A 69,584-nucleotide genomic window follows, 5' to 3' on the forward strand; every position below is an offset into this window, starting at 1 on the left:
TGTTTGTAGTCATTTAACTTCCATCCATTCATTGAACTTAAGAGGAAGAAATGTCAGGCTGGTTCAGTGCATTTGGTCCCATGCTGTCTTTAACTAAACGACTTAGTTCACTTTGTGGCTGAGCTGTATGTGAGGTTATGTCATGGCAGCTTTGGCTGGAATACCTGTCTCCTCCTAGGCTTAGCAAGTTTCTCCCAGAGTTTCTCCGTGAGTAGAGCTTCTAGCTCTTCTAGCTTCTAGCACATCTGTGGCCGTGCAGGCGGCCTCATTGGAACCTTTAAATAAAATCCCATAAACCTGATATCTAGTGTCAAATTATATCAAAGCTGCTTACTGTCAGAATTGTTTAAAACTGTGACTGCAAATAAATTCAAACAAGTGAGCTTTTCTCAGAGAGAACTGAAAAAGAGAACAAAGCAATCCAGAAGGCAAAGAAGGAAAGGGAAATAGCAAAGAAGACAACTGAAAAAGCAATACTGAAAATGACTGAAGTCCAGAGAGCACTGAAGCAGAAGATAAAAGAAATACAAAAAGTAAAGAAGGAAAGTGAAACAGTGAAGAAGGCAACGGACAAGGAAACGATGGAAATGAAGGAAGTTCATAGAGCCCTAGAAAAAAACAAAAAGGAAATAAAGAAGGCAATGAAAGCAACTGAAGTAGCATAGCTGCAAGAACAGGTGGCAGAACTGAAGCCCAAGAGTCAAAGATTGAAATGCAAGAAGTACAAATAGAACTGAAAGAGGGGAGAAAGGAAATGGAAAGATAAACATGGACCATCAAACTAATGAAACTAATGGAACTAATGAAACTCCAGAGAGAGCAGAAAGAAGTAAAAAATGAATTAGAAGAGGCAAACATGGAAAATCAAAAAGTAAACAATAACACAGACATTGTAAAACAGAAAACTGAAACAGCAAAGAAGAAGTTCCTGGAAATCCAAGAGCCCTTGAAGAAATTTAAAAAGAAATAGAAGAGGAAAAGAGAGAAAATGAAATAACAAAAAAGAAAATGCAACGATTGAAAGAGAAATTGCAAAGATGGCAGCCACAAATGCAAAGAGGGAATAGGCCCAAGTATCCTCTCCATTATCAACAATTCTTTGTCTACTAGTGTTATGTCTTCAAGCAGGCAGGTGGTTGTTCAGCCTCTGCTAAAAATGATCAACATATCTCTAAACTTCAATTCCTTTCATACGTTTTGGAAAAAGTCATTCTTCATTAACTTTGTCCTCACTTACAACAAAACCTTTTTAAAAAGTTCCAGTCAGGTTTCATGGTCAATCACAGTACAGATTGTCTACTGTAGTAGACAGTACTACTAAAGTTTCTAATCATCTGACCTTGAGTGCTGTTATTTATTTTTGCATGTACTTAAAGTCTTGATGGTACAAAATAATCTTCTGTTGTATGGTAATGTCCTAAATAAAGTTGTTTTGCTCTTGTTTTTTTCAAGTTTCCGGCTAATGTAACACATCCTTGGGTCTGTTTTTGGAAAATCACTCTGCTTGGCACGAGGAGTTTCTTATAACGTCTTAACTAGAAAATTGAGCTGAGTCATCGTGCCTCGTGGACGACTTTTGCCCTCTTCTATTAGTGCACAGCCGGCATGCCTCGTGTGAAGCAAACTGGAAGAAAGATGTTGTTCGGCATAGCTGTTGTCAGTGTTTATTTGGCATCTGTCATCAGTCCAACGGACTCCACTGCAGACTCATCGTATGTTGCCGCTGTGTACGAGCACAAAGTAATCCTGAACCCAGACCCCCGCACACCCGTGTCCCGCCACGAAGCTCTGCAGCACATGCAGAAAAACCTGGATATCTATGAGGAGCAGGCAGCCCGGGCAGCCCAGCAAGTATGCACATATTTAAATGTTGTGTTTCATGTTTTTAGTCATATGATAGCATTACTCAATGAATTGTAGCAACTTCTGTTGAGATGTTCTTCAAATGAATGAACTTGTAATGGACAAGAATTAATATAGTTAAGGCTGCTGCAGAAGAAAATCAAGACAAACATGATTCAAAAGCCTTACAGTAAGGCTTCCTTTATCTCTGACTTTTTACTGAACTGGTAATTGATGTTCATATGCTCTAATATGACAACTGTCCACCCTTTAGTATCACTTTATAGCTGTTGGTCGACAGTTATTAATGCTTCACCCTGTATGAAGTTTACTGTCACTACCAGAGGTGTAGTCCTGCCATAACGCATAGGAGCAGACTATATTGTAAACTATACAGGGAGTGCAGAATTATTAGGCAAATGAGTATTTTGTCCACATCATCCTCTTCATGCATGTTGTCTTACTCCAAGCTGTATAGGCTCGAAAGCCTACTACCAATTAAGCATATTAGGTGATGTGCATCTCTGTAATGAGAAGGGGTGTGGTCTAATGACATCAACACCCTATATCAGGTGTGCATAATTATTAGGCAACGTCCTTTCCTTTGGCAAAATGGGTCAAAAGAAGGACTTGACAGGCTCAGAAAAGTCAAAAATAGTGAGATATCTTGCAGAGGGATGCAGCAGTCTCAAAATTGCAAAGCTTCTGAAGCGTGATCATCGAACAATCAAGCGTTTCATTCAAAATAGTCAACAGGGTCGCAAGAAGCGTGTGGAAAAACCAAGGCGCAAAATAACTGCCCATGAACTGAGAAAAGTCAAGCGTGCAGCTGCCAAGATGCCACTTGCCACCAGTTTGGCCATATTTCAGAGCTGCAACATCACTGGAGTGCCCAAAAGCACAAGGTGTGCAATACTCAGAGACATGGCCAAGGTAAGAAAGGCTGAAAGACGACCACCACTGAACAAGACACACAAGCTGAAACGTCAAGACTGGGCCAAGAAATATCTCAAGACTGGTTTATCTAAGGTTTTATGGACTGATGAAATGAGAGTGAGTCTTGATGGGCCAGATGGATGGGCCCGTGGCTGGATTGGTAAAGGGCAGAGAGCTCCAGTCCGACTCAGACGCCAGCAAGGTGGAGGTGGAGTACTGGTTTGGGCTGGTATCATCAAAGATGAGCTTGTGGGGCCTTTTCGGGTTGAGGATGGAGTCAAGCTCAACTCCCAGTCCTACTGCCAGTTTCTGGAAGACACCTTCTTCAAGCAGTGGTACAGGAAGAAGTCTGCATCCTTCAAGAAAAACATGATTTTCATGCAGGACAATGCTCCATCACACGCGTCCAAGTACTCCACAGCGTGGCTGGCAAGAAAGGGTATAAAAGAAGAAAAACTAATGACATGGCCACCTTGTTCACCTGATCTGAACCCCATTGAGAACCTGTGGTCCATCATCAAATGTGAGATTTACAAGGAGGGAAAACAGTACACCTCTCTGAACAGTGTCTGGGAGGCTGTGGTTGCTGCTGCACGCAATGTTGATGGTGAACAGATCAAAACACTGACAGAATCCATGGATGGCAGGATTTTGAGTGTCCTTGCAAAGAAAGGTGGCTATATTGGTCGCTGATTTGTTTTTGTTTTGTTTTTGAATGTCAGAAATGTATATTTGTGAATGTGGAGATGTTATATTGGTTTCACTGGTAAAAATAAATAATTGAAATGGGTATATATTTGTTTTTTGTTAAGTTGCCTAATAATTATGCACAGTAATAGTCACCTGCACACACAGATATCCCCCTAAAATAGCTAAAACTAAAAACAAACTAAAAACTACTTCCAAAAACATTCAGCTTTGATATTAATGAGTTTTTTGGGTTCATTGAGAACATGGTTGTTGTTCAATAATAAAATTATTCCTCAAAAATACAACTTGCCTAATAATTCTGCACTCTCTGTATGTATATATGTCTGTATACTCACAACTATATATATGTGTGTGTGTGTGTGTGTGTACACATACATGCATGTAAAATGTTTGTATGTAAATGTGTTTATGTAAAACTCTGACTTTAACCGTACTGTGAAAAGTTCACGAGAGAATACTTGAGTGAGAGAGATGGAATCAAACGTGGAGAGAGACAGGCAACTAAAAAGAAATCCAGAGAGGAGAGCTGATGAACATCATCACACAGATCACTTTATGTTGTTAAATTCAGTGTGACATTTGAGCAAGTAGAAATAAGTAACTCAAAAGTTACTGCAACAGATCTCATATCTCTCTGTCATCTTCATTTCACTCTCAGGGGGCCCAGATCCTGGTGTTTCCAGAAGATGGTATTCATGGATTTAACTTCACTCGGTCATCCATCGTTGGCTACCTGGAAACCATTCCCAACCCTCAGGAGGAGAGCTGGAATCCGTGCACGGAGCCGGAAAGACACAACAACACTGAGGTTCACAATCATATATTTAGATTTTGTGATGGCAAGAAAACTCTACTCTCACGACATCTCACTGTGTCTGAATCTCATCATATTTGATTATGTTTGTGACTCAAAGGTTCTCCAGAGATTGAGCTGTATGGCTCGTCGTAACAACCTCTACCTGGTGGCCAACATGCCCGACCTGCAACCCTGTCCCCTGAAGACCAGCCCTTCCTCCACCTGTCCTCCTGATGGGCGATGGCAGTTCAACACAAATGTGGCTTTCAGGTACATGTTAACTCTTAATATGGATTTCTAGAGAACAGACAAATAAAACGTTTAATTTTCTATGACTTCTTGTCCACAGATGCAGTGCTTGTGCCTAAATAAAAGAGCAGTTCTCCACATTTCCATCAAAAAATGTTGGCAAAACTGCCAAAAATACCACAGAGTCAAAGTTGAAACTTCCCTTGTCAGTAGCTACTGGAGAAGCTACTGCAAGACATACCAGCTACACTGAATACAACAACTACAGTGGTGGAAATAATTATTTGATCCCCTGCTGAATGTGTCATTTTGGTCACATCCAATCAAATGAATGGAAAGAGACAAACTATCAACCACAAATCCAGAAAAAATATTTAGTAATAAATTGATTTTGATGGCATTAAGTTAAATAAATATTTTATCCCCAAGCAAAACTTTATGATTGGCAAAGAAACCCTTTTTGGCAAGCAGTGGTACAACATTTGTTGTAGTTGGTTACCAAGTTTGCAGATTTCAGGCGGGGGCTTTGGCCCACTCTTCTATACAGAAACCTTTGAAATCCTTTAGGTTTCTTGGCTCCTGCTTGGCAATCTGCAGTTTCAGCTCCCTCCTCAGATTTTCTATAAGACTGAGGTCTGGAGCCTGGCTACGCCACTCCCTGACATTAATGTGCTTCTTCTTCAGCCACTCCTTTGTTGCATTGGTTGTGTGTTTTGGGTCATTGTCATGTCAGGACGACCCATCCACGACCCATCTTCAATGTTCTAGCTGAAGGAAGGAGGTTATCGTCCAAGGTTTTACAGTACATGACCCTGTTCATTGCCCCCTCAGTACAGTGAAGTTGTCCTGTTGGTTTAGAGTTAACATTTCTCTTCAGCAAGCGGTGCTGTTACAGACCAGTCATACAGCTATCACGGCCGACGATAAGTGATATTTGGCAAACTTTACTTTTCAAACTGTAAACAAATATGGCTTAAAACGGCATTTCTGTCGTTGCCACAGTGTAACTCGGTTTAACGCAGCAGCCTGAAGTGTCCATCAAACTGAATAATCTCATTAGGAACCCATCCTCCTTTGGGCTCCGCCTTCAAACAAAGTTAAAAGTGAGTTGATTCGCACGAACAGGATTTCTCTCCGAGCGCAGAGAGCTGCCTGCCACAGATTGAAACAGCAGCAGCGCACCCAGAGCAGACACTCGTGTGTGTGATGGCTTCTTTGTGTGTGCAGCTGCAGAGTTCCACGCGCACAGTTGTCGAATTTACGCGCGAGGAATTTCATTGTGTCCGAAATTATTTGCTCGGATTATGTTTTTGCTCGCACTTTTCTTATGACATAAATATAATTCAGTAATATATCCTGAACTGACTGCATCAGTGAAAAAGAGCTGTTAGTGACCTGCGTAAAATATCCTCTTTCATACAGGTCAGACGGCCTTCTAATTGCACGCTACCACAAACAAAACCTTTTCTTTGAGCAATCCTTTGACACACCTCCAGAAGTTGAAGTCATAACATTTGATACACCTTTTGCTGGGAAGTTTGGCCTCTTCATCTGCTTTGACATCCTCTTTCATGATCCTGCAGTGGTGCTGGTGGAGATGGTATAAAATATAATCACATACGCACTCAGCATATATATCCAACATTGTTGGGATTGACTTTGAGATCCATCGTTTCTTCTTTGTGGCTTTTTAAGGGTGTGCGTCAGTTGATCTTTCCAACAGCGTGGATGAATGCGCTCCCCCTGCTGGATTCAGTTCAGTTTCACAGTGCATTCAGTCTGGGTGCCAACGTCACTCTACTATCTGCCAACATTCGCAATGATCAACGCATCATGAAAGGAAGCGGTATCTACACCCCCTTTTCTGCCACCTACCACCATGCCTGGAAAGGAGACCCAGAGGAGGGCAGGCTGCTGGTGGCCAGAGTGCCAGTTTTGGAGCCACTGGAGGTAAAACAAAGTGCAGCCAAAGAGGTGGAGGCTGGTGGTGTTGAGTCTGCATCATCAGTGGCTACAGACTCTGGACGCTGTCATCAAGACAGCTGTGATGATCACTCTCCTGATTCGGTCCATCCCTCTCACCCCACCTTCATCTCCTTCATGCTCCACGACCCGTTTACATTTGTCCTCTTAAACGAGACACAAGGTGACGTTAAAGTGTGCAACGGCACTTTCTGCTGCCGCCTGCAGTACAGGTGGTTACTGCAAGACCATAAAGAGCTCTATGCTCTCGGTGCATTTGCAGGACTGCACACCGTTGATGGACGTTATGCACTGCAGGTAGGAATGAAAGAATTTTTAATATTTATAAACTTTTAGAAACTGACTGAAATATTTCTAAAAAGGGTAAAGCTGACAACTCACTATTTTTATTTGTTACATGTCAAAAATCTACAGGTTTGTGCGGTAGTCCGTTGTGGAGGGTTGGATCAGAACTCCTGTGGACAAGTAGTAGAAGAAGCAGAGTCAAAAATGGACTTCCTGTTGGCGGGGAACTTTGACACCAAATACGTGTACCCATCTATTCTGACAAGCCGAATGTTCCTGGAGCAGCCCGAGAGTCTGGAGAAAGCTCCCGACGGGAGAGTGACCATGAAACATTCAAACATGAAGGGTGGTTTAGTCACCACCTGCCTGTATGGACGAATGTACCACCTGGACAATGAATAAAGTTTGGAGGGATCAGGAAAATAAAGTTCAGTGTTATGGTTAAGAGCTGCTCTGTGTTCTCCATCTGTATCCATTCCCTTCTACTTATGCTTATCGGGGTAGGCTGGAGTCTGTCCCAGCTAAAGGAAAACAAATGTCTTTAGTCATCTGTTACTTGATCTTTTCTGGGTGTTCCTTTCTCAAGGCACAAATTATAAGGAAGAGAATATTCAAATGAATCATTCAAATTGATTTAACAATCTTTGTCTCATGCAACTTAATGCTAATTGTGCATTTTTATTTAATTTCCCCCCAAAATCATTTTTTTGCACTTTATTTTAAAATGACCTGAATTTGCCTGTGTTAATAAAAAAAAGCCCAACTTTAGTGAATCACCCATAAAACTAACCACACCTATGAGCACCATTTCAGGATTGCTCTCACTCTCTATTACACTCCATTTAGGAAATGAGACCCACACCTTACAATACCCGACATCTAAGATTTATAGGCTGAACATCTTTTAAAGTTACATTATTAGATACAACTACAGTAATGTGGTCACAAAGAAGACTGCTTCGTGTTAAGAGACAGATGGTTAATAGAATTGGTTTTATGGATACTATTTGATTCCGTGCATTAAAATAGATTTTGTTGTTTTGTCCTTATTAGTGGAAACATATTAGTAGTCCTGCACATATTTGTGTAGTTTTTAGTCAAAAGATGACTCGTGTATTTCCATGGACCTGTGAGTTATGAAGGAAAATGTTAAAAGTGTTAAAACTGCCCCTGGTCTGAAACTAACTCATTCACTTTACTGTCTGCAGAGACAGCAGGTGCTCTTGCTTGCTGTAGGAGGTGTGGTCAGGCCCTCGGAGGGGCAAAGTATCATGAAGCTTTGTGCTTGTTGGAGATATGGTGGTGAGTGATGTACTAAGAGCCAGCCCATTCCAGTTACCACTGTTCATGCCAAGTATTACTAATGTGGTCCTTCTCTGCAGTTTGAAATACAGTATATAAAGCAATTCTGCAGGGTTTGAAAGCCACTAATTAGCATGACCACCTTTATTCTTCAATGCGCCTGATATTCTTGTACAAGTTTTCTTGTCATTTCTTTCAGGAATAGTTCTCTCGTTAGCACCATCAAGCAAATGCAAAAAACTTCCAAATCAGACAGTCAGTCCCTGAAACTCCATGGCTCAGATGTAAACATGGCAAATAAATAGTCTCATAACACAACAGTAAGAAATATAATGAAGCTTTTTTTTACATTAATGTCACATAATATATCATGAAATTCTGTCATGGGACCATTCTGTTACCACGATCTCTCACACTCAAGCGATCTTGCTACACAAAGAGGTGATGTTTTTTAGTGTGGACACTGAGACTGGACCCTAGTCTTGTTTTATAGCTGCTGATTGGCCTTTGTCACAGCAGCTGTTTGAATGTGTCCTTGCAGTGTAAACACAAAGTCAATTATTAACGTTTATCAATGCTCTGCTCCACTGAGATAAACTGGTTCACTGGTATGTCCGATACACTTATCAACAATTTATCATACCTGTGTTTAAAATGCCTTTTGCTAAAAGAAAAATATATTATCATGAGAGCCGTGCATTTTATTAAATGGTCCTGTTTGTGTAGACGATGATTATTTACCAAATTAGTTGACCGAATGAACCCTTATTGTCTACATTTACATGTATTTTGACAGTTACATAACTGTCTCATTATTATAGCCACACTACACATTTACAACAGGAAATTCTTTTATAGATGTTGTCAATTTATTTTACATTTAAACACATCTGTCTAGGCATATTTATTTTTTTAAACATCCCAGTTTATTATTATTATTATTATTATTATTATTATTATTATTATTATACATTATTGGTTTGTATGCTTGAAATTCAACTACAACATACTGCCATTTAAATTTTTAACTTTTTACAAATAATTAACAAGATAGAAAATTCTGTCCTGTTTTATGGCAATATTCTGAATAAAGTTCTTTGAAAAAAAAAAAGGATCAAAAGTGCCAAAATAACATTATTAAATAATGAATTAAATGTGTCATCAGTTCTTTTTTTTTAAATCAATCAATACTTGATTAAACATCAAGTATTGATTGATTGATTGAAACATCAATTAAAAATACATATTTTATGATTTCGCTGTTTAGTTCGTTATGTTATGTTTCCCGTGCAGTGCATTATTTTTTTATCTGTCATCGTCACCCATCACATTCAAGGGGCAGGACTAATGCTGTTAAAACCCACTGATGTGGTCTGGAGTCATTTCTCAGAACTGAATACACAGTTTGTTACTTGCTAGTTCCTGTTTGACAACTACACTCAGGAGTCTAATGTTCTAAATGAGAGTTCACTGTGAGACATCAGTTTACTTACACATAAGCTTGGCTTCATTGTGTACTTTAGAGCTAGTAAGGATATTCACAAATAGCATCAACAACAGCAATATTTCATTCTCTATTCTTAACCATCCCAACCTGCTGCACATCCTTTCCAGCTTGATCTGTGCTGAGGCGATCGACAGAAGTCCTTTTCTCCTGCCCAGCCTGACATACTGTAAGCACTTTTCTTTACCACCTCTCTTGGCATCCCAGTGGTCCTGTCTACTTTCCTCATCTCACGGACTATCCCACTTTTTCTTTCTTGACATTCTTCCTTAGAATACTTTCCTGTACTTTCTCTTATTTATATCTAAAGCCATCCTACAGACCATTCAGTGTTGCCTAACTACACTCTCCTGTGACACAACCTTGTAGTCTTCTCCACCTTTTTCATAAGCTGTAGTCAAACTATGTGCACCTTCCTCTTCCTCTACTCTGATAAATCATCCCTTGTTCCTCCCTCTTCTTAAAGTACATGTAAATTATGTGTTTAATTTTTTTAATCACATTTTATTTTAAATTCATTTATGAATAGTTATTTATTTCATTTTGACAATCTTGGTACTCCATGATTTAAAAGGATCTGTTTGGGGAAAACCCCACAGTTTGGCAACGGGAGCTTCTTGTCACTTTTTAACTAGAAAATTTAAATGACCCAGCAAGATTCACGGACGTCCCTCATGGTCTGACCTCTCAGTTGTTATTTACAGTCCGAGCTTGTGCACAGCTGTAATGGCTCATAGGAAGGAAATGAGAGAAAAGATGTTGTTGGTCATTACGGTTTTTGCCAGTATTTATTTGGTGTCAGTCTTCGCTGTGGACACGTCGTATGTTGCCGCTGTGTACGAGCACAAAGTAATCCTGAACCCGGACCCCCACACACCCGTGTCCCGCCACGATGCTCTGCAGCACATGAAGAAGAACCTGGATATCTACGAGGAGCAGGCAGCCCGTGCAGCCCAGCAGGTATGCTCACATTTAATTGTGTTTTAAGTCTTTAGTTGCAAAACAGCATGACTCATTAATTTGTACTTCTTCATAATTCAATTTAGTATATCCTTCCAATTATTGTCCTTATAATGAACAATAGTGGATTAAATTAAGCTGACTGCAGAAGAAAAAAAACTATTCAAAAGCATTACATTCATTTTAAATTCTAATAAGGTACTTGATAGAATTTTTTGCATATTTTTTGCATTTTCCTTCATAAATCACAGACTACTCTTAAAAAGTATTTCAGTTTTTTTTTATTTCAATTTTTAAAAATCATTTTAAATTGAAATTTTATGAAAAATTGTACTTTTGCCCCCAGTTCTCTACAGAAATTAACAAAACGGAGGCTGTTAAGACAAACAGTATTCAAAAGCAGTATACTACCAAACACTTTGATCACTTGTCCACTGTTTTGTTTCCTCGAACTGTCAGCCTTTTTACTGAACTGCTTCAGTGCAGTCTGTGATGCCACTTTACATTAATAAAATCTGAGCTCCTTTGACAAGTGTTCCCCTTTAAGTATCAATTTTTGATTCATAAATGTGAAAAATAACACTGAATGCTTCATTTTAAATCAGATGGTCAAAAATAATCATTATTTTCTTCAGTAAACAGCCACTGACATGGCATTGTAACAGATAAATAAGTCCTTATCTGTCCTTGACTCTACTCTGTCATCTTTGTTTCACTCTCAGGGTGCCAAGATCTTGGTGTTTCCAGAAGATGGTATTCATGGATTTAACTTCACTCGAACATCTATTACTGGTTACCTGGAAACCATTCCCAACCCTCAGGAGGAGAGCTGGAATCCGTGCACGGAGCCGGAAAGACACAACAACACTGAGGTTCACGATCATATATTTAGATTTTGTGATGGCAAGAAAACTCTACTCTCACGACATCTCACTGTGTCTGAATCTCATCATATTTGATTATGTTTGTGACTCAAAGGTTCTCCAGAGATTGAGCTGTATGGCTCGTCGTAACAACCTCTACCTGGTGGCCAACATGCCCGACCTGCAACCCTGTCCTCTGAAGTCCAGCCCCTCCTCCACCTGTCCTCCTGATGGGCGCTGGCAGTTCAACACAAATGTGGCTTTCAGGTACATGTTAACTCTTAATATGAAAACAAAAGGGTGGACAAATAAAGACCTTCTTTCCACAGATGCAGTGTAAATGCCTAAAAAAAACTAGTTCTTAACATTTCCACCAAAAAAATTGCTTTAGGGCCAAAAAGACCATATATTTGTTGAAGTCAAAGTTGAAACTTATCGTGTTAGTAGCTATGGGGAAAGCTACTGCAAGAAATGACACATATACTGAATAGTGAATATTAGTGTGGTGAAAACAGTTATTTAATCTCCTGCTGAATTAGTAAGTTTGCTCACATCCAATTAAATGAACAGTCTCCAACTTTATGATGGTTTTTTATGGAAAGAGACAGAATATCAACCAAAAATTGATAGATGGATTAGGGCACCAACTATGTCAGTGTGAATGCTGAACTGATCTGTTGTGATGATGAGAAAGCAGAGCATAAAAGTGAAGCTGTTGATGTACTAGTCAGTCTACATTCCTACCTTCACCTACTCTCACGAGCTTTGGATGCTGGTCGCAGATGAAAGCAGTGGAAATTAGTTTCCTTTGGAGGGTGCCTGGGCTCTCTATTAGAGATAGTGTGAGGAGCTCTTTCATTTGAGAGGGAACTGTTACTTCTCCAAATAGAAAAGAGCCAGCTGAGGTGACCCCAGCTCAGATAAGCGGTAGAAAATGGAAATGTGTACTGGCAGCACTGACTACATAATAATCTGACCTGTTTAAAATATCCTCTTTCATACAGGTCAGACGGCCTTCTAATTGCACGCTACCACAAACAAAACCTTTTCTTTGAGCAATCCTTTGACACACCTCCAGAAGTCGAAGTCATAACATTTGATACACCTTTTGCTGGGAAGTTTGGCCTCTTCATCTGCTTTGACATCCTCTTTCATGATCCTGCAGTGGTGCTGGTGGAGATGGTATAAAATATAATCACATACGCACTCAGAATATATATCCAACATTGTTGGGATTGACTTTGATATCCATCGTTTCTTCTTTGTGGCTTTTAAAGGGTGTGCGTCAGTTGATCTTTCCAACAGCGTGGATGAATGCGCTCCCCCTGCTGGATTCAGTTCAGTTTCACAGTGCATTCAGTCTGGGTGCCAATGTCACTCTACTAGCTGCAAACCTTCGCAATGACAGGCTCATCATGAAAGGAAGCGGTATCTACACCCCCTTTTCTGCCACCTACCACCATGCCTGGAAAGGAGACCCAGAGGAGGGCAGGCTGCTGGTGGCCAGAGTGCCAGTTTTGGAGCCACTAGAGGTAAAACAAAGTGCAGCCAAAGAGGTGGAGGCTGGTGGTGTTGAGTCTGCATCATCAGTGGCTACAGACTCTGGACGCTGTCATCAAGACAGCTGTGATGATCACTCTCCTGATTCGGTCCATCCCTCTCACCCCACCTTCATCTCCTTCATGCTCCACGACCCGTTTACATTTGTCCTCTTAAACGAGACACAAGGTGACGTTAAAGTGTGCAACGGCACTTTCTGCTGCCGCCTGCAGTACAGGTGGTTACTGCAAGACCATAAAGAGCTCTATGCTCTCGGTGCATTTGCAGGACTGCACACCGTTGATGGACATTGTGCACTGCAGGTAGGAATGAAAGAATTTTTAATATTTTTAAAATTTTAGAAACTGACTGAAATATTTCTAAAAAGGGTAAAGCTGACAACTCACTATTTTTATTTGTCACATGTTAAATATCTACAGGTTTGTGCAGTAGTCCGTTGTGGAGGGTTGGATCAGAGCTCTTGTGGACAGGAAGTGGAAGAAGCAGAGTCTAAAATGGACTTCCTGTTGGAGGGGAACTTTGATACCAAATACGTGTACCCATCTATTCTGACAAGCCGAATGTTCCTGGAGCAGCCCGAGAGTCTGGAGAAAGCTCCCGACGGGAGAGTGACCATGAAACATTCAAACATGAAAGGTGGTTTAGTCACCACCTGCCTGTATGGACGAATGTACCACCTGGACAATGAATAAAGTTTGGAGGGATCAGGAAAATAAAGTTCAGTGTTATGGATAAGAGCTGCTCTGTGTTCTCCATCTGTATCCATTCCCTTCTACTTATGCTTATCAGGGTAGGCTGGAGTCTGTCCCAGCTAAAGGAAAACAAATGTCTTTAGTCATCTGTTACTTGATCTTTTCTGGGTGTTCCTTTCTCAAGGCACAAATTATAAGGAAGAGAATATTCAAATGAATCATTCAAATTGATTAAACAATCTTTGTCTCATGCAACTTAATGCTAATTGTGCATTTTTATTTAATTTCCCCCCAAAATCATTTTTTTGCACTTTATTTTAAAATGACCTGAATTTGCCTGTGTTAATAAAAAAAAAGCCTAACTTTAGTGAATCACCCATAAAACTAACCACACCTATGAGCACCATTTCAGGATTGCTCTCACTCTCTATTACACTCCATTTAGTAAATGAGACCCACACCTTACAATACCCGACATCTAAGATTTATAGGCTGAACATCTTTTAAAGTTACATTATTAGACACAACTACAGTAATGTGGTCACAAAGAAGACTGCTTCGTGTTAAGAGACAGATGGTTAATAGAATTGGTTTTATGGATACTATTTGATTCCGTGCATTAAAATAGATTTTGTTGTTTTGTCCTTATTAGTGGAAACATATTAGTAGTCCTGCACATATTTGTGTAGTTTTTAGTCAAAAGATGACTCGTGTATTTCCATGGACCTGTGAGTTATGAAGGAAAATGTTAAAAGTGTTAAAACTGCCCCTGGTCTGAAACTAACTCATTCACTTCACTGTCTGCAGAGACAGCAGGTGCTCTTGCTTGCTGTAGGAGGTGTGGTCAGGCCCTCGGAGGGGCAAAGTATCATGAAGCTTTGTGCTTGTTGGAGATATGGTGGTGAGTGATGTACTAAGAGCCAGCCCATTCCAGTTACCACTGTTCATGCCAAGTATTACTAATGTGGTCCTTCTCTGCAGTTTGAAATACAGTATATAAAGCAATTCTGCAGGGTTTGAAAGCCACTAATTAGCATGACCACCTTTATTCTTCAATGCGCCTGATATTCTTGTACAAGTTTTCTTGTCATTTCTTTCAGGAATAGTTCTCTCGTTAGCACCATCAAGCAAATGCAAAAAACTTCCAAATCAGACAGTCAGTCCCTGAAACTCCATGGCTCAGATGTAAACATGGCAAATAAATAGTCTCATAACACAACAGTAAGAAATATAATGAAGCTTTTTTTAAATTAATGTCACATAATATATCATGAAATTCTGTCATGGGACCATTCTGTTACCACGATCCCTCACACTCAAGCGATCTTGCTACACAAAGAGGTGATGTTTTTTAGTGTGGACACTGAGACTGGACCCTAGTCTTGTTTTATAGCTGCTGATTGGCCTTTGTCACAGCAGCTGTTTGAATGTGTCCTTGCAGTGTAAACACAAAGTCAATTATTAACGTTTATCAATGCTCTGCTCCACTGAGATAAACTGGTTCACTGGTATGTCCGATACACTTATCAACAATTTATCGTACCTGTGTTTAAAATGCCTTTTGCTAAAAGAAAAATATATTATCATGAGAGCCGTGCATTTTATTAAATGTTCCTGTTTGTGTAGACGATGATTATTTACCAAATTAGTTGACCAAATGAACCCTTATTGTCTACATTTACATGTATTTTGACAGTTACATAACTGTCTCATTATTATAGCCACACTACACATTTACAACAGGAAATTCTTTTATAGATGTTGTCAATTTATTTTACATTTAAACACATCTGTCTATGCATATTTATTTTAAAAAATCCCAGATTATTATTATTATTATTATTATTATTATACATTATTGGTTTGTATGCTTGAAATTCAATTACAACATACTGCCATTTAAATTTTTAACTTTTTACAAATAATTAACAAGATAGAAAATTCTGTCCTGTTTTATGGCAATATTCTGAATAAAGTTCTTTGAAAAAAAAAAGGATCAAAAGTGCCAAAATAACATTATTAAATAATGAATTAAATGTGTCATCAGTTCTTTTTTTTTAAATTAATCAATACTTGATTAAACATCAAGTACTGATTGATTGATTGAAACATCAATTAAAAATACATATTTTATGATTTCGCTGTTTAGTTCGTTATGTTATGTTTCCCGTGCAGTGCATTATTTTTTTATCTGTCATCGTCACCCATCACATTCAAGGGGCAGGACTAATGCTGTTAAAACCCATTGATGTGGTCTGGGGTCATTTCTCAGAACTGAATACACAGTTTGTTACTTGCTAGTTCCTGTTTGACAACTACACTCAGGAGTCTAATGTTCTAAATGAGAGTTCACTGTGAGACATCAGCTTACTTACACATAAGCTTGGCTTCATTGTGTACTTTAGAGCTAGTAAGGATATTCACAAATAGCATCAACAACAGCAATATTTCATTCTCTATTCTTAACCATCCCAACCTGCTGCACATCCTTTCCAGCTTGATCTGTGCTGAGGCGATCGACAGAAGTCCTTTCCTCCTGCCCAGCCTGACATACTGTAAGCACTTTTCTTTACCACCTCTCTTGGCATCCCAGTGGTCCTGTCTACTTTCCTCATCTCACGGACTATCCCACTTTTTCTTTCTTGACATTCTTCCTTAGAATACTTTCCTGTACTTTCTCTTATTTATATCTAAAGCCATCCTACAGACCATTCAGTGTTGCCTAACTACACTCTCCTGTGACACAACCTTGTAGTCTTCTTCACCTTTTTCATAAGCTGTAGTCAAACTATGTGCACCTTCCTCTTCCTCTACTCTGATAAATCATCCCTTGTTCCTCCCTCTTCTTAAAGTACATGTAAATTATGTGTTTAATTTTTTTAATCACATTTTATTTTAAATTCATTTATGAATAGTTATTTATTTCATTTTGACAATCTTGGTACTCCATGATTTAAAAGGATCTGTTTGGGGAAAACCCCACAGTTTGGCAACGGGAGCTTCTTGTCACTTTTTAACTAGAAAATTTAAATGACCCAGCAAGATTCACGGACGTTCCTCATGGTCTGACCTCTCAGTTGTTATTTACAGTCCGAGCTTGTGCACAGCTGTAATGGCTCATAGGAAGGAAATGAGAGAAAAGATGTTGTTGGTCATTACGGTTTTTGCCAGTATTTATTTGGTGTCAGTCTTCGCTGTGGACACGTCGTATGTTGCCGCTGTGTACGAGCACAAAATAATCCTGAACCCGGACCCCCACACACCCGTGTCCCGCCACGATGCTCTGCAGCACATGAAGAAGAACCTGGATATCTACGAGGAGCAGGCAGCCCGTGCAGCCCAGCAGGTATGCTCACATTTAAATGTGTTTTAAGTCTTTAGTTGCAAAACAGCATGACTCATTAATTTGTACTTCTTCATAATTCAATGTAGTATATCCTTCCAATTATTGTCCTTATAATGAACAATAGTGGATTAAATTAAGCTGACTGCAGAAGAAAAAAAACTATTCAAAAGCATTACATTCATTTTAAATTCTAATAAGGTACTTGATAGAATTTTTTGCATATTTTTTGCATTTTCCTTCATAAATCACAGACTACTCTTAAAAAGTATTTCAGTTTTTTTTATTTAATTTCAATTTTTAAAAATCATTTTAAATTGAAATTTTATGAAAAATTGTACTTTTGCCCCCAGTTCTCTACAAAAATTAACAAAACGGAGGCTGTTAAGACAAACAGTATTCAAAAGCAGTATACTACCAAACACTTTGATCACTTGTCCACTGTTTTGTTTCCTCGAACTGTCAGCCTTTTTACTGAACTGCTTCAGTGCAGTCTGTGATGCCACTTTACATTAATAAAATCTGAGCTCCTTTGACAAGTGTTCCCCTTTAAGTATCAATTTTTGATTCATAAATGTGAAAAATAACACTGAATGCTTCATTTTAAATCAGATGGTCAAAAATAATCATTATTTTCTTCAGTAAACAGCCACTGACATGGCATTGTAACAGATAAATAAGTCCTTATCTGTCCTTGACTCTACTCTGTCATCTCTGTTTCACTCTCAGGGTGCCCAGATCCTGGTGTTTCCAGAAAATGGTATTCATGGATTTTACTTCACTCGAACATCTATCACTGGTTACCTGGAAACCATTCCCAACCCTCAGGAGGAGAGCTGGAATCCGTGCACGGAGCCAGAAAGACACAACAACACTGAGGTTCACGATCATATATTTAGATTTTGTGATGGCAAGAAAACTCTACTCTCACAACATCTCACTGTGTCTGAATCTCATCATATTTGATTATGTTTGTGACTCAAAGGTTCTCCAGAGATTGAGCTGTATGGCTCGTCGTAACAACCTCTACCTGGTGGCCAACATGCCCGACCTGCAACCCTGTCCCCTGAAGTCCAGCACCTCCTCCACCTGTCCTCCTGATGGGCGCTGGCAGTTCAACACAAATGTGGCTTTCAGGTACATGTTAACTCTTAATATGAAAACAAAAGGGTGGACAAATAAAGACCTTCTTTCCACAGATGCAGTGTAAATGCCTAAAAAAAGACTAGTTCTTAACATTTCCACCAAAAAAATTGCTTTAGGGCCAAAAAGACCATATATTTGTTGAAGTCAAAGTTGAAACTTATCGTGTTAGTAGCTATGGGAAAGCTACTGCAAGAAATGACACATATACTGAATAGTGAATATTAGTGTGGTGAAACAGAATGTATGTTCCACACACAGTCTGGCACGATAATGCTTCATGCTAGCCACCAACAGAGCGCTTAGCTTAGCTTGCTGCTTATAGCTTATCCTAACATCACAGTTAACACAGGTCATCTAAGTATTCCTAGTATCCTCTTGGTACATCTGGAAACACGGTCAGTACAACTCAACATACATATTTGTAAAGTCCAACAGCAGAATTGCACAACTATTACCTGAAAAGGGGATAAGTCAATGACGACGCTCAGACACGATGCTTCTCTTTCAGCAGCTTCATTGCGAATGAGGCATCGTGGCCAGAGCTCCCCCTTCCGGCAACGGCAGGCATAACTAATCAATCATGATCACTAAATCACATGGATTATTCCCCAGGCTCGACAAGTGGATCACAGATTGCATGTTACACAGGTTGTAGTCACATTAAGGATTATTATCCGGTTGAACATATTTTAGCCTGTGTTACATTACGTCTCTTAATGGGACTTCTTTTACCCTTGTTAAGTATTAATCTCCTGCTGAATTAGTAAGTTTGCTCACATCCAATTAAATGAACAGTCTCCAACTTTATGATGGTTTTTTATGGAAAGAGACAGAATATCAACCAAAAATTGATAGATGGATTAGGGCACCAACTATGTCAGTGTGAATGCTGAACTGATCTGTTGTGATGATGAGAAAGCAGAGCATAAAAGTGAAGCTGTTGATGTACTAGTCAGTCTACATTCCTACCTTCACCTACTCTCACGAGCTTTGGATGCTGGTCGCAGATGAAAGCAGTGGAAATTAGTTTCCTTTGGAGGGTGCCTGGGCTCTCTATTAGAGATAGTGTGAGGAGCTCTTTCATTTGAGAGGGAACTGTTACTTCTCCAAATAGAAAAGAGCCAGCCGAGGTGACCCCAGCTCAGATAAGTGGTAGAAAATGGAAATGTGTACTGGCAGCACTGACTACATAATAATCTGACCTGTTTAAAATATCCTCTTTCATACAGGTCAGACGGCCTTCTAATTGCACGCTACCACAAACAAAACCTTTTCTTTGAGCAATCCTTTGACACACCTCCAGAAGTCGAAGTCATAACATTTGATACACCTTTTGCTGGGAAGTTTGGCCTCTTCATCTGCTTTGACATCCTCTTTCATGATCCTGCAGTGGTGCTGGTGGAGATGGTATAAAATATAATCACATACGCACTCAGAATATATATCCAACATTGTTGGGATTGACTTTGATATCCATCGTTTCTTCTTTGTGGCTTTTAAAGGGTGTGCGTCAGTTGATCTTTCCAACAGCGTGGATGAATGCGCTCCCCCTGCTGGATTCAGTTCAGTTTCACAGTGCATTCAGCCTGGGTGCCAACGTCACTCTACTATCTGCAAACCTTCGCAATGACAGGCTCATCATGAAAGGAAGCGGTATCTACACCCCCTTTTCTGCCACCTACCACCATGCCTGGAAAGGAGACCCAGAGGAGGGCAGGCTGCTGGTGGCCAGAGTGCCAGTTTTGGAGCCACTAGAGGTAAAACAAAGTGCAGCCAAAGAGGTGGAGGCTGGTGGTGTTGAGTCTGCATCATCAGTGGCTACAGACTCTGGACGCTGTCATCAAGACAGCTGTGATGATCACTCTCCTGATTCGGTCCATCCCTCTCACCCCACCTTCATCTCCTTCATGTTCCACGACCCGTTTACATTTGTCCTCTTAAACGAGACACAAGGTGACGTTAAAGTGTGCAACGGCACTTTCTGCTGCCGCCTGCAGTACAGGTGGTTACTGCAAGACCATAAAGAGCTCTATGCTCTCGGTGCATTTGCAGGACTGCACACCGTTGATGGACGTTGTGCACTGCAGGTAGGAATGAAAGAATTTTTAATATTTTTAAAATTTTAGAAACTGACTGAAATATTTCTAAAAAGGGTAAAGCTGACAACTCACTATTTTTATTTGTCACATGTTAAATATCTACAGGTTTGTGCAGTAGTCCGTTGTGGAGGGTTGGATCAGAGCTCTTGTGGACAGGAAGTGGAAGAAGCAGAGTCTAAAATGGACTTCCTGTTGGAGGGGAACTTTGATACCAAATACGTGTACCCATCTATTCTGACAAGCCGAATGGTCCTGGAGCAGCCCGAGAGTCTGGAGAAAGCTCCCGATGGGAGAGTGACCATGAAACATTCAAACATGAAAGGTGGTTTAGTCACCACCTGCCTGTGTGGACGAATGTACCACCTGGACAATGAATAAAGTTTGGAGGGACCAGGAAAATAAAGTTCAGTGTTATGGTTAAGAGCTGTTCCAACCTTCAGCTGTTACACATTTGTTTCATGTCTTATAAAATAAACCAAAACAAATGTCTTTATTCATCTGTTACTTAATCTTTACAGTACAAACATTGCACCAAGTAGCATTCATCCTCTGTTTGAATGTTGCATATTCCTCAAAAGGCATATGCAACACCCTCTAATGGCTCGTATACATAATGACGAACTAAATGAACAACACTCATTTAGTTCATCAGTTGCATAGTATACTCATTATACATGCACTGAATGATTCAACCTCCACCTGTAATTAATATGTGGGTATCAATATTGACTTTCTCTCCTAAGAGTTATGAATGCAGCATTACAAGTGACAGTCAGTGGGTACTGTAAAAGCTCAAGGACAGTAGATAATAAAATGCTTCTTCAGCTGGTCCCATAAGATTGTCCCTCAATTTTTTCATATCTCAAAAAAAAGCCGTCTGAGCTTTTCTTCACCAGATGAATCTCTAGTAAATGCTAATCAAAATCTCTAAAAATACTCAAAACAGAAGGAGCTTAATTTAAAAATGAAAACATTACTTTACCCTGTGATTTATTTGCTTGTTGTTGTTTTTTTTCTTCTAAAAACGGGATAGTAATTTTGTCACTGGTACGTTATACCTGTGCTTACCCCTCTGGGATAAGAGTAAATGGCTGTTGTGAAATGGCCTTTTTAATATCACCACTCATTTAAGAAGTTACAAATTACAGTGTTGTAGTTGAGGTGTCGAACGGATGGATGGTAAAAGCTGTTTTTGAGTCTTGTAGTCCGAGCATACAGACTCCTGTAACATCTGCCAGATGGTAACAAGGAGAACAGCTGACGTGCTGGGTGGCTGTGGTCCTTGATGATGCTGTGTGCTTTCCGGAGGCACCGTTGAAGATGTCCTGAATGGTAGGAAGCCTCATGCCAGTTATATGCTCTGCTGCTTTCACGACCCTCTGTAGTGATTTACGGCTGCTGGCAGAGCATTCCGTACCAAACTGTAATTATTGTGCTACAATAAATTACCTGATAATAAATGAGTCTGATAATAAAATGAGTAATAAGATGTTGTGATTTAAGAACTGGGTTTAGCTGAATTATCATAAGTTTGGTCTAAACTTTAACATAACTGCTCCTTTCACTGGCTGAATTTATCGGTTATGTGCAGACGTTTCCGATGTGATATTTTCAAAATAAAAGCTGGGTGTTTATGTATTTTTTCCACTGAAGTCATGTTTCAGTAAAAAAAAAAAAACAGTCCTAACGAATTCAGTTAAAATGTAAATGTTTATTATTACTATTTTAGCCACACTTTAAATTTATAAAAGGAACCCCATCCCCGCAAAAGAAAAAGAAAGTTAAAATTTTTACACATAAACAAACATCTAAGCATACATTTCAAACATTTCTATATTCTAAAAGTAAACGATAAATATATGTAATATTTAGTATTATTGGATGGTTACTTGGTTATTTAAACCACTATAGTTATATATTTCATAGATGAACTTTTCTTTTTCGGTACTAAAATTTTTGTTATTTATTATCATTGAGATTTTAACTGCACTTTAGTCTTAAAGTTACATGTTACATAATTGTTTAATATTTCTTTAACGTTTTTCTGTCCGGTTACATGCCAATAAAGTTATTTGGGAAAAAAATTGGGGGGAAGAGGTCACGAGATAAACCGCAGCGTAACAGGGGCTGTTTGTGGGGATATAACACTGTTTGGCACGAGGAGCTTCTTGTCACTTTTTAACTAGAAAATTATCGTCTGAGTCATCATGCCTCGTGGAAGACTTCTGACCGCTTATTTATGGTCTGTGTTAGCACATAGGTGTCGTGCCTGACGGTGGAGAAACGATGTTGTTCGTTATAGCTGTTGTCAGTGTTTATTTAGCGTCTGTTGTCGGTGTAACTGACTCCACTCCAGACTCGTGGTATGTTGCCGCTGTGTATGAGCACAAAGTAATCCTGAACCCAGATCCGCGCGTGCCCGTGTCCCGCCACGATGCCCTGCAGCACATGCAGAAAAACCTGGATATCTACGAGGAGCAGGCAGCCCGTGCAGCCCAGCAGGTATGCACATATTTAAAACAGTATTACTCATTGACCTTTACAGAATTCTGTTGGCATGTCTTTCAAATTAACGAATGAATTAAATTAAGTCGACTGCAGAAGAAAGTGAAGACGAACAGTGTTCAGAAGCCTTACAGGACCAACCTCTTTTAACCTTGTCACATTTTTCTGTTTTTTATGAAAACTGTCAAACTGTGATCTGTCATAGTCAATTTTTAACAGACTTTTTACTGAAGCAGTCATTGCTGCTTCAGAATAGGTATAAAAGCTGTCCACCCTTTAGTACTACTTAAAACAAGAAATTCTTTATATTGTATCAGCATTATGTTTCTAAATAAACAACCACTGATTCTTCCCCTGTATAAAGGTGTTTACTTTCACTGCAACAGATTACTGAATCTTCCTCTCTCTCACTGTCGTCTCTCTCAGGGGGCCCAGATCCTGGTGTTTCCAGAAGATGGTATTCATGGATTTAACTTCACTCGATTATCCATCACTAGCTACCTGGAAACCATTCCTGACCCTCAGGAGGAGAGCTGGAATCCATGCATGGAGCCAGAAAGACACAACAACACTGAGGTTCACAGTCATATATTTTGATCTTGGTGATGGCAAGCACCACAGGCTTAACACTGCTGTGATGTTTTTTTTTTTCTTGATCAGCACCATGGACTACTGAGCCAATGTTTGTAGTGGTAAAAGCTAAGGAAAACATCCATCGATCCATTCTTTTCCACTTATCCTTTTCAGGGTCACAAGGGGGCTGGAGCCTATCCCAGCTGTCTTAGGGCGAGAGGCAGGCACAGGTCGCCAGTCTGTCACAGGGCTAACACAGACACAGACAACCATTCGCACTCATACCTATAGGCAATTTTGGGTTTCCAATTAACCCAACCTCACTAACTGCATGTCGTTGGACTGTGCGAGGAAACCGGCGTACCCAGAGAAAACCCACGCAAACACGGGGAGAACATGCAAACTCCACACAGAAAGACCCCGGCCTGATGGTGGAACTCGGGATTTCTTTTTTTGAGGCAACAGTGCTAACCACCATGCCACCGTGCTGCCCTAAAGAAAACGTATACAGGATAAATAAAGTTAGACTTACGTTCACAAGATAGAGTGCTGACTTAAACATATAGTGGAACTAATAATTTGTCCACTTTACTGTAATACTCTGAATATGAGAATCCAGTTTAAAGTATAGGAAGAGCACTTTTGATAGTCTTTGACTGGGCACTCTTATCTTCAGGGCCCCAGGGGAGCTGACCCATCTACTCTGTTGGATGTAACATGCCACTGTGTCTGAATCTCATCATATTTGATTATGTTTGTGACTCAAAGGTTCTCCAGAGATTGAGCTGTATCGCTCGTCGTAACAACCTCTACCTGGTGGCCAACATGCCCGACCTGCAACCCTGTCCCCTGAAGACCAGCCCCTCCTCCACCTGTCCTCCTGATGGGCGCTGGCAGTTCAACACAAATGTGGCTTTCAGGTACATGTTAACTCTTACAATGAAAATAAAGGGAGCGGACAAATAAACACTTCTTTTCTATGGCCTCCTCTCCACAGATGGAGTGCATGTGTTTGTGCCTAAATAAAGACCAGTTCTCCACAATTCCCAAAAAAATGATTGACCCTAGTGCCAAAAACACCAAACATTTCCTGGAGTCAAAGTTAACACTTCTTGTTTCAATAGCTACAACAGAAACTACTACAAGAACTACCAGGTATAGTAATTATTACAACTCTGAATCAAATATGTCTTCTTTCATACAGGTCAGATGGTCTTCTGGTGGCACGCTACCACAAACACAACCTATACTTTGAGGCCTCCTGTGACACACCTCCAGAACCTGAAATCATAACATTTGACACTCCTTTTGCTGGGAAGTTTGGCCTCTTCATCTGCTTCGACATCCTCTTTCATGATCCTACAGTGCTCCTAGTGCAGAGGGTATAAAATATAACCACATATGCACTCAGAGTATATATGTAACATTTTAAAATCTCTGAAATTCAACACTTCTTGTTTATGCCTTTTTTAGGGTGTGCGTCAGTTGCTCTTTCCAACAGCCTGGATGAACCAGCTCCCCCTGCTGGATTCAATCCAGTTTCAGCAGGCATTCAGCCTGGGTGCCAACGTCACCCTACTAGCTGTCAACATTCGTAATGACAGGCTCATCATGACAGGAAGTGGCATCTACACCCCTTTTTCTGCCACCTACCACCACGCCAGGAAAGGAGACCCAGAGGAGGGCAGGCTGCTGGTGGCCAGAGTGCCAGTTTTGGAGCCACCTGAGGTTGAGGTGGAGGCTGGTGGTGGTGAGTCAACAATATCAGTGGCTACAGACTCTGGATACTGCTACCAAGACAACTGTGATGACCCTCCTCCTCCCTCCTACCCCACTTTCATCTCCTCTATGATGTATGACACATTTACATTTGTCCTCTTAAACGAGACACAAAGTGATGTTAAAGTGTGCAACGGCACTTTCTGCTGCCGCCTGCAGTACAGGTGGTTACTGCAAGACCATAAAGAGCTCTATGCTCTCGGCGCATTTGCAGGAATACACACAGTCAACGGACGTTACGCACTGCAGGCAAGAATCACATGAATTTTAATATTTCTAAAAAGGTTAAAACTGACAACTCACTACTTTTATTTGCCACATGTTAAATATCTACAGGTTTGTGCAGTAGTCCGTTGTGGAGGGTTGGATCAGAGCTCTTGTGGACAGGAAGTGGAAGAAGCAGAGTCTAAAATGGACTTCCTGTTGGAGGGGAACTTTGACACCAAATACGTGTACCCATCTATTCTGACAAGCCGAATGGTCCTGGAGCAGCCCGAGAGTCTGGAGAAAGCTGCAGACATGAGAGTGACCATAAAACATTCAAACACGAAGGGTGGCCTGGTCACTGCCTGCCTGTATGGACGAATGTACCACCTGGATAATGAATGAAATTTGGAGGGATCAGGAAAATAAAGTTCAGTGTTATGGTTAAGAACTGCTCCAACCTTCAGCTGTTACACATTTGTTTCATGTCTTATAAAATAAACCAAAACAAATGTCTTTAATCATCTGTTACTTAATCTTTACATTACAAACATTTCACCATGTAGCATTCATCCTCTGTTTGAATGTTGCATATTCCTCAAAAGGCAATATTTGATAGTTTCTCTCTCACACACACTCACACACACACACACACACACACACAGTGACAGCCACCTTCTCTTGTCTCTTGTACACAACACAAACATTAAGAAAGTACAGCATTGCAAGTTATCCGTTCCTTGGGCTGCTCATTCAGTTCATCAGTTGTACAGTACATTGGTCTTACATCCACCTGCTGTCACAATCCGCTCTCAACGATTCAATCTCCACCTGGAATAAATACGTAGGTTTCAATATTGACTTTCTCTCCTAGGAATCAAGAAGTCGATCCTAATCATGAATGCAGCATTACAAGTGTCCCAGAGTGACAGTCAGTGGCTGCTGTGAAAGCTCAAAGAACTCTGAATAAAATCTCAAGTACAGTAGGGAAAACGCTTCTTCAGCTGGTCCCATAAGATTGTCCCTCAGTTTCTGCGTCTTAACAAAGAAAAAGAAAAGCAGTCCTCTGAGCTTTTCTTCACCAGATGCTCCATTAGTAAATGTGAATGAAAAATCTTTGAAAAGATTTAAAACCACTCCAGAAAGTATCCTCAAACAGAAAGAGTTCAACATAAAAATAAAAACACTGCTTTAAATTGAAAAGGACGCTGGGCATGTTACTGGTCGTACAGTGATGCCGTGGGAAAAAAAAAGTGGCAAATTATTCTTTATTTTACCAAATTATTACATTAGTGTATCTTTTCCACTGTGTATGCACCTGAAGGAAGCAAGCATGTGGTTCAGATGAGGATTATTTTTAGATTTGAAGAGACTTACCTAAGAATACTCTGCTTGTATTTACTGCCCTGTCAAGCTTTTGTCAGTAATCTATTAAGGCTCCTGAGTGGCTGGCTAACCTGCCAGTATTGAGGTTCCACTAGTCCTCAGTACGTTTCTGAATCTGAGTCGTTCATTTCATCATCTCCAGAGACAGAGGACAGCGGACGTTCTGGCCTGCAGTAGGAGGCGTGGTCAGGCCTCAGTGGGGCTGGAGTATCAAAGGCCACACCTTTGGAAATGTGGTTTGAAATAGGGTGGTGGTTGATGACTGTTTGAGTAAGCGAGAGAGTGGGCAAAGCTGCTATGGTGACCATGGGCGAGGTGGGCATCATTGAGTTAAGGATGAGGGCCAAGCAGTCAGCTACATCCCGATTGGGAGCACAAGCCAAAGCTGGAGTGTAACCTGGGAATAAAAGGAGAAAAGGGGTTCATAGTACACATTAGAATTACACCTGAAGAGTACGTGTGAGTACAGTGAGATGAAAGCTGACCATTCTCATCCACAGCTAACACACTGGCTCCTTTCACCAGCAGCTCCTGGACCACCACTGTCAATCCCTTCCTGGCTGCTACATGCAAGGGCCTGCAGGTAGAAGAGTGCTACAGTAAGTTCACACTGGGTTTTGGAGGTTATCCTGCTGCTTACAGTAGGTGCAACCTTCAGGTTCTACATACGTCTGCAGAGCAGCGTTGGTGCAGTTAATGAGATTCCTGTCGCTGATTTTCTCCAGAATCAACAAGGCACTTGTCTCGTGACCCTGAGAAGAGCAGAGAGTACCAAAGTCATCTGCAGTGACCACGTGAGATGTGCAACAATCCTGCCTTTGTCAATATGTTAAAGAGATGATGTTCTGAGCTTCACATAAATGTTAATCTCACGCAAAGCTTTAAAAAGCTCTTTGTGTGACAGTTACAGACCAGTGCTCATGTGTGTGGCAAATATTATTGTTCACAATAATATGACATTCTCCAAATTGTGCCTTTTAGTGATGCAAGTGAAACATGTGATGATGTGGTTAAATGTGTCTGCCAGATGTGTCCAAAGTGATACATAAATGTCCCAAGGGCCAGGGCCAAAACATACACGTCCCACACATTGCAAAAATATAGAATCTGAATGGTAACTACTTTCAACTTAAAATCTGAGACACTGAGACCACAAGAAAATCGCAACATTTTTAATACTGAATGACTAAATAACATTTCCTGTCTCTGCCTTTACCTTGCTGCAAGCCAAATGCAATGCTGTGTTCCTGTCTGCATCTTGCAGTGCCAAGTCTGCCTTAGCAACGCTCGCCATCACCTCTGTAACACAACACAACAGTGGAGATTAATACAAGTGAAAGGTTAAGAAATCAGGGACCATTATTTCCACAAGTTTATCCCTGTATCAGTTAGTGTACTGACCCACAGCATTGGTCTGTCCATTTAGAGCTGCCATCATCAGTGGTGTTCTGTGCATGTGGGTGTCAACAACATTTGCCTGAGCTCCATGGCTCAGAAGAAGGGAAACGCACTCCACATGGTCAGAAAAAGCTGCAGCATGAAGAGGAGTCCTGCATCAACATCAATACAGTTATTGTAAATACGTTCCTGCTCACTAAGAACAAATACAAAAAAACAACAACAAAAAAATCCCTCCACGCATGATTTTAAGTCTGCATCTCTCACCTGCCCTTGGAGTCCGTTGCATTCACAATATTTGCACCCAGGGAGTCAATTAACATCTCTGCCACTCCCTCATTATCGTTTATCCTAAAACACACAACGCAGCCTGTCACACACCCTCAGAGAAAATCGATCCTCATAAACATTCGTGGATATAAACAGACAGAGCCTTACACAGCACAGTGCAGTGGGCTGAATGAGTTCCCTGTAATCTTCCTGAACACCTCCTGATCTAACAACACCTCCACACATGCGTCATACCCTGGAAAACAGAGAAAGACAGATGTAAAAACAGAAGAAAGTACAGTGCTGTGTCTTAAAAAAAACCCAGGTTGACATGGTTCTCAAACATTTCACGTTGTGTCCCAATACCGTTATAGCAGGCCCAGTGCAGTGGTGTGTAGCCCTTGCTGTCAGTGAGGTGTGTGTGACTGTGTGAAGTGTTGGTGGTCTGCAGCAGGGCACCCAGGGCACCCACACGGCCAGAAGCAGATGCCAGGTGCAGGGGGGAGCGGCCCCGGATGTCCTTTACACTCACGCTGGCTCCCCGCTGGAGAAGGGCCTCTACACATTCCTCCTGGCCTGTCACAGCCTATGTGAAACATACAGAAAACACTAGAGAGTATAAATACCAAAAGAAATTTTTAAAAAGCATATATTAAAATTTCATATGCGATCTCAGCAGACACGTGTGCCTATCTCACCCCTCGGTGTAGTGCTGTCCTGCCCCAGCGGTCCTGATTCTCCACACTGGCTCCTTGACTGAGCAGAGAGTACACACAGTCTGTATGTCCGCTCAACACTGCCAACATCAGAGGAGTCCTGAACACAGTGTGGAGATCAGGCACAACTCAGTAAGAATATTTAAGTGATCAGTTGAATCGCACAAAACAGTAGCCTACGATTTATATTTTTATTTATTTATTTATTTAAACACACATGCACACACTCACTGTCCGTTGCTGTCTTGTGCATCCACATCAATGTGTTGGTCATTGTTGTTCAACAGCAGGCGCAGGCACTCTGGGTGGCCATTCATAGCTACAGCAAAATGAAATTTTAACTTTAAAAGCCAGAAAATTCACCCTTTTCACGCGATGGGAAGGCGACTGCCTGCTTATATACCTGCGGTATGTATGGCTGTCTGTTTGTGAATGTAATCCCGAGTCATGGGTGAGGCGCCGTGGTGCAGCAGCAGAGACACACACTCCTGATGACCTCTTGAGCAGGCCAGAATGAGGGGGGTGCATCCCTCTGGGCTCCGAACATCCACATCAAGCAGGGATGACAAGAGCACCTCTAAGGCTCCACAGTGTCCATGATAAGCCTGGACAAAGTGAAAAAGCACACACACACACACATTATGTTAAATGGGGTGGCTGTGGCTTACTAATCTGAAGGTTGGTGGTTCAATACCCAGCTCCTCTATCTAACTGTCAAAAGGATGAGTGTGTGACATTAAAATTGCTTGAGCATAGGAGAAAGTGCTTGTATGAGTGGGTGAGTGTTCAGATAGAATAGAAAAGCGCTAAATAAGTACTAATCCTTCTTTAATGAATGCAGAGTCAAAGATAGATAGAAAAGAAAACATGCTTTAAAGAAAAAATCTTAAAACTCACTGCCAGATGGAGTGGACTAATGGGAGCGTGGCTCTCTGAATCACTCAGCATGTCTGTTCCTGATGTCTCCATTAGCTGAAACAGCAATATTACTCATTTCAGATCCAGGTTTGCACAAATGCCAGCTGCTGTATGTGCTCTACATATACTGATGGATGAAAATTGGTTGAAAACTGAAAGACTATAAAAGGTAGGAGGGCATAAGATTAGGTAAGGTAACAGGTAAAACAACGTAACATGAGAAAAAAGGGCTTTATTTACATAGAAATGTGTCATGATTTCAAAAAGTACATCAATCTATATATAAACAGATTTTAGTTTTGTACAAAATACAGATAAAAACAGCCTTTTTAATTTGATGCCATAATAAGCAGGAGGAGGGTTCACAGCTTTATCTGTTCAGCAGGTGTCGTAGCCACTACACTACAACAGAGGGAGCTCCTCGCAAAGCTCAATGGTGCTACAGTGAGAGACTGAAATTCCTCTTACCACATCAAGGGGCGTCTCAGTTGCCATCTAAAAGAAACAAAGAGACTTTTTGATATAGTGTCAGAAAACAGATTTATCAGCCTTTATGGCCAATTTTCCCCCATTCAGTGCAGCAGCTGTACACACCAGCTCCAGGCAGAGTGTGCGTCCGTAGGCCGAGGCATAGTGCACTGCACTATAACCCTGTTTGTCTCTCACACCTGGATCTGCGTCATTCCTCAGAAGGTATTCCACACATCTGGGAAAGACAATAGACAGGGTATTTCTTTTATCTCTTTTAAAGAAACACTTTAAACTTGGCATTAGGGATTCTCTGAAACATAATATTTAAACATTGAACACAGAGCAGAACTTACTTCCCATCAGTGTCAGCAGCAGCAGCGTAGTGCAAGGGGCTACAGCCTCTCTTGTCCAGCTCATTGATGCTTGCCCCGGAGCCCACCAAGGCAAACACACACTGGTAGTTACAGTTGGCTGATGCATAGTGTAGCGGAGCTCTGTGAGGATCAATAAATTAAGTTAGCCACTATTCGCAGATTTAATGTGGTCAAAACTTTACCATTGTCTCCATCTCTTATTTTACTCCATTTCTAGCATCCACCTTTGTGACACCAGCACTGTACTCTTAATCCAATTTTCACATTTTATCTTACCTGCCGAAGTTGTCTTTCCTGTTAAAGTCTGCTCCGATGTTTAACAGCAGGTTCAGACACTCCAGGTTCCTGTGTGGAGAGGGGGACAGCTGTGTTAATGTACCACTCACTGGTACAACAGTTAACCGCATGACATTTACAAAGTACATACACAAGCTTTCAGTTCAACCAAAACATGTATCAGATTGTTGAAAAGAGAAAGAAAGAGTACAATGACAGGAGAATAAGTAAACTAATAATACTGAAGCAGTAAGCAAAAACAATCACCCTCCAGCTGCAGCAGCATGTAGACAGGTCCTTCCAAAGTCGTCGGGAGTGTCTATGACAAACCCTGCACAAATATGCAAGCTGCATTAATTTGGATGTCAACTGGGTGATTCCACAGGCCTGAATGGTGTCAGCATTAATGTACCTGAGGACAGCAGCTTCCTGCAGCAATCTGAGAAGCCGCTGAGAGCTGCCAGGTGTAGGGGGAACATCCCGTGAATGCCTCTCCTTAAAAGACAAGCCATTGCATGCAAGCATTTTTATGACAGAAAAAAAGAAAGAGATTTTATTCATCCTGACTTAACCATTTCCAGGCTTAGAGCTGCTCACTTGCATTTGATCCTTTAACACTACTGCACAGATAACATGAAGCAAGAAGACAGACAGATGGTGAATGTCAGTTGTTACTAACTTGGCTGTGTTGGCTCCGTGTTTGATGAGCGCTGTAATAATTAGCTCGTGGCCATAGCGGGCAGCAATGTGAAGGGCAGTGTTTCTGCTCTTGTCCTCACAATCAATTTCAGCTCCTACACCCACATAAATCAGATAGAATTATATTTTCCATTAAAAAAGCCGGAGCAATCTCAAGAAAAAAAAAAAGAGCATATTGTGCAACATATGCGGCATACAGCACACTCTGAGATCCAAACTAATTTGAATCCATGCATGAGACAGACAGCACTGGGCGAGGGCTCTCACCATTTTGAATAAGAGCCTGAGAGCAGGAGAACCTTCCATGTGTAGCTGCCATGTGCAGGGGAGTCTTCCCATCTTTACTCTGAAGAGAGAGAAGGCAGAGAAAGAGACATTTATTATTGCAAAATGTACATATTATAAATATGAAATCATTAAAACATCAGCTATTCAACTATGAGTCTAACTCAGAAGTGTTAGAAAGATAAAATGAACAGAAGCTATCACAGACGCCACTGTGGACCACCCACACACACAAAATGCTTGAGCAGCTTGCTGCCTTAGGGAGTCTCCCTCCCCCTCCATCATCCATATGGCCTTGCACCTTGTTGCTGTAGGGACCCAATATCAGTTTCCATCACTGCTACCAAAGTGCTAAAAACACAGTCCCTCTAGCTTTCAACTAAATTCTGAGCAGGATGCATACTAGTAAACACTGAGGACATACAAGATAAAATTTATCCTTTTTTAATACATAGACACAGGAGCATTATGCACATACTTCCTTCTTTGGAAAGCAAATACTCTCCCTTGGATGAATTTCTAGTTTCAGCTTTTTTAACTGCATGTTAACATTACCTGCAAGTTGATGTGAGCCCCATGGGCCAACAGCAGCTCCTGGCACAGCGCCCCCTGGCGTGAGGAGGAAGCAAAGTGGAGGGCAGAGAAGCCCCTCTCGTTCACCTGAAGCCAAGGGACCAAGTAACAGGATTAAACACACAATTACTATGCACATGCAACGTGGCAGAGAGTGATGCGCACACACCTGGTTAACACTGGCTCCCGCCTTGATCAGCTCACCGACAACCACATCCTGTCCATTGTAACAAGCCAAATGGAGTGGTGTGTTGCCATAGGCATTAGCCTCATTTACCTATGCACAGAGAAACAACATTTTCAATTTAACCATTACTAACTACAGTAAGAAATTTTGGTGACACAGACGGCATTTTAAGGACACTGTCAGTATGTCTGTACTGACGTTAACCCCGAGGCTCAGCAGGTAGTGCACTGTGCTGCTCATGCCACTGGAGGCAGCTGCATGCAGTGGGGTATAAGCCTTCTTGTCCTTACAGTCCACCTCAGCTCCACTGGCAACCAATAACTTCACTACCTCCAGGTGACCTAATACAGAGAAGTGAGAAGGAGATGAATCAAATTCACTTCTGTCAAGAACTACATGCCAGCATCTCCCATTCACATCAACACTATGACCACTATGAACACTCTTACCCATGTAGGCTGCCCAGTGGATGGCTCTCCTGTCCTTCTTATCAAACGCATTAATGTTGGCTCCTCTTGACAGCAGCAACTTCACCATCTGACACACAGAATCAGATTGACAAGGAGCTGATGTGTAGTCACCTCTGTATCTGTGTGTGTGGGAGTGAAGAAAGACTGACCTCTACATGTCCACTGAAGGCAGCGTGGTGCAGGGCAGTGCGTCCCGCCCGATCAGATACGTTGACATTGCTTAGCAACGGGACCAAAGCCTCAGCACAGCGTACCGCCTTATTGCTAGCTGCTACATGGAGCGGCGTCTGCCAGTTCTTGTCGCGAGCATTCACATCCGCACTGTGCTTTAGTAACACTGCCACAGCATCCTGAATAAAGAGTGAGCAAACATAAGGTCTACTGGAAAACAGTCTCAGTGCTCTAAGAATGTAAGCACCAAGGTTTGCAGGTGGCTGTGTGGGTGTTTAGAAAGTTCATATTCTATTCATAGAGGGCTTTCATCCTGAAATCAAAATGCTGGAAAGTAGAAACTACACAAGGGACTATGTTAGTTTGGGCATGTCGCCCAGGACTAAGAAGAATAGGCAGACATTTTGACGTTTATCAAACACAAAGCCATAGCACAGGGGTTATTTCCATTTGCCCCTTTAAGGCCAGATTCTGGGAAAGATTCTCTTAACTTTATCACAATAGACCTTTCTCGAAACCTTGTCAGTAAAGCAGCTAAAAGATATTCTAAGCAGAAAGTGTTTGCGAAATCTCCCTTAAAAAAGGATTTGTTTACCATTACTTGTGACAGGGTCAAAGTTGTAGCGGATTCCCCAGAGGTCACATTTGCATGTGTGTTTGTGTAATGTGTTACCTCACTACAAGAAGCCACAGCTCGGTGAAGAGGAGTTAACCACTTGTTATCTTTGGCATTAACTCGGGCTCCTTGAGTGAGAAGAAGAGAGTGAGACAGGGTAAGAAAAAGGAGATGTCAGAGCAGTCACATAGTGCCATACGCAGAATCGCAGAATGTACAAAAAGGAGGGGAAGAGCTAAATATCTTAAAGGCAAACTATGTTGTAAAAAAATAAATAAAAAAGGCTTTTATGGGAAGGAGGATGAGCCAACAGTGGCTGGAAGATATAAAATGCCCATGATCCCCTTTTGGCACGACCCGTGTGTTAAAATAGCCCTGCAGCTGCACCTGTTACTTGCTCTTCATTGAGAAACACTGAATGCACACACAGTCTCACATTTATACGTGCACTACAGCACCCTACTCACTCGTGTTACACATATGCTTACACTCAGGCGTTTAAGTGTAAGCTCCTCCCACTGATGTGCTCAGCTTACTTCACAGAAAATGAAGCCAAAAAAACACTCGTATCAGATAGTTGACAGATCACAAGAGCGGTCACTAGTCACCATGAGACGGTAACTGAGCAGTGAGCACAGCATGGAAATTACTGAGAAACTGCATGTTATGATAAAAGAGATGACAAACAGTCAGGCTTTTATCCCAGTTTAAAATGCACTGAGCTGTATGGAAGTAGGGAACTACAGGGGAAAAGGGTAACATGGCATTAATGAAATACAAAAAAAAAAAGTTGTCTGTGAAGGTTCTCAGTCATCCAGGTCATCATAGTCTAAGAAGCTTGGGAAAAAAAAGCGTCCCTCTTGGGAGGACACTCCCACGAGGCTCTCACAAATTGCACATTTTAATAAGGAGAGAACAGCTAATTATTCAGTATTGCTTTGAGTATCTTACAGATCAATCAGCATGATGTAAATAACGCTTTTAAGACTCGTGCCTAAAAAATACTACAGTTTGAGTGAAGGGATATAAACATACAGAAGAGGTGATGAGGATACAGACATAACTGTACTTCTCCATCCACCCAGGCATTATAACTAGGGGTCCATAATTAGGTAGAAATTATATCAAATGATTGGCTTCACGGTGGCACGGTGGTTAGCACTGTTGCCGCACAGCAAGAAGGTCCTGAGTTCAATTCCACCATCAGGCCGGTCTTTCTGTGTGGAGTTTGCATGTCCCGTGTTTGCGTGGGTTCCCTCTGGGTACTCCGGCTTCCTCTCACCGTCCAAAGACATGCAGCTTGTGGGGATAGGTTAATTGGTGTGAATGTGAGTGTGAAAGGTTGTCTGTCCCTGTGTGTTAGCCCTGCGACAGATTGGTGACCTGTCCAGGGTGTACCCCGCCTCTCGCCCTATGACAGCTGGGATAGGCTCCAGCGCCCCCCGTGACCCTGAAAAGGATAAGCGAATGGCTGGATGATTAGCTGGGATGTAATGTTTACCTGAGAGGATGAGAAGTTCAATGATCTCAGCATCTCCCAGGTAAGCTGCAGCATGCAGCGGGGTCCGCTTCTCGTTGTCCTGGGAGGACGTTACGAAACAAAAACAATCAGTAAAAAATAGGTTTCACTTCTCATTCAGGTCACACAGACACACATCCTGAGCTGTGACATCATGTGCTGCATGCCAGAACAGAATCAATAGACCTTACAGTGTTGCAGACCACAGGAAGTGCCATTCAGTAAAAATATCCATCATCGTTTCCCTTTTATTCTTCACTTCACTTCATCACTTCAACACACATCTCGCCCTTTCAGTACAACTGAGACCAATCAGTGAGGTGGGGCTATAAACAAATCTCATGTGACTGGAATAGGCCTGGGCTAGTGTAGCTGGCTCCAGGGAGAGCTGGTGTTATGACCCCACCATTATAGACCCACAGAAATCATACTGGGAAAACACGCTCAGGAAGACTGGGACACAGACTGAATGAAATTGGGGAAAAAGGAGAGAGCCAGTGAAGGTCGTGTCCTTTCTCATCTGAAAGGTTAGAGTGTTACAAACAGTTCATATGTCCTGTCTGGCTGGCAGCTACATAGGATGCAGAATACAGAAAGCTGCCAAAAAAGCACTCCGCCAGCCAATCGATAAACCCAGATCAGCTGTGGGCTGCCGGCTGCCTGCTGCTCCCCTCGCTGTTGTTTATGTGCCCTGTGGCAGTGAAAGGCAATGCTAATGTGTTTGTGTAAATTATTCTAAAACTAAACGACCTGAAGCAACAAAAGTGTGTGATTTACCTGAATGTTGACATCCTCTTTCTTGAATATGAGGGCGCGAACTTCATCTGGGTCCACATTGAAGATGGCTCTCAACAGAGATGGCTATAGAGATTAAAAAAAGAAAGAATGATGAGAAAATGCCAGTGTATAGCACTATTGGAAAGGCAGTAATTTTCTATGCTGACAAGTGTGTTATCAGAGAGAGTTATGAGTGTTTCAGACGGAAGAGTCTTGCACACACACAGAGTATAATCCCAGGCTGGGACAGAGCCATAGGTCACATATGGCTGTATATCACCTATTTGTTTATGAGTAGCTGTTTTGGCACATAACTGTTCAAATCTGGGTTAATCCTGAGCATTCTTGCCACGTTGTGCTGCAACAGAAAGTAAATAAAATGTAAATATAGAATAAAATAAAAATGAATAAAATACGTTTATGAATAAAGAAGAATTTTGAGTACATTTGCTAAATTTAAACAAGTTATACAAGGTCCTCCTCAAGAAAGAAACTGTGAATGAATGACAGGCACATGGTTTATCTTTAGCCTCCGTTTAATCTATGCTCACGGTCATAAATGTAAACAGCTGCCATGAGGTTGACAGCATACTGAGCAGGATTTGTAGCCAGCGATGCCCTGCAGTCATGATAAAAGTAAGATTAAGACAAAAACAGCATCCTCCTTTTCCTTGCATCAGCCTTTATTTTAAAACTGCTTTCGGCTTTCAGACGTGATGAATTCATAATAAAGGGTAATTTGTCATCTCTGAGATTTAACTGTTTCTGTGTTTGATAGAGAAAAATAACAAAACTCATGCAGCACAGCAGACATTTGGTATTATAATAAATCGCCTTAAAGACTGCCCTAGTGAGCCTCATCTTTGTTACCAAGATTTGAGCAATGTAGAAATTTTAAATTAATGCTACTGTTCTCTAATTGCAGCTTCCTTCTTTCAAAACCTATAAATAAAAAAGTGTTTTTCATTTGCTGCAACAGTAGTGAAAGTGCCTAACGCCAATATGATGGTGCTGATTTTGGCGAGGCTCTAATCTTCAAATGCTGCCGTTCGCTCTTTTGCAACCTATCAAGTATGTCTACTGAGGCTCCATGTCTCTTACTGACAAACCTTTTTTGCTAGAGTGGCTCGCCATGGTCAAACACTGCTGTTCAGTCTATACTTAGTACTATCTAGTGTTAATAAGCACTACAACAAACACTTCAGCCTTCTTCTGTTTTCCCCAACCTGCTCTCATTACCTCCAAACTAAAAATAAGTAGGGCTGTCTAGCATGCCGGCATCCATCTCTTGCCTATTACAATGATGACCACTAAGCTAATGTAAGTGACTGAAGGAGGTCCCCATGCATAAACCCTGTCATCACAGCCGGCACATCTTCTTTGGCTTCACCCTCTTCAGTGCATGCTTCAAAGAGCAGTTATCATAAGTTGAAAAGACTTATTAGCATGTTCCAGCAGAAAGCTTGCCCTTTATACATCCAACAGCGGAGACTACAAAGACCAGGGCTTGCTTTTAATCTATACAAACCAGAGCAGTTCTCATGTGGCAGGACAATACTAGTGCTATATTTAGTGGCACAAACCATGTGCTGAAAGTGTACTGTATTTTTATAGAATGGCACATGAAACAGTACAGGTATAAACATCAGACCAGAACTAAAAAGTGCAGTGGTCTACCTTAAATCCTAGTTAATGCTGTCATTTACACACAAAACTGTAGATGGTACCAGCAATTTAGAGATTCAGCAAACAGTCCCATCTCACCTTGTCATCCTCAGCGGCTACCTTTCGAGAGGCATGATGGGATCTGCGGTCTGGGGATGATTTGGGCAGTGGAGGTGGGGATGAAGAGCAGGACTCATCCTCCTCTACCTCCTCCAGCACCACAATACACACACGGCTAGCCCGCTCAGACCGCATCGGGAACAAACATTCACACGCCACACAATCACTCACTCACTCACACACACACGCTCTGTCACTCACGCACATGAATACAGAGTGTTCCTTCTCACATATGTGCACAATTCAGCGGCACAAAGGTCAGCAGTAAATCCCGCACACATAGTGTTTTCCTCGTAAACAAGCGCTGCACATCTTCGCAGAAAAAAAACCACTCTGAAATCCGGCTCTGTCCTCTATCTGTCAGTGTTGCTTTGCGGCATGTCTCTTTATCCTCCTCCTCTCTCGTCTCCACACTCACACTCTGTGAGCAGCAGTAGCGGAGACGGCAGGGAATTCCTTTGCGTAATGGTGGCAGTAAGAGGCATGCGGCAGAATGAGCTGCGCACAGGAAGCTACATATCCTCGCTGCTGTGCTGCAGCCAGGAGCACATACGCAACTGATGCAAACACACACGCGTGCGCACACACACAGATTAGCATAAACGTGGGAGGGGGCAGCAGCACCTAATGTATGTGTGGGTATGCATCGCTCATTTCAGGCAGACTGCTGAAGCCAGCTCTTTCAAAAGAAGAGAGGGATAGGAGAGGGAAAGGAGGGGGAGGGGAGAGGAGAGAGAAAAAGAGAGCCAGGGAAGAGAAAGAGAAGGGAGAGAAAGGGGAGTAGAGATAAAAGGGGTGAGAGACAGAGAGAAATAAAAAGAAAAGGAGTGGGAATGGGAGGGGATGATTGTAGGCAGGTACCTGGAGCACTACAGAACAGCTGTGTGAGTTGACAGTGGAAAAAAAGAAGAGCAGATAAAAGAGAATCAAGTTATAAAAAGAGTGACGAAGAGAAGTAAGATTTACTGGGACAAAGGACAGCTATTTGATGCGTCACTGTAACCAGGTCACTTCCTGGTCAGGGCTTATCCTGACTGTCCAGCTAACGAGCATGACAACACTTCCACTGTTTTAACTGTAAGAACAAAAGCAAAAGTCTAATAATGCTTTTAGAGTAAAAGCTTCCCTCTCAAGGAACAGAAACCATGCTGTTTGTTGGACGTTTGAGCTCGGTCCAGATCCCTGCTTGTTTACAATTCTACCTAACTCAGTCTACCCTTTGCCTTATCATTAAGTACCGATGTAATAAAACTCCTGTGTCTGTTATTGCACATTAAAGTAATAATGTCAAAGGCTGCTCATATTTTGTTAACTGGCCATGCTTCAGGCATCTTAAAAGCTATAATCAACATAGATTGTTAAAAGCAACAACAACAACAACAAAAACACATACACACTTAAATGTAGTGCTGTTTTTAGCTAAATGGGGTGTAAATTATCTGCATTTTATAAAGCTGGTGCTACAATAGAAGTCCCCTTTCATTTTGTATGCTGAAGAATGAAAGAAAATGAATACCACATTGTTGTTGTTTTAGTTTGTGTGTGTGCCCCTGTCCTCTTTGGTGTACTGGTGGCATAGCTTTAGAAGTTCCCATCTCCTCATTATAAAACTGGAACCAAATGGCTTTGCCAGAGAATGTGAGGGTAGCTAACAAGACCAGTCTGTGCGTGCAATACTGTGTGTGTGTGTGTGTGTGTGTGTGTGTGTGTGTGTGTGTGTGTGTGTGTGTGTGTGTGTGTGTGTGTCTGTGTCTCCTTCATATTCAACGCAGATCCTAAAAAGAGCAATCTTGCCAAGCCACACATCCCTATTAACTCAGTGGGAGGGACGGCGCAAGGCAAATGAGAGAGAGCGATTCATTTAGAAAGAGCCTTTGTGAAGGCCTAAATTTTAAGTCTAATGGTTTTAGCATTTAGAAACGTAATATGAAACACAACATACAATTTCTCTTTTCCTACAGTAATCACTCTGCCATTACAGATTTGCATCAAAAGCACAAACAAAGAATGATTTTCACGAAGCAAAGCATGTAAACAACCAGCGTTTTGTCTATCCCACTTGCTAGCACTGGGGAAACTCTAAGCAGAGCAGCCCGAAGATATTTACAAAGCAAATTTGTTGTAATCCGCTAAACAGAAGTGAGTATTTCCGTCTGTATCCATCCAAACTCAAAAGCAAAGCCAAAGCAGTGGATGTGGAACAGGCTGGAAAACTCCAGATACAGTAAAATGAATGATCAACATCATGTGAAAAAACAATCTAACAAATAAATAAACATTTTGTTAGGTTGGTCTTGTGTGGTATGAAAAGTCCAGTGTGACTGCAGCTACTTCATGAGAGACCTGGCGTGACAGTGTGCATGTGTAAGAGAAAGTATGCAGGCCTGCACTGACCTCTGCTCTGACCCAGCAATAGGATGCACGGTGTGTGTAACATAATCCCAGAAACACAAAGGGCAGTGCGTGAGTGTGTGTGCCGGCACAGACAGCAGTAATAAACCTGCTGATATCAGCTGATACCGTGAGATATATTAAAAGGTTTCAACGATCATCATGAGATCATCTGTAGTATAACTTTGCTGTTTTGATGTGTCGCCAGAGCCATCTAGAGCTATTATATCTCTAGAAAAACTACAAACAGAGCAGCAAAAACTACAAGTGGAAGATGGCGATTAGTGCAGCTGCTGCGATAGCTCTCCCCTGACTCATTATGTATGAAAGTACTGTGTGTTGCTATCTTAAAATACAGGTTACCATTTTGCTCAAGAAAGCTGATATTACCGTTATGAAATCATCTGTATGATAGGCTGAAATGTTTGTAATGGCTAATGTTGTAAATTGCTTAAGATAAGATAATCTAACTAACTTTATACCTCATAGTATCGTTAACCACCTACTCTGCATCCATTCAACACTTTAATCTGTGTCCCATCAACAAATTATTTAAACATTTTAAATAAATGGTCTGCTACCATCACGTCAGTGTTTTAATACAACTTTTGAACTAGTACGCGGGATAGACTTTTTTAATTATCCGGTTGTTCAGTCTGACGTCACTAGCCGTGTCTGGACCTAAACTCCGCTGCAGGTCCATATATCAAACGATCACTATGGCATTACTGAGAGTTGAAAAACTGTCTAAAGTCTTTCATCTTTAATAAAATGATCAGCGTTCTGCTCTACCAGGTGTAACAACTGAGTTTAACATCCAGGCATCCATGAAAACGGAATTTATGACATTTAACGGAGTTAGAAGTTAGCAGGGAGTTGGCTCGCTAGCTTCTATCTAAATACAATATAGCATGTCCTGACTGCGGGGTTTTGGAAACAAATTAAAACGTACAGGCTCTGTTATCACTTCCAGCATAAATGAAGACAGAAAACTAAACAGCAGTGAAGTTTGTAGGGTTACTGAAGTTGGGCTAGCTGGTATATAATGATGTGCTACCTGACCGCTAGCGACACAGCTATGTTAGCATAATATAAACAAGCTAACTTTTTTCCCACTCGATAAAAGTTAACGTGAGTGTTCTCGGTGGTCAGGAACAAATGTAATCGCATGGCAGGATGCTGTAAAAGGACCAAACTTCAGCCAGGAGAACAACTGAGATAATCCATCCACAATACGAGATTAGTCATTCATATACTGCTGCATGGGCTGGGCTGTAGTTACATCCTAAGGTTTTAAAAACTGAGCTTAAATAAATGATTAGCGGTAATAAAAGCCGAGGGAGGTCAACAGTGATCACTGACTGTTTTAGGAGCTTTTTGAGATTAAATAGAAGAAAATACATAACATTAAACATGTTAACAACACAAAAGCCATATTAAACGCAGACTACTACCGGAAGTAGGATTCGTCACGTCATCACTTAACAATCGGATTATTATTACTGTGATATTGAACTGGCCTCAAGATATTGATAACGATTACTAACTTACTGGTAATGCGACACAACTGGTATGATGTGTACTAGGTATGTCACAATGACTGCGCTGACAATAACTGTGATATTTAAAAATGAAATATCAATATTGTATCAGTGACATTCATATGAATCTAAATAACTCTGATTTGGCTTTGGGCTTTTTTGCATGTAAGGTCACAGATTCTCACCATCTCTTTGACTTTAATTCATTTTCCAAAAAATACTAAACAAAAATAAACAGAGTCAAAGAATTTGACTGATTCAGTTATTGCTTTTTAAAATATTTTTGGCAGATTTTCTATAGCACTGGCAATTATATTGTTCTGATTAATTTAGTTTTAAATGGATAATTGGATAATTGTTTAGTGAAAATCTGATGTGATGTGAAGTTCTACCTTTTTCTTTTAAAATCCTTTATTTGAACTGTAAGAAGAACTCTGCAGATTTATTTTAACACCATCTAACCTTGAGCCAAGATCATCTTTAATGTATTGTTAATGCGGGAGAAACAGGAACGCCGATAAAGAACAAGAACAAGCCAATTCCACACAGAACGGTCAGTTTTAACCACTGGGTCAGCTTACGCTTTGATTATACTCAGACACAGACACGGACAGCTGGAGACCCAACAGACGAGGAGTTATTCCCGTTATAATTCTATGAACTATGCCTAAATTCCACTTCCTTGGGCGCACGTGTAGTTGATGTCACTCAGACACAAGCGGCCTCAAGCGGACCCCAGCTGACTCGCAGATCTGAAAATTCTGGTCAAACTTGCACTAACTATGACTAAATAAACTAAAACAAACTGTGACTCCTAATGGTTTTTCTTGTATAAGTCACTACTTTTAGACTACATACTCTCCAGGACTATAAAACTGAAAACTAAAGCAATAAAGCAATTAAGCTGTATAAATTCTGCACACACTGCACTTATCCAAACAACTTGGTGCATGATGGTCAGAAGCTCTCTGGTGACCGGCTATTGCATCGCACGATTCTGCTGAATAGAGACAGTTCTTTTGAGAAGTCGCAGGCCAGTAAACACATAGAAGGAGAAACATTTGAAATACTAATGATAGTATATTTAAAAAAAAAAAAAAAAAAAAAGGAGAAGAAGAAATTATTCAATCACTTCTTAGCTGGGTCAAACAGCCTGGTTTCTAAGCAACAGGACGCCCTCTGCAGGACAAACATACGCCGTTGCCAAGAAAAATGACATTCTCGTCTCCACTTTGGCCCTCTGAGCACTCTAAGTGTGACTATTTTTGTCCCTTTGTCAACTTGTCAGCAAACAGCACAGAGAACAATAGAGAATAGAGAGGGAGATCTGACCACACACACTCTTCCGCTCGTTGCGTGCTTGATGTAAGACTGGAAGACTGTTCAGGCCAGGACAGGACACTGAGCCCTACAATACCTGACCCACTTTTTCTTGACCAAACTCATCAGAGCTTCAATCAAAGCCAATTGTGACTCAACATATAACTGAATTTCTAAGCAGTCAGTGTCACTATACTGAACCCCTGATAAGTCATTAAGAGTATAAAACATAAATTTAAAAAATGAAAGAGTTAAATCGATAATTTTAGCCTAATGCAGAGTTTCATCATCTTTATTATAAAATGTATTATTTAAGAAGTTTAGCACCAGCACTCGAACAGAAACACAGTACTTTGACTCACGGTGTAAAAGTCTGAGTCTCAGTTAACCTGTTCTTTATGTATGTTGACAAATGAACAAATTCCATGCCAAAAAATATTCTGTCTTTTAAATAGATTGCTCCACAATACTATTTTATTTTTAAATATACATATATATAATTCTATTTTTATTTCTGTTAAGTAAAATGCATACATGTATATGAGCTTACACACTTGATTTCCTAATTTATTACATCTATCTATCAACCAATCAACCAACCAATTTTCCTTTCAAATGTTATATAACATACAAACTGCTGTTAATGTGGCTGGCTTCTCAGTGGGCCAAACGTGGAATATAAATAAATAAATAGTGTGTGGCAAAAACATTAATCCGACCTTTGGCTAATGATCAACCCGCCCACTTGCTATCACTACCCTGAAGACAGGAGCGTTTCCAGCAGCTGATCTGAGGATAATGTCTGACCGGTGAACACAGCTGAGCAGAGTGGAGGGCCAGCACCAGCTGCTACTTCCTGTGACAGCCTTTCTTATCTCCAGCAACAGGTGACTGCCCGAAGCTGCCCTCGGGGGCTGAGACGGACAGCTGACAAACCTACTGGGCAACAAATTCGATCTGCAGTCTTTTAATTTGGAAGGTGCAATCCAATCCACGATATCGGCTAACTTTTACGTTATTAACCTGGCAAGGTGTACCACGCGTTAAGGATTGCGGTTGCTTATTCACGTTTAACAGGGCGCAGGAGTTAGCTAGCCACCCAGATAACCTCGTAGCTATCCAGCTGTGTTCATCGGTCCATCACCACCAGCAACACACACACAAACAGTCAAAAGCACCGAGCCTTTGGCATGAAACTACTTTAACTGGACAAAGTTAATGTAAGGCAACAGATGGCCACACGTTAGCATACTTCTTGCTGTTTTTTTTTTTCTTTTTTTGTTTACGGCTATAGCTAGTTAGCTAACATGTTAGTTGACTTAATGATAAGAATGATGCAACATTAGCCTAGCATTTAGACTTTTATTTCAAAAATAACATTTGCACGGCAGGCTTAAGTCACTATCGACAAACCTAATAGTTTTATGTTACACAAGTTTAAGGAAAAATGAGCAGTCGACGTGACACGCCGCTCCTTATCTCCATACTGTAAAAACTCTAGCAAACTGGCGTTAATCAGTTTTCCTCAAAAGTGTCGTGCTGACTACACCCCAACTAACTGAATTCATAGGTGAGCATTACCTGGTCTTGTATCTTCAACACAGCCATATTCCTTGAGTTAAGACCAAAGGAGGCAGCAACTCGCACGGGAGTTACTGTAAATTACCCGGGGTAGACTGAAAGGGAAAAGACGCTCCGCGGCGGCTTCTGCCTCTTCCTGTCACGGACGCACTCACTGGGAATACACAGCATCAACTTCCCCATATTTTCACTGTTATGTATCCCACTTATCAGGGATCATCTTGTTTCCCATAAACACAAAACGCAGACTCCAGCGCCCTCGCCATATGTCAATATGAATTGTATACTGATTGAAAATAAAGTAGTTTTGTATTAACTACGCTGAGATAAATTCAAAATCACATTTTTTCCTGTTTGTACACTGTAAAAACAATCATTGTGCCACATAGTGTGAAGGCATGAATTAACTATAGACAAACATATGAAGTAAAATATTTTTTTATTTAATTTTCAGCGTTCAATATTATAAAAACATATAGTTAGGTCAATATATAATTGACAGAAACACAACACCATTTTTAAATTTAATTGGTAACAGAAGCTTATTATTATTATTATAAAATGAATTTGAGAACGGAACACCGGCTTTAGTTTAAGGGTAATCACATCATTGTATGTGTTGCATTTGTTTTCTTGAAGGTGAGGAAGTGGAATATTTTGGAATGACTCGTTCTCAATTCAGTCAGCAAACCTTTAACAAAAAAATTAGATAGTGCCAGTGAATTTCTGGCCTAACTGCTTTATTTCAAAATGTTAAAGTCTTAAAATCATCTTTAATTACTTTCAGAAATAAGAATTGAGTGCACAAGTTTGAATTTAGTTTTGGATTTTGTCACACAGGCTCAGATATGTACATACACCCCCACAAATATTTGGTTAAACCTTCTAGGGGACATTGCTTTTAGTAGTCATCAAAAAACCTCTCGACATAATTCTGTTTGGACCACTCTTATTTGCAAATTTAGTAGAATTCATTAAGATTGGTTTCTTTCCTTGCACAGACCCGAATTTCAAGCATAGTCCATAAATTTTCAATACGGTTGAATCCATTCCAGAAGCTTAATGTTAGCCTGCTTTATCCATCCAAATATGCGATGTGTTTCAGATCACTGTCCTGTTGGAACAGCCAATTGTATCCAAGTTTCAGTCGTCTTGTTGTTAATTTGAGGTGACGTTGAAGAAGTTTGAGGTATCCCTTCTTCTTCTTTACTATTCCAACCACTTTTTTTTACTGACATGATGCATGTGAGGCATGATGCTACCACCAGCTGGCACAGTGTTCTTAGTTTTAAAGCCCCACCTTTAGTCCTCCAAACATACCACTTATCATTGAGGCATCTCAAATTCTGTGTCATCTGAGCATAAAACCTTCTCCCAGAAGGCATTTGGCTTGGCTATGTGGGCAGCTGCAAATTTCAGTACATCTTGAAGGTGTTGATTTTGAAGCAGGGGTGTCTTTCTTGGTCAGCACCCTCTCCGTCCCTGGCAATATAAAACTCACTTTATTGTGGACAGTCATGCTGTTTCAGCAGTTTCCAGTTTGTTGCAGGCTTGAGCCTTGGTGGTTCCTGGGTTATTCCTGAAAATCCTGACCAAATTCTTCTCATCTGAGGGTGAGAGTTTGGGTCTTCTCCCAGACCTTGGGAGAACATCTGAATAATAACTGATGATCTAAACAGTTTCTTAGAAATTTCTCCAAAAATTTCTACAATTTTCCTTCTTAGGTATTCACCAAGTTCACTGGACTTTTCTGTTTGGTCAATCCACCGAGTGCTGTCAAGTAAACCCTTATTATGCTGGCAAAGAGAAGCTACCAGTTGTAGTCAATCATGATCACTAAGAAGTGAATAGAGCTCATCAAGTTGGATGAACAATATGTATACATTAGGGGTGCAACGATATTCGTATCGATATTGAACCGTTCGATACAGTGCTTTCGGTTCGGTACGCATATGTATCGAACAATACAACATTTGTAATTTATTTTATCAACTTTCCTTCTGACGATGCTGTCTGTGTTGAGCGCTCAGTGAATCTGCGTTCGACTACTCCGCCTAGGCTGCACTGTCGAGCGCAGATCCACTGAGCGCTCAACACAGACAGCATAGTCAGAAGGAAGAGCGCAGGGCACCTCCCCCACCCTCATTCAGATCTGGCGTTTGGAATTATTTTGGTTTTCATGTGACGTATGACCCTGAAGGTAAGCGAGTCATGGACTAAAGTAAAACAGTATGTTGGATGTGCCATGCAATGCTCAATTACATGGGTGGGAACTAGTGTGTTAGCGCAGTTAGCTCGTTAACGTGTTGGCCGTCTAGCCCCATGCACGGGGCGATCGGCGGTAGCTCGTTAACGGAGATTTGCCGTGTTGTGGTGTTAAGGTCATTTCAACGAGATTAACCTGAAAGCACTAGTGGGAACACAACGAATATGACTGCACATTTACGCCGACATCATCCTAGTGCAAAGACAAAAACAACAAGCATGCTACTAACTTTAGCCGAGTCATTTAGACAGCTGTTAGCACATGACTCTCCTTATGCTGCTGAGAATATAGCCCAGAAGAAGCGGATAGTATAGCTTTTATTTTGGAAAGAGACATTTCTCTGTAATAAACTCTCTTTTCCAAAGATGAGTGATTCCTCAACCAGATACAGGGCTCGCAATATCGCTAGCCCGACGTCCTGGGGCTAGCGATTTTTTTCAGTCGGGCTACCAAAATCTATCTCTTCCCTGCCCGTCGGGCTATTGTAGGAAGGAAAAATATATGTCAATGCTTTTGCATTCTTTCAGAAATGTAGCTGGGTAATTATGTCATTGGCATCGGTGAGCCACTGTCAATATGTGACATATTGAATTCGCGTTTGAATTTTCGCTTGTTTTTTTGCTTTCACTTTGCAATCGTGCGAACTGTGTATAGAGAGCGACAGCACTGATCTGTGAGTGATGATAATTTGTGCACCAATTCCTCTGACATCGTCTTATTAATCGTTAGCTTACTATGCAAACATGACAAGTGAAATCTCCTGCAGCAAGCTTAAACATGTGAGAGGTTGATCGCGCAGAGAATCGCTGAGCTTATGTGAGTGCGTGTGTAAAAGCAGCAGGATATATATTTGACTACGATGACCTGGATGACTGAGAACCTTCACAGACAGATATATATTTTAGTTCTGCTGAGCCAAATAAGACAGGTCAGGGTGAAGAAGTGACAGCCAAAGAAAAGCTTACCACAAAACGGAGAAGTTATGACAAATCAGACTATAAGGCAAAAAGAAAGTGCAGCTTTATGGTTTCATGGACAAAATAATTTCTGTGGCTGCAATATGACGAGCTAAATAACCAGGGCTGCACATAAGTGGTCCGCAGGTGCGCATTCGCTGTCAAAATAAAAAAACACGCATAAGGGTTAGGGTTAAATTTAAAAGCTGTACCTTTGAGTTAAAATATATATTTATAATTTTAATAAATGACAAATTAAAACGGCATGAACATTTTTTTTGTATCGAAAAAATATCGAACCGTGACACCAAAGTATCGAACCGAACCGAACCGTGAATTTTGTGTATCGTTGCACCCCTAGTATACATATATCTGAGCCTGTATGTATACTTTTAACTCTGTGTGGATTAGAGAAAATCCAAAATAAATTCAAACTCATGCATTAAATTCTTGATCTTTTAAAGTCACTAAATATGTATGCTTTACGGTTCAAATAAATTAAAAATCCAAAACGACCATTACCTTTATGTCCTTGATAAGTCCATGTAAACTTCTGAATACAACTGTACATATCATTACAATTCTGCACAATCTTTTAAAACATATAAATGTGTCCACTGCTTCATCTCTGCAAACGTGCAAAAAGTTTACTGGCACTCACCGAGGCAATCATCGTCTGGTTGCTGGGCATAACACAAGCATATCTCAGCTATGAGTCGATTACAACTTGTAAAACAAACTACCGGTACCAGATATTTACAATAAACAATGCAGGCAATGATGTTGATGACAGCTTTTATTTTGAACACATAAAACAAACAAACCAATAAATATGCACATATTGTTTCTATCAAACTGGATGTTTTCCAGTCAGTAAATGTCCCTATAGTGATCCATATACCAAGACACGACAGGTTTTCGTGCATTAACAGAATTCCATCCAGCTATAACATTCACGGTGATCACATGGGATTGAGACCCTTTGGTCTGTAAAACCTCCTGCGCCGTTCTAGACGGGAATTACTGGAAAACTGTTTGCCGCAAGTACTGCACTTGTTACTCTTGGTCTGGCTTTGCAGGTGTTGAACTAAACTCTCTGCAGACGGTAAATGTCTCCCACAGATTCCACAAACATGGTTTTTATCCCTTATACAGTATGTGTTTGCACATGGGCTTTCAGTCTGTACATGTAATGGAAAATCTTCCCACACAGGAATAGGAAACTGGAGCTTTGATTGGTCGATATCTGGCTTCACAGGAGGTAACAATCTTTTCACACACAGTTTTGTCTTTGATCTGAGCGCATCTGAACTTGAGCAAAGTGTTTTTGTGTCCTTTGACTTCTCAGTCTTGCTGCATCTTCCATCTTTGGTACCTGCACTGATTCCAGTAGAGTGCAGAGTTTCCCAAGTCAGTGCCGATATATCACACACCATGCATTTGGGCAGAGATTCCATTGCCTGAGCTGAAGGTGCAAAAAGAGAGTATCCCTTGCTGCTTTCACTCATATTTCAAATAAAACTGTTCACATAGTCAATGACGACATAGAGTCCAGGGGGCAGCTTGGCTCTAGACTTTGTTCTCTCATTTGATTGCTACCTTTTTCCTCGTCTTTGATCTGCAGTTGTGAGGACTGCGTCTCCGTAAGGCTCTCTGAGGAAAGGAAAAGGAAACCATCACAAGCTGGTACTAACATTAGAAAAGTTTGCTTTTAAAGTTACACTGCATATGTGTCACACCTTGTTTGAATAAAATGATGAGAAAACAGATGATGTGTGTCTGTCACTCAAAGGTTTAACACCTGAATTAAAAGCCTTCACCTTTTCAAAACTATTTAAAGTCCAGTTTAAAACATTAAAAGCACAACACAATAAGACCCAGACATACTTTCCCCTTGTTCATGAGTGAGGGGAGAGTGACAGACAGATTGGTGTGATGTCAGCAGTGATAAATGAGGTCACATGAGGTGAAGACACACAACAAGTCTGGAAAATAAATGTGAATTTGAGGATTTAGTTACTAAAAAATGTATACATATATCTGATGATTTTAAGTTGGACAGTGATTTTAAATTGGACAACCAAATTAGAGCAGTGGTGAAGTCCAGTTTTTATCATTTAAGGCGACTGGCAAGAGTAAAATCTTTTCTTTCGAGGCAGCACCTTGAAACAGTGATCCATGCTTTTATTTCTTCCCGGCTGGACTACTGTAACTCACTTTATGTGGGGGTCAGTCAGTCATTGCTCTCACGTCTGCAGCTGGTTCAAAATGCGGCTGCACGACTCCTAACAGGAACTCGAAAAAGAGAGCATATAACCCCCGTGCTAGCCTCTCTGCACTGGCTGCCTGTGTCTTTTAGAGTTAATTTTAAAATTCTTATGTTTGTTTTTAAATGCCTTCACAGTCTTGCCCCGCCTTACCTCTCTGAGCTTCTTCATCCCCACATACCCTGTCAGTCTCTCAGGTCAGCTGACCAGCTGCTCCTGGAGGTACCGAGATCCAGGAGGAAGCTCAGAGGGGACAGGGCCTTCTCTATTGTGGCTCCAAAATTATGGAATCATTTGCCCATGCATGTTAGAGAGGCCCCTTCACTGTCCACTTTTAAATCACGTCTTAAAACCCACTTTTATTCCTTGGCTTTTAACCTCAGTGAGACTTAGTTTTCTCTTTTAATTGAAGTAGTTATTTAATTAATGATTTCACTCTTCTTTTATTTGTTTTTTTATTTATATCTCATGTAATTTTATTTTACAGTTCCAATGTACAGCACTTTAAAACAACCACAGCTGACACAAAGTGCTTTATAAATAAAGTTGATGATGATGATGATGAAAAAGACACTGCAACAGTAGTCAAATGTTGATGGAAGGTGTAACCGGACAAACATTAACACAGCAAGTGCTGGATGATGTGCTTGCAGGGAGTTCATAATAATTTCTGGTCAGAGATTTGTTACATGTGTTGAGTTTTACTTGAATAATAGGAGAATAATTTAGGTGACCAGTACAACAAGGGAATATAATTTGGAGATAGGGGTATTATTCTGGTATAGCAGCAAAGTATTGCCTAAACCTCAGTGACATTTAAATGTGAAATCTTACACAACCAAATACAATAGCGCCACATTCAATGAAAAATTACATATATTTTTTTTTTTTAAAAAGCAAAGCTTTTACATTTTTTTGCTCTGGACTTTGGAGTCTGAGACATAATTACCCAGCGATGTACTGGTCTGCATCACATTTAAAGGCACTACTAACACAGACAATGTCTTTTTACATAAGGGCAAAACACACACTCATTATTGTACTAAACAAATAGTTTCATATTTTGCTGGTACATTAAGAATGGCTACATTATGACATTATTTTCTGAGCTGTCATTGTAGGAAAAGCACAGAAAGCTACAAATGAGAATCAGCAGCTGGGTCCAAATTGACCAGTATGTTAAAATCATACACCAGTCACGTGAAAGCCTTTTTTCAACTCCAATGTGTTCTCTATATAGTTTCTGTCAACCATAACCTTAACTCTTAGTGAAACAGTGAAACTGAGAGTTGAGGAAGGGTAAAAAAAACCCCAAAAAAACCCCAAAAACTAAACTAATAAACAACAACAAACAAACCCAAAATCATATATTGGATATAAAATTTGTTTTTGTGATATTAAAATCAAATTCAATAAAACAAACAAACCAACACAAAGATGTATGCCCAGACCTAAATCCTACAGAAAATCTGTGGGGTACCCTGAAGAGGGCTGCGCACAAGAGATGTCCTTGCAATCTGAGCTGACACCAAAAAAAAAACTGTCACACTGAGCCGAAACAGTGCAAATACAAAAATTTGTGCATCCCCCCCATTAAATACATCTTGATCGTGTTACATATTATTTTACCAATCCGGTAAACTGATATTCTCACAGTTGGTGATGTGCTTTGAAAGTGAGGAAAGTAAAGCCTCCTCCTCACAGTGAGGATAAATACAGCTGTTTAGTCTAACACTGGTGTCAGATACATGGAGCAGTAAAACAAACAAACAAACAGCTGGACTGGTGCACATTCCCTTTAAGTGTTTATTTTCTGGCGCATTTATCATCTGCTAGTTCAATGCACCAATCTGAAGCCCCGGCTAAGTTGGATTTGATGATATTGTCCAGCGGTTATGCTCGTTTTCTTTGTTCGGATGGGTCGCCTGCTTCTTGTAACTTGTATTTTTTCACCAAGCACTTCAGAAGCAGGAGCCTGGAGCCGTCTGAAGACAACTTCCGTTCTTCCACTTGACTCACCTTCACCACACATATTAAAACAATTAATAGCTTGAATTTTAATTTTATTTGGAGAAATAAGTGCCATTATATATCTAAAGATGATTTGGTTAAACCATACATTGAAGGCGGTGGAAACGCAATTGATTTTGATATAATGAATGGTGTTTTGAAACTTAAATGGTTAAAATCCTTCCTAAATAATCCACACTACATTTGGTTTTTTATACCAAGTAAGGTCGATTTTCTCCTAAAGTGTGACTTTGAAATTACTAAGCTACCTGTTAAACTCTCTGAATTCCATAAACAGGTCCTTCTTTATTGGAAAATGTTATTTAAACATAATTTCACTCCACATAATAGCCCAATTTGGAACAATAGATATGATGATAAAAATCTATTTTTATTCAAGATTGGTTATCAAAAGGTGTTTGGGCAATTGCCCATTTTGTAGATGAGGAAGGACATGTTCTAGGACATCAAGATTTTTGCCAAAAGTTTAATATCCAATGTTCTAAAAGTAAATTTAATCGGGTTATAAAATCCATTCCATTGTCACTTAAAAACATAGTTGTAAATGATATAATATATTCTGACATCTCCCCCAAGTTAATGTCACGGCGGGTGAGGAGAGCCGTGTGAAAATAATAAATGAGGATCCAATCGCAGGCAGTAGTGGAGAAGTGAAGGTGGTTTATTGAACACGAAATAAATATGGACAAACAGCAAATGGAGCACGAACTAAACTAGACTGGAAACAACTAAACTACAGAGCACAAACCTGGACAAGAATGAGAACGAGCAGAGGAGATGGACAGCAGGGAGAACACACGGGTGAGACATGGTGGATACACAGAAGGACCAGCAACTACAATGACAGAGGACACGACTTAAATACACAGAGAAACACAGGGGAATTACACACAGGTGGTGGACACAGCTGGGAATAATCAACAAGACGAGACAGAGGTAAAACTGAACACACTCACATGAGACGCAGACCTTCACAATAAAACAGGAACAAGAAACCATCACACTAAGACGCAGACTCGACATAGAGAGACAAACAGAAAATGACACATGGAACTAAACCTGCAAAAACATGACAACTCAAAATACTGGATCAAACTGACCCAGAACCGTGACAGTTAAGGCAATTATATATAGATGGTATTCGATTTTGTGATGTTAAATGCAATAATAAGTTTCTAAGATCTTCATTAAGAAATCTTTATTCTCCAAATTTACTTAGACGTAATTACATATTAAAAGATTTCCAAAGGGAAGAAATTGAAAAAATAAGAACTGATTATATCACCTTCCCTATCCCTCCTAAAGGGAAAGAAGTCCAATTTAAAATCTTGAATAAAATTTACCCGACAAATAGACTCCTTGGTGATCGATTCAAAATAGAAACGGGTAATTGTGTATTTTGTGAAACAGAAGAGGAGGATTTGGACCATCTATTCTTTTTGTGCAATTGTATACAAATATTTTGGTTGGATTTTCATACCTGGCTTTATTCCAGTGGGATTCAAATTACCCCATTTACCTTAAATATGATAATGTTTGGAGTGTTTTTGAAAGAAAAGAAAACTAATTATGGTGTTAATATGTTATTAATCTTGTGCAAGCAATTTATACATAAATGTAGTTTTTTTTTTAAAGACTAAACCAACACTAGCTTGCTGGAAAAACGACTTAAACCTGTTGGTTAAATCTTTGACCTTAGTTAAAAAGAAAAAGGCTGCTTTTTTTTGTTTCCTTTGTGGAAGATTTTGATTTAGTAAGTTAATAATCTGTTAAATTATGTGACCCCATCTTTATATTTTCTTTTTCCTATGTATGAAAGTTGCTAATATGTAAGGAATGTTTATTCTCTGAATCTGTAATATATGGTGCATTTTGTTTGTATGTTAATATTACTAATAAAAAACAAACAAAAAACTTCACCACACAGGACGAATCCGCTGCCTCTGTTTCTTCTTCTGACTCCGATGGAAACTGCGGGACAAGCGGTGCTGCTGCCCCCACAGGTTACGTAGTGTCAGTGTAACAGTTTCATCCTAACGTGCGTCAAGCCTGATGAGGAGACACAACTGCTTCTATTGTGTTATTTTGTTGTACTTTATTTGAACTATTTAAAATTTTACGCACATACTTTATTATTCTTTGTTTTATCAAGCTCTTATACTCCGTCTTTCAGTACTGCCAGATATACGTTTGGTAACAAATTTGTTAGACCACTAAATAATTTAAGGTTTATGCCACATCTGCCCTGAATGAACAGTACTTTTAATTATTAAAATCGCAAGCGGAAGAGAAGGGATTTTTTTTTAGGTTTCTGTAATGGTTAATCCACCTATAAGGGTAAGCTCTTTAATCAAATTGGTATTTTTACTGCTGTGGTTTTCAGTGACAGAGAAAAAAAACAAACTAATGGAAAAAAAATGAAAGCACATTATTATTATTTTTTCTTTTTCAAAATTACAGTCATTTACTTCAATTTTTGAACCTTTTTTTTTTGCCTGTCCCGTTTGGCTCTTTTGCCATCAGAATTATTGTCTAAAGGCAAAGAAAGATGCCCAACGGATTTACTTTACCAAATGGACCATCCCAGCCTTGCCGTATTGGTCTATTTGATTCACCTTTGCTTTTATTGTTTATTTTATTTTCATTTGCTGAACACGGGACAGACTTGACTGGGGAAAAGAAATGGGAGAAAGAAAGAGGGAAAGAATAAGAGCAGGGAAGAGGGACGGTGATAAAGGGCAAAAACCAAAAGCCCACAAAACAAACAGACAAAAAATACATATATCAATCACCTGGATCACCTGTTGAGAAAGAAAAAAGAGAAAACAAGCAAAGAAAAAGAGCAATATAATAAACAACATCACCGCCATAATCTATGTGAATATAACAATAAATACTAAATATTAAACATTATTGTGCAGCACGTAAGATCGACAGCACACAGTGTGCTTTGAGGTAGCAGCCAAAAAGGGTGTAGTTTGTTTGTGTGAGCACCCGTGTGTACACCTGTGAGCGCGCTTGTATTTAAAAGGTTCCTTCATTTAATGATCTGCTAGAGGGTGTGGGGGGGCCACAGCCCCGTCCTCCTGGGCATGAAGCAGGTATGGAGGAGATCAAGGCTCAAGACATCCAGAGGCCCCAAGAGCAAAGCAGACCAAGGAAGACCAACAGAGGGGCAGCCGCGCCACTATCCCAGAAAGAGCTGAGGAGAGTCCCAGATGAGGGGTCACTCAGCAGCTGCGGAGCAGAAGCCAGGGGGAGTTGCAGTGACGTGCCCATGAGCTCCGCCGGCAGCCAGCTGTGCCAGAGTGACCGAGCCCCAGGCCGAGAGGCTGAGGGCACCCCACCCCCGAAGGGGCCCGAGTGAGCCCCAGGCTCCAGGCCCCGACAAGCAGCCACCAGGAGTGAGCCGGTGGGTACCTGGACGCCCATCCCCGGACACAAAGAACCACCAATGCACCGATGTCTGAGGGCGTCTGCCACTGGCAGGGGGAGTGGTGGGGGGAGATAGGCCTCCATACCATGGAGGGCCTGAGATGTCCCTAGAGAGGTGGCGTCTGATACCCAACCTGACATATAGACACAAACAAACAGGCACACACAGATACAAACATCCATTGCCACCCTCATGCTCTCATATGCAATTACTCAGCAGGTTGAATTTTTGAACCTAAATAAATGAATAATTAAAAAGTTTGTTTGTGGTTGAACATTTGAAGGTCCATCAGCTTCAAATTTTGTGAATACAAATGTGAATTCAGCCATTAAAAAAAGTAAAATTGCTTTTGACAGATTTTTTAAAATATTTGTGTTGTCTTGTTCTTACAACTGATGTCTAATAAATTTATTAAGCACTGTAATTCCTTTTTGTTGAAGGCACTTTCTTTGGTCCATCAGCTTCTGCGTTTCCCCATAATTATACTGTGGCTCAGCAGCAGGGGAGGCTGACACTCCATCAGCTCATCACGCCTCCCCTGCATAAAAGAGTATGCCAGGACCTGAGGTGTTGTTGTTGTGTGTGTGGCTGGCAGCTGAAAAGCTGCAGCAGAGAGAAGAGGAAATAGCAACCGAAATAAGGTGTTAAAAGAACGAACTATGTGGTCGGGTCTGACATTTATGCCACATATACATATGCTGGTAAACACAGAAAATCTGCTCTGTCCCCCAACTTACAAAGGTCACAGCAGGTCTTTATTGGTGAGGCAAAATAGAAAACATTCAAACAGACAAAGACGCAATAAAGACAATTAAAAATCAGCCAGTCTTATATTTTATTTTCTAGTCTACATTCAGTGATATCCAGTTACACAGGCAGCAGGAAATCTTGCAAAGCTGGTTTGTAAGGACTGGTTACTGTCTATTGCAACAGCCAACTATGCACACTCATTAGTCTAAAGACAAACAGACAATCTTGTGCACATGTCAGATCATTTGTGCAGCAACTGTCTTTTTCCAAGATTGATCTGTTTATACATCAAATGTGATGCAAAATGCATTTCAACAGATTTCTGACCATAATAATAGTAAAAGGAAACTCTTATAAAAGAAAAAACTATTTAAAAAAAAAAAAAAAGCCACAGGACATTTAGGCATGTTTCTGTGATCCTAGGATGTCCCAAGGGTAGGCTCGAGTTTTCTGCATGAGAAGGAGGGCCATGGCTACATTCATGCTCACAGAGATCGTTCATCTACGCGGCATCGGCCCTGAAATTGTTTTTACCCCTGTTAGACCAAAAGGAAATAAACAATAAACACTTTTTCTTTTTTACATTTTTGTTCACACATGGTGATACTGATCACTGTTTTGTTGACCCTTATGGGTGGTAAAACCTGGCTCTTGCCTACCTATCCATACAGTCACCTTTTGTACTGCTGACAATGATATGAACTACTGAGTTACTTGTTGCTTCTTTGAGTTTCTTTCCACACGAGGAACCTAAGTGAAATATTCATTCATCTGTGGAAAGTTTAAAATATCTGAACGGTGAGTTGTGCAGAGACGTTATCCTAGAATATTCTTCAAAATGAAGGTTAGAGTGTGGCACTTCCTACCTCCTACTACTTTCCTTTGTCTGTGGGATGGGAGAAGCAGGTGCTGATGGCAGCGCTGGCTTATAGAGGAAGGAATATGTGAGTTTGTCTCTCACACAGTACGTGTAGGTGTGATCACAGTCCAGTCCCAATGGACAGCAGTGGTATCCATCGAGACAACATTTCCCCCACAAGAAACACTTTTAGTCTCTCGAACAATAATAATGGAGCACTTTTTAATTAAAAGCTGCAGACGTTCAGATGAAAGCTGATTTCATGTTAGTGGAAGATAAAAGGAATTTCATTACATTCATGTGTTGTATTGCACAAGAGTATTTAGGCTGACTCACGGGAGAGTAGGGACAACAGAACCAGCCTCCTTGTGGGTGTCTGCAGCAGGTAGTGCCATCAGGACAGTAGGTGTAACTGTCACAGTAGACCATTGAACTCTTTATTTGATCTGGGACGTGGCTCTCTTTCAGCTCCTGGAGTGGAGTTCCAGACAGTTCAGGGGGGGTTCGTTTCTCTGCAGCCTCCTTCTTCACCATGGGTATGGTCAGCCACGGCTGGTCTAATTTCTCACAATTCATGGTAACCAGGTTACAGCGATATCCCGAAGGGCAGCAGTGGAGCAGGTCGGCGCAGCACACGGCCTGCAGAGCAAATAAAACTAATTTCTACAAGACTTCCAACTACCACAAATTAAGGTACTACACTGGCATGTGAATACACCTGCTTACATTTGGATATAGACAGCAGCTATATCCATGGGCAGTTTTGCAGCAGGTACAGTCATCTGGACAAAGACTCTCATCAGGACATGTGATGGAGCATGAAGCAAATCCCCACACAAACATACCAAATGACAGACAGAGTGATCCCCGACATCTGCAAGGAAGAGTGTCACCATGACTTTTTATTCTTTGGTTACTTAAACTTCAGATTTTTCTGTTGCCGGCTGCGGTAATGTCAAGTTTAAGTTCAAGACTTTAAAGGAACTTTACCTTTTTTCAGTCACTTACCTTCAGCAAGTGAAGAGCTTCAGCAGCTTCTTGTCACACGTTCTCCTCTGCTGAATCAAGCATGCAGGTTACACATTTTATAATGCAGGTTAGACACTACCACTGACGTAAACTGTAACATCCCTCTGTCACGTGATGCTCGTATTAAGACAGACAGGTTTTCAAGATTTCTGGAACTGCAGAAGGTCAAATCCACAACTACTGTTCTGCTTGGCTTAATAAACAAACTATTAACTACAGTGGGGCAAAAAAGTATTTAGTCAGCCACCGATTGTGCAAGTTCCCCCACTTAAAATGATGACAGAGGTCAGTAATTTGCACCAGAGGTACACTTCAACTGTGAGAGACAGAATGTGAAAAAAAAAATCCATGAATCCACATGGTAGGATTTGTAAAGAATTTATTCGTAAATCAGGGTGGAAAATAAGTATTTGGTCAATAACAAAAATACAACTCAATACTTTGTAACATAACCTTTGTTGGCAATAACAGAGGTCAAACGTTTACTATAGGTCTTTACCAGGTTTGCACACACAGTAGCTGGTATTTTGGCCCATTCCTCCATGCAGATCTTCTCGAGAGCAGTGATGTTTTGGGGCTGTCGCCGAGCAACACGGACTTTCAACTCCCGCCACAGATTTTCTATGGGGTTGAGGTCTGGAGACTGGCTAGGCCACTCCAGGACTTTCAAATGCTTCTTACGGAGCCACTCCTTTGTTGCCCGGGCGGTGTGTTTTGGATCATTGTCATGTTGGAAGACCCAGCCTCGTTTCATCTTCAAAGTTCTCACTGATGGAAGGAGGTTTTGGCTCAAAATCTCACGATACATGGCCCCATTCATTCTGTCCTTAACACGGATCAGTCTTCCTGTCCCCTTGGCAGAAAAACAGCCCCATAGCATGATGTTTCCACCCCCATGCTTCACAGTAGGTATGGTGTTCTTGGGATGCAACTCAGTATTCTTCTTCCTCCAAACACGACAAGTTGAGTTTATACCAAAAAGTTCTACTTTGGTTTCATCTGACCACATGACATTCTCCCAATCCTCTGCTGTATCATCCATGTGCTCTCTGGCAAACTTCAGACGGGCCTGGACATGCACTGGCTTCAGCAGCGGAACACGTCTGGCACTGCGGGATTTGATTCCCTGCCGTTGTAGTGTGTTACTGATGGTGACCTTTGTTACTTTGGTCCCAGCTCTCTGCAGGTCATTCACCAGGTCCCCCCGTGTGGTTCTGGGATCTTTGCTCACCGTTCTCATGATCATTTTGACCCCACGGGATGAGATCTTGCGTGGAGCCCCAGATCGAGGGAGATTATCAGTGGTCTTGTATGTCTTCCATTTTCTGATGATTGCTCCCACAGTTGATTTTTTCACACCAAGCTGCTTGCCTATTGTAGATTCACTCTTCCCAGTCTGGTGCAGGTCTACAATACTTTTCCTGGTGTCCTTCGAAAGCTCTTTGGTCTTGGCCATGGCGGAGTTTGGAGTCTGACTGTTTGAGGCTGTGGACAGGTGTCTTTTATACAGATGATGAGTTCAAACAGGTGCCATTCATACAGGTAACGAGTGGGGGACAGAAAAGCTTCTTACAGAAGACGTTACAGGTCTGTGAGAGCCAGAGATTTTCCTTGTTTGTGGTGACCAAATACTTATTTTCCACCCTGATTTACGAATAAATTCTTTATAAATCCTACCATGTGAATTCATGGATTTTTTTTTCACATTCTGTCTCTCACAGTTGAAGTGTACCTCTGGTGCAAATTACTGACCTCTGTCATCATTTTAGGTGGGGGAACTTGCACAATCGGTGGCTGACTAAATACTTTTTTGCCCCACTGTACATGTGCACAAGCAGTATAGTTAGGAACAAATGCATTTTTTCATTATGGCTTACCATGCACTTCTTTTAATCATACTTTATTTCACTAAAATGCACTAAAATCCAAAAACATAACAGATAAGAACAAGAGGAACAATAACAAAAAGGCCATTCTGCATAATGAGCAGTTAAGCCTGTTATGATGATTGTAGGGAAGAATTTTCACTGGGGAAGTGTGTTAAAAAGGGAAGCCTTTAACTGGATTTTAGTAATGTGATGAAGCACATTTCCCGGTTATTAGACTAAACCGTTAATAACAGACAGCAGAATACATTTTTAAGTAAAAATAAACCCATGTATAAAAATGGGAATATATAAAACAGTACCCAGATGAACACTTTGACAAAAACATTTATGTTTACTGAAGAGGAAATGTGGGGCAGCATGGTGGCGTGGTGGTTAGAGTTGTTGCCTCACAGCAAGAGGGTCTTGGGTTTGAATCCACTATCTAGATTTTTGCGTGTTCTTTATGGTTTCTCTCCTGGTATTCTGGCTTCCTCCCACAGTCCAAAGATATGAATATAGTGGGGGTTTATTAACTGGTGATCCTAAATTGTCCTGAGGGGTAAATGTGAGTGCAGATGGTTGCCTGTCTGTCTGTGTTAGCCCTACAACAAACTGACGACCTCTTTGTACCCTACAACTCACTCTATGCCACCACTCCTTGCAAATGTGTTTGCAAAACTCACCTACTTTTTCCACTTCTACGTCCCTTCAGTGACAGATCTCATTTGTTTTAATCTGCAGCAAAACAGCGACTAAACACTAAAGATCTCAATATGCTCCAAGGGATGGTTTGCCTTTTATTGCTAAACTCTCTACTGAGAAAAAATGATGCTGTTTGAATGGATCTAATTGATATAAAATGTTTGCATTGTTAACAAAAGTATATTTGAACACATCCTCATTGCATGCCTTTTCCACAATGCTAAAAAATGTGTTTCGTCCTATTCCTGCAGGAGTTGTGTGATTTGTAGCAGTTTCAGTTGTTCACTGATGAACACTGAAATGTTAGTGAGGTTCACCTGCTGTATTTGTTGTGCTTTATAATAAGCATAAACCACTGATCACATGTGACAGGGTCAAAGCCATCAGCGCACTGTGAAACGGAAACGGAATTTCTATTAAATTACAGTAAAACACTAACAACACGACCCGACATTCACTGTGATCACTCCAGTGTGCTGTATCAGCAGTAGGTTTTACAGTTTAAAAATAATGATCTCAACTGGCTCATTTCTACTTTTTTGTTTTACTGTAACATATAGTTGTATGACCTGATGCACATTTCATCACAAGTACTGAGAACTTCCTGCAGGATTCTTGCTACTGCTAGCTAAACCTGAAACACGGGTTTTGCCCACACAGTCACTGGAAACCAGTTCACACAACAAAGTCTAAATGTCAAATAACTTCAACAACCATCAAAATAATGATAATGATAAACTTCCATGAGTAGATGTATGTAGGTGCAGGCTCAGTACTTTTGTCCATGTAAGTATGAGCTTCATTGTCACCACTTTAGGTTGCTTCCAACTGAGCTGTACTGGAATTTAATTCCATAACTGCCAAGCATGCAGGAAGGTAGCACCAAAGGAGGAATTCAGAGGTGTTTTAAGCTTGCAAGACCAACAGGTTTCTTTGTTTTTTCTTACTAAACAACAAGCTGTGGTGGAGTGAGTTGAATGTATTGTCCAAAAAGAATACTTCCCTATCAACTCCTCTCTCTCTCTCTCACTGTGATTGTGTGTGTCTTTCTTTCTTCTTTTTTTGAATTATGTATTGTTAATTGTAAGAGTTTTTGGAAAGCTTTTATTTCACTGGGTATTTTCTCACCCCACTAATCTGCTTACCTGTTTAGGTGTGCAAACTAGAGGTGTAACAATACTCCAAAACTTCTGTTTTGATATAGGAAAATATATCAATTTTACAACACTGATATGCTTTAATAAAGGATTTACTTCTCGATGTGGGTATAAATGTATGGGGAAGAGGGAACTTCCGGAAACGAATTGTGGGTGATGCATTTTCTGCTAGACATGTGGTAGAGCTCTAATATGCATCTTTTAATTAGTTTGTGTGAGATAGCGTGGCCAAAGTGGCTGAAGAAGAGCAGAAAACAGATGCTGTCCATTGTAGCAGGTCATGTTTTTTTAACAATGTGACTAAAATTATTTTTGCAAAAACCTCCACAAATCAAAGGCTCAAATGTTAAGGTTGGGAAAATAAATATAACTGAATTTAAAACAACCAAAATTAATATTGAGTGCACCAAGCTACGCTGACCTGGTCTTCTCCTCCTGAACAGCTGAGTTCTTCTGTTTAAATACTCTCAATCGTTCCAAACAAATAGTCTCTAAAGGAATTTTTTATACGATGGGTAAGACTGAATATTATAATCATCCATTTATTGATGCTGCTTTTTACCACCAACAAAACACACTATCAAAGTGTAGCCATTACATTTTACAATAATGCATACATAACTGAAGCAAACAAATCCCCAGTTTTCTTCCCCCTCTGTACCTGGTTCCATCCATCAAAAATAAACAGGAAGATATGAATACATAAAGTGAAGCAGCACGTCCGTAAGTAAGGTAAGTTCACACACAATAAAAACGAATTAACAGTTTAAGCAAAAAGGTAATGTTAACTTAACAAAACTTGTCAAAGTTAATTTAAACCTGGATGTTATATGAACTAATCTGCAAACCATAAGCAAACCTGGTACAGTAAATGTTTGCAAACTACAGAATGAAGATAACATATGGCTAAATCAAAGCAAAAAAGAATGCTAACTAATAATAACAAACTGTATGTTAGCAAATGTGTTCTCGCCTACTTTGGCACAGTTTACATTTTTATTTCATTTGGAATTTTTTTTGTCTTGTTTCCAGTTTATTCTGAGTGAGGTTCCAGTGTGTTCTTGCTTGTTTCAGTTTAGTTTTACTGTCTGTGTCCTTGGGCAAGAGTCTGACATCCAAGTTGTCCCTCGCACATCCATCAGTCTGTGTGTGAAACTTCGGTGTAAAAAGTGCTTAGACATAGAAAACAAAATCACTTGTATTGTGTACTTGTGTGTGTGAATGGATGGCTGCGGCATGGAGAGGTGAAGCACTTTGAAAGTGCGTAGAAAAGCTCTCTAGAAATGCTAATTTAAATTTTTATGTTTTAGCTGAACTTTTATTTGTCTTAATGATTATAATACAGGGGATTACAAATTCAATAACCACTCATCGTCACAGAAAATACAATATAAATGCATAAATATATGAATAGTTTTTAAATATTTCTTTTAAAAATGTACACTAGTGTCAGACAAAGCCAAGCTATCCATTGCACACAGCTAGAGGGACCCTTCAGTTATTTAACTGTGTTTCTTCAGTGTTTCTATGTGACTGAAAAAAGGTAGCCTATAATCTCTATCACTTCGCTCCGTGCTGTGAATTTAACTGAATGTGGCCTTAAATGTAAAGCATGGCATAAACAGTGTTACACTTAATGATCAAGTGTAAAGAATTAACAATGCACTTCTGTCAAACAACATATTTAAGTGATTTAATGAAGCAATTTAAAATGAAGCGACAAAGCGAGGATGACTCATTTAGTTAAACACCTTCTCGTCTCCTGATCACTCTCCGGTGGGAGGGAGGAGAGGAGTCAAGGAGAGGAACTGAGAATGTGCAATTTGAGAAATGAGTAGAGGGCGGGTCTTACCCATCTATCCATCCTTCCATCCATCCATCCTTCAAATGGCCACTAAGGGTCAGCAGAAGCAACCTGTAAACAACCTGTCTGCAAACATTCTGATATTTCAGCAGTTCAGTAGCCTGATGGCTTTTGTGTAAAAGCTGTCCCTGAATCTGCTGGTGCGGGTGTGGACGCTCATGTACACTCCTACCTGACTACAGGAGCTTGAAGAGTGTGTGGCTAAAGAGGATCCTCTGGGCCTTCCTCCTACAGTGCTGTCTGTAGAGGTCCTGGATGGCTGGCAGTTCAGACTTGGTGATACAATGTGCATATCTGGCCATCCTCCATACAGCTTTGTGGTCCAGAGCATTACAACTGCTGAATCAGAATCAGAATCAGAAAGGGGTTTATTGCCAAATGTTGAGCAGGTTTACAACATTAGGAAATTGCTGCGGTGCTTCAGTGCAAAAGACACAGAAGAAATGCACAAAAACAAAACAAAAGTAACGCACTGAAGCACCAGGGCATCCATACGCGGCGCCATCTTGGTTTTTACACCTGCTATACCAGGTTGTGATACAGCCTCTCGATGGTGCCGTTGTTGAGTATTCTGGGGTTTATTCCAAACCCTCCTCATGATATGCATGTTCATGTGGATAACCTGTCTAGCAACACCAGGCTCCACTCGTAGTTTCTGACCACGTGAGGAATCTAAGATAAATATTTGCTCCAACTCAAATATCTATGTTGCAAATGGGGAACAGATTTATTCCATTTACTGTGATGTTGTTCTGTGTTTTCCACACTAGGTGTCAGCAGCAAACAGCCCGTTTCCAGAAGAGTGACCAAAACATGAAATAAGTTAACAGTAATGGATCTGCAGTTTGGAAGCTTTTTAGGCTGGCAAGACCAACAAGGGTTTATTTTGTTTGTTAGTTTGTTTGTTTGTTTTTTCAGTTTGTTCATCAACTTCAACTTCATCAAGTCTTATCTTAATGAAGTATTGTGATAAAGTTGTAATTCATTATGTTGGACTGGTGTAGAGCAGGCTGTGGTGTTCATGGGCACTCAGACTGCGATGTGAAAAGAAGATAAATGAATGACTCCATGACCCAGTTTGGAAGAAGATCTTATTTTTATTGGTCAAGTGTGAAAAGTATACAAAGGAAGGAAGAAACCATAAAACAAATCAGAAGCCTTTCACCTTACTACCTTAAATTCAACATGCTGGTCTATACTCACTGACACTCAGTCACAGGGGCAATATAAGACAATGGAATAGATGAAAAGAACATTTCCATTACTAAAGCAATAATTGGTGACTCTCCATTATAAAATATGCAGTAACATTAGCTTAAGCCTGTAAAGCTTCATCCATGAAATAATTGCCAGAAAATTAAAATTTTCTGAAAGTGGAGGATTTATTGAACCTTCTGACAAATTAAAACAAAAAGAAATTAAATGTTCATTTGAAAGTATAAGATTTAATTTTGACCATTTTTTTACACCTGTGTACTATTCTTCAGCATGGCAAAAAGAATTTTAGGGCAATTTTTAACAAAAATAACCAAAAAAATCTATCACAGTGGACTTTAAAGCCATCTCAGCATGTGTTACCATAACGCAAGAGGGGTTGCAGGTACATCTATAGTCACAGCAGCTGAAAATCTGCTTCCTGTGTCCCTGAAATGATTACAAATTGTTCAGTTAGAACAAAATATTTTGGTCAGAATGTTTTGTGTACTCTAAAACAGCATCTATTTAAGTTGCCCCTTCAGATCACAGTGTGGGATGTTTAGAGAAGGAGAAACTTAAACCTGGCGGGCTGCAAAGAGCAATTTTTGCTGCTCTACGATCGAGCCAGCTTGTAACTCTCTGCCTCATGTGATCACTAAGGGGCAGCAGAAATAAGCTCTACTGCTGACACTGAACTGGAATCAACGCAAAATATTAATTTCTCTGTGGGATATTTGTGGTTATTTAGCTGTTACATGCTCTTTGCATGTTTGAAGCCAGTGTACTTCGGATTTATTAAAATCTTTCAAGGCTGCAAAACTATGAAGAAAAAATACTCAGAGCTGAAGAAAGCCAATGAGTCAGTAATAACTCTCTGTGATATCATCCCCACAGGGTTCATCATGTGACAGTATGTCAACATCAGTGACCAAGCCCACGACTATCAGGACATTTAGCTGTTGTTAAATCCTGGTTGGTGCTCAGGTATGCATTGGTATCACATGACTTGATAAAACACCAGTAAACAAAAAAAGGTCTGTAGCCTTTAAAATTGATCTGAACAGTGAGTCATGCAGTGAAATTATCCCAGGATGTTCTCCACATGTGAAGGTGGTTACAATGTGGCGTTTCCTACCTTCCTCTTCTAGTTTTCTTTGTCCTCTGAAGTTGGGATGAGGGAGGCAGGTCCTGAAGGTAGTGCTGGCTTGCGGAGGAAAGGATATGTGAGTTTTTCCCTCACACAGTGCTGGTAGGTTCGGTCACAGTCAAATCCAATTGGACAGCAGTGGTAGCCATCCAGACAACATTTGCCCTGCAAGAAACACTTTTAGTCTCTCAAAAGAATAATTATCATAGCTGCAAACTTGCTTCATCTCAGTGGAAGATAAAGGGAATTTTATTAAAATCATGTGTCTTATTGCACAAGAGTGTTTAGGCTGACTCACAGGAGAGTAGGGACAACAGGTCCAGCCTCCTTGTGGGTGTCTGCAGCAAGTAGTGCCATCAGGACAGTAGGTGTAACTGTCACAGTAGACCACTGAAGTCTTTATTTGATCTGGGACGTGGCTCTCTTTAAGCTCCTGGAGTGGAGTTCCAGGCAGTTCAGGGGGGGCTGGTTTCTCTGCAGCTTCCTTCTTCACCATGGGTATGGTCAGCCACGGCTGGTCTAATTTCTGACATTTCATGGTAACCAGGTTACAGCGATATCCTGACGGGCAGCAGTGGAGCCGGTCGGCACAGCACATGGCCTGCAAAGTAAGTAAGACGAGCAGAGCTTTTTAACAACCAACAATCAAGTTACTGCACTGGCAGAAAGTTTCTGACTTACATTTGGATATGGGCAGCAGGCATATCCGATATTAGCCTTGCAGCAGGTGGTGGTGTCTGAACAAGTACTCCCATCAGGACACATAGAGCATGAAGCAAATCCCCACAGAACCACACCGAATGACAAACACAGACTGATCCTCAACATCTGGAAGACAGAATCAACATGACTTTGCAGATTTTTTTCTTTCTGAACTAAAAAGGTCAGACTTTGTAACTTTAATGTGACACAGTAAAGTCCAATTTTAGTAGCAACAACTAAACCATAAAACACTTTACAAAAAAGTTCACTTCTTTTAATCACTTACCTTTAGGCAGTGAAGAAATTCAGCAGCTTCCTGTGATGCCTTTCACACTTTCCCCTCTGCTGTATCACACACAGCTCTATATAGTGCAGGTCAGACACTCCCACTGAGTAAGAATGAAAGATTAACTTCACGTAACACCCCTCTATCTCGTGACTCTCACATTAAGACAGACAGGTTTTGAAAACTTCTGGAACTGCAGAAGTTCAAATCCACTACTTAACTGCTGTAATTACTCAGCTTAATATACAGTCTCCACACGTCCTCATATGACATGATTGTATATGCACAATAAAGAAGGAGTGGGTCTGTAAGCCTCACCTATCGATCAAAGTACAACAGAGCTGGCAAAAGTACAGACATTCTTCAATATGTAGGAGCAGAGATAGAACTACTGAGTACTATTTATCACAGTTGCTGAGCAGTCCTTACGTTCGTATATAACCTCTTCTTCCCCTCCTGTCCTGTCTTTCTCACATCGTTCTTTATCTCTGAAGTTATTAACTTTTTTTCCCTCCCTCAAATGTGGAACCTGTACCTTTAGCTAGCAGACACACTTTTGTGACAAAGTGCACACAAACAGTTTGTGTGTTTGCAAATATTTGTTGACCTGTTAGAAATGCTTCTCTTCTGTAGTGCTAGCTAGATGCAACTTGCAAACATCTGGTCCAAAAAGTGTTGTCTTGGATCATTTTGGCCTGCTTTAAGGGCTGAATATAGTACTTTAAATAACATATAAATCATAAATTTCTGCCTATGTTGTGCCATTGTGTGCAATAAGCACCAGTGGTGGAGGGGTTGTCCAACAGGATTGTCTTTGTTATTTTCCCTCCATTTATGTTCAAGTCGGTTTGACATCTGTTATGTTAAACAATAGATGGTACGACAACAACAAGAAGACACACCACCTTTGTCACAATTATTGTATCTTCTTGCACAACATGGCTATGTGAACGCTGCGGTCTTGAACATGCTTAGAACCCTGAAGATAACCATCTGCGGGAGCTGACTTCTTCTCCACTTCTTGCCATTGCTAGCTAAACTTGCAGCACTGGTCTTGGTTACAGAAAATCTCAAATCAAATCACATATCTACAACAATTACAGCAAGGGATGAGTTTTAAGTATGCCTTAACTATACCAAGTGTTTTGATAGCAGTTCAAGTCATCGCACAGCCGAAGCACAACAGCCTCATGTAGCAATGGAAGACCTTAGGTAATTAGCACAGCGGCTAACTTGTAGAGGGCTAGCATGGTGGTGAGTGAAGGACACTGGGGGGGAAAAAAACAAAACTAAAAAAGTGTGAACTTCAGTCCATTGTGACCATTAATCTACTGCGTTGAAAAAAGAGAAAGATATGTATTGGTAGCCTGTTGTTGCTCCAAAAGATTAACTAGCTAAGGATAGTGCCCTCCAATGAAAATAGGTGCAGCCAATTATTGAATGGACTACCACATGAGAACATTTTGAGAACAGATTGAAGCACCCAAGACTACGCATTAAAGGTCCAAACTCATGCTAAAGATGCAAAATGTTTATCCATAATGTTTTCATTTAAATATAAAAATACCTCACTGGAGCCGCCCAGAGTGAAATGAGCAGTGTGGGAAATAATGTCACACTGGTGTGTGTTTTGTTGCGACATTAGCAGTTCCCATTGTTTCGGCTCCACACTCCACACAGCTGATGCAGAGGCTGGGCCAGGCGAAGCTGAAGCTGGACCAGGCGAAGGCAAAGCTCAAGGCTCTGAAGCTGGACCAGACGAGAATGTCGCTGCAGGCAGTGGCGTGGAAGAATATATAAAACAGTACCCAGGTGAACACTTTGACAAAACATTTATGTTTACTGAAGAGGAAATGTGGGGCAGCATGGTGGCGTGGTGGTTAGAGTTGTTGCCTCACAACAAGAGGGTCTTGGGTTTGAATCCACCATCTGGATGTTTGCGTGTTCTTTATGGTTTCTCTCCTGGTATTCTGGCTTCCTCCCACAGTCCAAAGATATGAATATAGTGGGG

At 40.7% G+C, this 69,584-nt stretch overlaps 6 protein-coding genes across 10 annotated transcripts; 3 read left to right on the forward strand and 3 right to left on the reverse strand.

The window, feature by feature from the left end:
- Positions 1 to 1,590: 1,590 nt before the first annotated feature.
- Positions 1,591 to 7,249, forward strand: LOC120727074 (biotinidase-like). Its single transcript, XM_040021213.1, has 6 exons — positions 1,591 to 1,851; positions 4,148 to 4,297; positions 4,404 to 4,555; positions 5,957 to 6,134; positions 6,230 to 6,814; positions 6,932 to 7,249. Exons 1-6 carry the CDS (start codon positions 1,606 to 1,608, stop codon positions 7,202 to 7,204), a joined length of 1,584 nt encoding a protein of 527 aa, XP_039877147.1. The 5' UTR covers positions 1,591 to 1,605; the 3' UTR covers positions 7,205 to 7,249.
- Positions 7,250 to 10,279: 3,030 nt separating this feature from the next.
- Positions 10,280 to 13,728, forward strand: LOC120727077 (biotinidase-like). The gene is made up of 6 exons (XM_040021217.1): positions 10,280 to 10,568; positions 11,291 to 11,440; positions 11,547 to 11,698; positions 12,436 to 12,613; positions 12,709 to 13,293; positions 13,411 to 13,728. Exons 1-6 carry the CDS (start codon positions 10,335 to 10,337, stop codon positions 13,681 to 13,683), a joined length of 1,572 nt encoding a protein of 523 aa, XP_039877151.1. The 5' UTR covers positions 10,280 to 10,334; the 3' UTR covers positions 13,684 to 13,728.
- Positions 13,729 to 16,264: 2,536 nt separating this feature from the next.
- Positions 16,265 to 25,844, forward strand: LOC120727076 (biotinidase-like). Of its 3 annotated transcripts, none has more exons than XM_040021215.1 (6): positions 16,265 to 17,029; positions 23,203 to 23,352; positions 24,118 to 24,269; positions 24,554 to 24,731; positions 24,823 to 25,377; positions 25,465 to 25,844. In XM_040021215.1, the coding sequence occupies exons 1-6, from the start codon at positions 16,796 to 16,798 to the stop codon at positions 25,735 to 25,737; spliced, it is 1,542 nt and encodes a 513-aa protein (XP_039877149.1). In that variant the 5' UTR covers positions 16,265 to 16,795; the 3' UTR covers positions 25,738 to 25,844. The 3 variants fall into 3 exon arrangements, with proteins under 3 accessions (XP_039877149.1, XP_039877148.1, XP_039877150.1); XM_040021214.1 differs by lacking the exons at positions 23,203 to 23,352; positions 24,118 to 24,269; positions 24,554 to 24,731; positions 24,823 to 25,377; positions 25,465 to 25,844 and adding exons at positions 17,756 to 17,905; positions 18,012 to 18,163; positions 19,402 to 19,579; positions 19,675 to 20,259; positions 20,377 to 20,665 and having other exon boundaries at positions 16,726 to 17,029; XM_040021216.1 differs by lacking the exon at positions 16,265 to 17,029 and adding an exon at positions 22,362 to 22,773.
- LOC120727073 (serine/threonine-protein phosphatase 6 regulatory ankyrin repeat subunit A) lies at positions 25,795 to 45,217 on the reverse strand. Of its 2 annotated transcripts, none has more exons than XM_040021212.1 (29): positions 45,057 to 45,217; positions 36,439 to 36,522; positions 35,644 to 35,722; positions 34,200 to 34,270; positions 33,505 to 33,705; positions 33,335 to 33,422; positions 33,084 to 33,226; positions 32,868 to 32,975; positions 32,681 to 32,785; positions 32,108 to 32,186; positions 31,821 to 31,935; positions 31,554 to 31,636; positions 31,409 to 31,472; positions 31,142 to 31,210; positions 30,845 to 30,985; positions 30,615 to 30,726; positions 30,489 to 30,515; positions 30,000 to 30,074; positions 29,506 to 29,707; positions 29,334 to 29,421; positions 29,085 to 29,202; positions 28,753 to 28,972; positions 28,555 to 28,642; positions 28,384 to 28,467; positions 28,120 to 28,268; positions 27,935 to 28,017; positions 27,388 to 27,470; positions 27,204 to 27,295; positions 25,795 to 27,115 (listed from the first exon to the last, which is right to left on the reverse strand). In XM_040021212.1, the coding sequence occupies exons 1-29, from the start codon at positions 45,081 to 45,083 to the stop codon at positions 26,817 to 26,819; spliced, it is 3,177 nt and encodes a 1,058-aa protein (XP_039877146.1). In that variant the 5' UTR covers positions 45,084 to 45,217; the 3' UTR covers positions 25,795 to 26,816. The 2 variants fall into 2 exon arrangements, with proteins under 2 accessions (XP_039877146.1, XP_039877145.1); XM_040021211.1 differs by lacking the exon at positions 45,057 to 45,217 and adding an exon at positions 38,203 to 39,911.
- Positions 45,218 to 56,830: 11,613 nt separating this feature from the next.
- LOC120727081 (progranulin-like) lies at positions 56,831 to 58,825 on the reverse strand. The gene is made up of 5 exons (XM_040021226.1): positions 58,630 to 58,825; positions 58,348 to 58,495; positions 57,959 to 58,260; positions 57,629 to 57,796; positions 56,831 to 57,298 (listed from the first exon to the last, which is right to left on the reverse strand). Exons 2-5 carry the CDS (start codon positions 58,462 to 58,464, stop codon positions 57,265 to 57,267), a joined length of 621 nt encoding a protein of 206 aa, XP_039877160.1. The 5' UTR covers positions 58,465 to 58,495; positions 58,630 to 58,825; the 3' UTR covers positions 56,831 to 57,264.
- Positions 58,826 to 65,318: 6,493 nt separating this feature from the next.
- On the reverse strand, positions 65,319 to 67,710 carry LOC120727084 (progranulin-like). Of its 2 annotated transcripts, none has more exons than XM_040021230.1 (5): positions 67,574 to 67,710; positions 67,267 to 67,413; positions 66,884 to 67,186; positions 66,579 to 66,750; positions 65,319 to 65,887 (listed from the first exon to the last, which is right to left on the reverse strand). In XM_040021230.1, exons 2-4 carry the CDS (start codon positions 67,411 to 67,413, stop codon positions 66,583 to 66,585), a joined length of 618 nt encoding a protein of 205 aa, XP_039877164.1. In that variant the 5' UTR covers positions 67,574 to 67,710; the 3' UTR covers positions 65,319 to 65,887; positions 66,579 to 66,582. The 2 variants fall into 2 exon arrangements, with proteins under 2 accessions (XP_039877164.1, XP_039877163.1); XM_040021229.1 differs by having other exon boundaries at positions 65,319 to 65,885; positions 66,574 to 66,750.
- Positions 67,711 to 69,584: the final 1,874 nt, after the last annotated feature.

This window comes from Simochromis diagramma, unplaced genomic scaffold, assembly GCF_900408965.1.
Source record: "Simochromis diagramma unplaced genomic scaffold, fSimDia1.1 OVJJ01000753.1, whole genome shotgun sequence".
Taxonomy (NCBI): Eukaryota; Metazoa; Chordata; class Actinopteri; order Cichliformes; family Cichlidae; genus Simochromis; species Simochromis diagramma.

Excerpts from the sequence above, each read along its gene's own strand:
- LOC120727074 (XM_040021213.1), top strand. The coding sequence starts at position 1,606 with ATGCCTCGTGTGAAGCAAACTGGAAGAAAGATGTTGTTCGGCATAGCT. Across the intron at positions 4,556-5,956 it reads AACACAAATGTGGCTTTCAG|GTCAGACGGCCTTCTAATTG; the intron begins GTACATGTTAAC and ends TCTTTCATACAG. Across the intron at positions 6,815-6,931 it reads ATGGACGTTATGCACTGCAG|GTTTGTGCGGTAGTCCGTTG; the intron begins GTAGGAATGAAA and ends AAAAATCTACAG.
- LOC120727077 (XM_040021217.1), top strand. The coding sequence starts at position 10,335 with ATGGCTCATAGGAAGGAAATGAGAGAAAAGATGTTGTTGGTCATTACG. Across the intron at positions 10,569-11,290 it reads CAGCCCGTGCAGCCCAGCAG|GGTGCCAAGATCTTGGTGTT; the intron begins GTATGCTCACAT and ends TTTCACTCTCAG. Across the intron at positions 13,294-13,410 it reads ATGGACATTGTGCACTGCAG|GTTTGTGCAGTAGTCCGTTG; the intron begins GTAGGAATGAAA and ends AAATATCTACAG.
- LOC120727076 (XM_040021214.1), top strand. The coding sequence starts at position 16,796 with ATGGCTCATAGGAAGGAAATGAGAGAAAAGATGTTGTTGGTCATTACG. Across the intron at positions 17,030-17,755 it reads CAGCCCGTGCAGCCCAGCAG|GGTGCCCAGATCCTGGTGTT; the intron begins GTATGCTCACAT and ends TTTCACTCTCAG. Across the intron at positions 19,580-19,674 it reads CAGTGGTGCTGGTGGAGATG|GGTGTGCGTCAGTTGATCTT; the intron begins GTATAAAATATA and ends TGGCTTTTAAAG.
- LOC120727073 (XM_040021211.1), bottom strand. The coding sequence starts at position 38,358 with ATGCGGTCTGAGCGGGCTAGCCGTGTGTGTATTGTGGTGCTGGAGGAG. Across the intron at positions 32,187-32,680 it reads GGGCTCACATCAACTTGCAG|AGTAAAGATGGGAAGACTCC; the intron begins GTAATGTTAACA and ends CTCTCTCTTCAG. Across the intron at positions 28,468-28,554 it reads AGCCCACTGCACTGTGCTGT|GATAAACGATAATGAGGGAG; the intron begins GTAAGGCTCTGT and ends TGTGTGTTTTAG.
- LOC120727081 (XM_040021226.1), bottom strand. The coding sequence starts at position 58,464 with ATGTTTGTGTGGGGATTTGCTTCATGCTCCATCACATGTCCTGATGAG. Across the intron at positions 58,261-58,347 it reads GCTGCTGTCTATATCCAAAT|GCCGTGTGCTGCGCCGACCT; the intron begins GTAAGCAGGTGT and ends TTTGCTCTGCAG. Across the intron at positions 57,299-57,628 it reads ACAAAGGAAAGTAGTAGGAG|GGGTAAAAACAATTTCAGGG; the intron begins GTAGGAAGTGCC and ends TTGGTCTAACAG.
- LOC120727084 (XM_040021230.1), bottom strand. The coding sequence starts at position 67,413 with ATGTTGAGGATCAGTCTGTGTTTGTCATTCGGTGTGGTTCTGTGGGGA. Across the intron at positions 67,187-67,266 it reads CCTGCTGCCCATATCCAAAT|GCCATGTGCTGTGCCGACCG; the intron begins GTAAGTCAGAAA and ends CTTACTTTGCAG. Across the intron at positions 66,751-66,883 it reads CCTGTTGTCCCTACTCTCCT|GGCAAATGTTGTCTGGATGG; the intron begins GTGAGTCAGCCT and ends TGTTTCTTGCAG.